The 72089-nt window shown below is 41.8% G+C and overlaps 1 long non-coding RNA gene across 2 annotated transcripts; it reads left to right on the forward strand.

Moving 5' to 3' along the window:
- Positions 1–10192: 10192 nt before the first annotated feature.
- Positions 10193–35160, forward strand: LOC111271376 (uncharacterized). Of its 2 annotated transcripts, none has more exons than XR_002686826.2 (5): positions 10193–10312; positions 17435–17720; positions 18005–18188; positions 33041–33723; positions 34659–35160. It is a non-coding gene; the product is annotated as an uncharacterized LOC111271376 (long non-coding RNA). The 2 variants fall into 2 exon arrangements; XR_002686827.2 differs by having other exon boundaries at positions 33041–33100.
- The last annotated feature ends 36929 nt before the right edge of the window (positions 35161–72089 follow it).

The following is a 72089-nucleotide window of genomic DNA, read 5'->3' on the forward strand; positions in this document are numbered from 1 at the left end:
ATCAATGCTTTACACCTATCTGATTGGTGGAATCCCGTTACTTTCCACAGTCTTATCTATTCTTCATTGAATTTGACTATTTATCCAGCAGAGTTACCTCCTTACTTTTTACGCTCTTGCTCCAGCGCTTCAGCAACTTCAAAGCAGCCATATACCTATTATTCGCGTTTCCATAGGGAGGTACTTTCTCTGCTCGAAGTAAACTGTGCTGAGATATGCTTCATATATATGTCCAATTAGTGGTCGTTTTTAGCGTATGGAAAGCCCTGTAATCACACCAACTCTGATCGGAAGAATTAGCGGGTTGAGACCAATTTCGGATATGGCTTTACTGAATCTAGGAAGTAACTGAAGCATAGCGATGATGTCTGACATTGTGATCAAGTATCCAGACTGCGTGCTTTCGAATGCCGCGTAAATCGTTTATGACCATTTTGAATAACTCGAGATAGCAGGCTGCAGTTATTGTTTCATTTTCGACAGGTATCCCACAGCAGTAGATGTCCATCGCATCGCCATACGTACAAGCCTGACACCGAACAAGATTTTTCCCTAGGACGACGCATTTCTCCGGCTGACGGTTGAGATGGAACTATGTTGGGTTCATGGCGACCGTTTGCTTCAGACGAGTCTTTTATTAATTAAAGTTCCGAAAATTACAAGTGGAATATATCACACATAGTTCAAATTGGCCTGGAGTCAATCTACCAAGGTCAATTTTCTTACTCTGTCTCCGCATTTCCTGTGCTTAGGGAATGTGACTCTGCAATGCATTACGTCGAAATGCTAGTTTTGGCCAATCGAGCATTTAGCCCTGAACTTGTAGCTCTCTTATCGTGAAAAGGTTCCTCAATTGCGGCAGTACGCTCTTGTCCTGCGAGTCCCGACATCTAGTTATCTCCTCACTGGTCTCTAACAGTTTCGTCCCCGATCTTTAAACGTTTATAGACCTGACATACTGCGCTTTTGCTCAAGGCTTCCTTGGCCGAGGTCTTCACCAATCTTCGATGCATTTCCACAGGCTTCGACGAATAAAAACTTAATCACTAAGCCCTGATCTTCAAAACTAAAACGTCTATTTACTTCTGTACCCATTTCTCCTAACGTAGATCCAGCCCGTTTTTACACTCAAGTTTCTAAAAGACTAGAATATTCAACAGTCCTATTTCGACTCCTAGCGGCGCGTGCTTCAAAAGTTATTGAATTTCAAAGTCCGCCAGATCCTCCTGTTCGTGAGCAAATTTGAGTTAGAAAACAGTATTTTAATCAAAGCTAGTGAAATATCGCCAGGGAATAGCCCGACAAAATAGTAGCTTTCTTATCTACAGATATGTCGCCGTACTTTAAATAATTGTATGAAGCTTATTTTGCCTTAACACCTTTTGCGCAAACGATTTAATCAGTCCAACTTAATTATTACTAAAAGGTCTGACATAATTATAGAAACTAAAAGAAAAGCTTTCGGTTGCGGCGCGCAGTGAGTACTGTCTAAATAAAAGCTCTCGATAAAATGGTAATTTTTTTCTACATTTATTGAATTACACTGGAAAGAATTTACACTGCCCCTTTAAATGGTTTGTACTACTTTCCTCGAAAAGTAATTGTACTAAACTTCTAACGTTTTGTAGGTTCTGTTGTTTGCGTAAAAGGAAATGTCACATTGCGGGGCTCGAGCGGATGGACAGATCAATCCATTTAGGCCCTATAAAGTGAACCAAACGATCTAAGTTGATCATTTTTCTAAATATCTAAAATACGTTTGAAGGAAAAATAACCCATGACTATTGTACTTTATATACAAGAGAGAAGAAATGACAAGCTTAAACTGCTGTAGTATCCGGCACTTAGGCAAAGCAAGGCGAAATTTGACAGGAAATCTAATCGATTATATCTATGTGACTTTGGCCGGTGATTGTCGGAACACTCAATGATACATTTCTCCGTCTTACGGTCATTTCAAATTGCGCCATCTTTGAAGTGGCTTTGACATAAGACGACATATAAATGTATTTTCGCAATTACGGAAATATATTTCGAAACATATAAACATCTTTCGTAATTACATCTTACGTAAGTTCCATGTACTATTTAATGTCGTTATACCCTTAACGGCAAAACTCTAGTCAAACTAAAAAAATCTGTAATACTATCCTGCGCCTCAATGCAGTTCTTTAAAGCTTGATTTATAAAAAGTTCTTCCCAAATTCTATATATATATATAACACTTAACTGGCTATAGCTACGCATGGAGGATGTGCAGGTGGTTTTATGAACACAGCAAGCCTGCATTCCTTCCTCTGATGATCAATATATACTCAGCAGTGCCTTTCACCTGTACCACACGGCTCCGTTCCTGTGCAGATAAAAGTGTTCTTATTCTATTCAAGAACCGGATGAGTTGTTTTAAGCGAGCGCAGCGGTAACTGATTTTATGAAAAGAACTTCGCCGAATATGCGGTGAAGCAGAAAAAATTAATTTATTTGAAAACTACAAAAAAAAACTGTTTCAAAAAACTGACAGCTGAAATTCACAGCCCCGTACATAATGTCCGCATCGCTTTTTCTACAAGGCAGGTAACTAGGCAAACCCTCAGTCCAATTCAACAGTTGTTTATCTATTCCAGCAGTATTAGAGAGATCGTATCACCCACCTCACAGTGTGAATGACGTACAGTGGTAAATTAATTATCACGTGTTCGTGTAGGACGGCTCGGATATTTATTGAATTGAATCCCCATTTGCCTGTTAAGTATCCGACCGCTAATACAGCTCCGTAGACTTACTTCGACTCTGTTGATCAGTCAGGACAATTTATTATTTATCACGTTGAACCTGTTATAAATGCCGCCGATTTGGAGCAACCTGAAGATGGGTCAATGAGTCTTAAAGTATTTTAATTAGGTATATTAATATTGTTGCAACTGATATACTTGTGATGTTAGGGAAACTGCTAGCCAGAAAAGGAAGCGAAACTTTTTAGAGCAGCAGTCAAACGCCGACTGGCAAGATCGCTTAGCTCGGTCTCAAATTATTGATGGGACTGTTACTTCGTTCGGACCCGTTTTAGTTAACTAGCCATTCGCTTTCGCCTCCTCATCAAACGCTTTGGTGGGCTCATTTTCTTTGTTATCCAGAATACACCTCAGAATAGACAGCTAGTTATATTACGTGTTACGCATTTCCCAGACCTCTTATATTAAACATCACGGATCTGGAAATGCATAAAATTCAACCTAAAAACATGTACCGATATGTCGGTCAGAAAAAGTTTCTACAATGGGAAGTGCATCGTTTGAGGGAATGGCCACTTAGTAAATGATGGCGTGTAAAGCCACTATCGAAGAGTATGCCCAGCCAAGAGTCGAAACCCAAATAACTTTTAGTACCAGCTTTGATGTAGGTTACAATGTCGTAAAGTTTATTCATGCTGATGTAGCGCTAGTTTTAATAAAAAAAGCTCATCATGCAACCGGCTTTGGCTTGATTATAACTAAAAATTTCCTAAGTCTGTTGTATCATCTAAATCCTGACCTTTTCTCGTTCGAGTAATATAAAATATATCCCACTGAGCAGAAATAATATAAGATCATAGCGAATTCCGTAGCGCATTATTGAGTTTAACAAAAATATCATAAAACAAACAAACATCCTTTAGAATTCATCGTTTTTATAGTCATTTGTTGACCGTTTATCATATCATGGCTATTCGAGAGCTACGTTAAAGCATCGCCAGATAACTAATAGAGACAGGATTGATTTATTTTACACTTTATATACTAACTACAAAAAGTTGGTGATTCTAAGGGTCCGAATAAAATATTAAGTGCGGATTTAGGCCTGTATGATAAGGGCAATGTGTTACCTTAATAGTTACATAGCATTTGCGTCAGTTTGTCGACAAATCTATTTCAACCCGGAAATTCGACTAATTGTCCAAGAGTTAAGGGCTTTTTGGCACTGATTTAACTTGGCACTATGTAGTACGCCGCTGTTATCCAGGTATCGTGTACGTCTAAATGATTGAAGGGTACCTTTGATATTTTAGATAACGTTAACCTTTGATAGGTTAACGTTATCTAAAATAACGATGGCGTCATACAAGCGATACGATAGAGTCCAATTACTTATTTAGTGAAAGGAAATAATCATATAAATGATGATTTGCGCTAATTTTTCCTCGCTTACATCCATCACGAGCATTTCAATGTACAAACTGCTAGTCGGTTTTTTTGGCATCTGCTGTTCGTGGTATTCTATTGTTGTAATGTCTACCCTAATTCATCATATCTTTTTGCCGCATACCGCAACGCTTTACGTCGCCTTTGCAAATTCCTACGTTTCCTTTTTTTGTCTCTATTCCATGACACACCACCATTTTTCCGTAACTGTCCTCCCCTAAAGAGCAGAAAACGATTTTATTATGAATACCCCCCAACCCCCCGCCGCCACAGTCCTACCGCTTAAGAGTTCTTCACTTTTTGCGCTAATTTTTCGCGCTACCCTCAGTAGTGTAGTTCTTACAACAAGCGTAATGGATAAGTAACACAACTGCAGAATACTTAAACGAAATTGTATAGGCTACTTTCGTTTAGGTCACTATGGACCACTAGTATCGCAGGAAACCATTTCAGGACATTCGTAAGATTCGCCTGCTGTAATTGTTTTTGAGCAGACTCTTTCATTGTATAGCGTTAACGAACACACAATTTTGGTTTCTGCTAGACAGAGTATTTTTCTCAGTTAGGGCTTTAATATGGACAATTTTTTTATGACATCGTCGCCGTGCACATCCTGTAGTTTAAGCGTTGCAAAGAACTAGCTAGAAAGGATCGGTGAAGCTTGCTCGCTCTTTAGATTCAGATTGATTCGAGCGGCAAACAATCGAGACTGAATGGAGAACTAGCTTGAAGAATAGGAGGAGCAAAGGCAAGGATGGTTCCTGGCAGTTTTCTTCCACCGTGGCATGATAAAATCTTCTCCGTTGATAAACTACCACCAAAAACAGGCAGTACCGGGTGGAAATAAAGATTGAGCATAGAGGCACCGGCGTGAAGCTCGAATGTCGTTACGAGAGTAGGAGCGTCTTGTCCCAGGGCAAGGACGGCCGCTCATAATAACGGCGTGAGGAACACAGTAAAAAGTAGGAGACGAGGTCGCCGGTCGGATTGTCGGAAGAACGCAATGACGGAAACCGGGAGTAACTGAGAGTGCGGAAAAGATCGCACGGGACGGCGAAGAGCAAAGCAAAGCAAATGGGTACGCGCTGTGTGTGGCGGTCATTGGGATAATAAAAACCATTGAGAAAACGGAAGACAGAAGAAGAGGAAAATAGCGAAAAATAGGAACGTTTAGTGAAAGAACAAGTATTATCCGAAATGAGAAAACAGAGTTGCGCGAGTGAACAAACGATGAGTCGATTGAGGCAAAAGAATTCAGAAAGAATGTGATACGCTCACCGAAGAAGTATTTACTCCCGAACTCATCGGCGAGCCAAACGCCGAACGTGCTTCGGTGGATGTGGTATGCGTGACCTTGAGAAATTTAGTGATGTCTCGTGAAAGCAGTGCGGTGTGTTGTTGAAGTGCAGAGCCGACAGTCGGGAGGGGGTAACGAAGTGGCGTGGAGAAAAAAGCCATGGAGAAACCGGTGAAAGCTCTCATCGCAATGGAGGATGAAAGCTCAATGGACCATTCTCGCACAAATACCGATCTTATCCTTACCGCCTTCGCCCCTGGCTCACGCTCTAACGCAAGTGCCCCTAAAAATGACAAAGACCTAGGGAATAACTATTGAGAAAAATGCGCACATCACAGAAAGAGACGGGATGCTACTGCTTTCAGAGTTCATCTTGCAGCTGCAACTGCCAACGATGGTGGACATGACAGCTCTCAAGGGGGAAACAAGCATTGCTTTGAAATAATGGAGCTGCACTCGGCCACCAAAGCATAACTACTATTTTGTCGAAATGATGCATAGAACCTAACCCTGATGGCGAAGACAGCTAGTAGAATGTTAGGTTAAGTTAAAAAAAAATTCGTTCCGCATTAATATTCAAGGTTGTAGTTAGTACGGTTGTCCCGACTCAATCACCTCGTCCGTTTGCTGCCGTTTATCGTATGCTTTTGTGCTATTCAGCTCAAGCGTTTAGTATATGGTTGTATATTCATATAAGAAGAACACGAAGGCATAACGAATTATACTCGCGACTGGAACGCTGGCCAATTTCAACCGTACTTGTCTAGGCCCTGCGATACATCGATAAAACCTGACAAGTGCCTACTCGAGTAAAATTAATGAGCGAATCAATGATTACGGTTACGGCAGAGTTTTAACAGAGAACACGTCTTCACAGAACTTAGAAGAAGAAGAAGAAAGAAAATGAGATAAAGCAACCTAATGTCAAGAAATCACACTGTGCAGGTCATAAACATGCCTCATCTTATAGCTAGAATAATAACCTTCTTCTAAAAGGATGCCTGAGCGGGAAACCGAAAAGCCGTCTACACTACGCAAACATATTTGACCGGCTCAGAACTTGTGAATAATACCAGTTTTGTATTGAATAAGCTACATAGGAGAATAGGCTAAATGATAGGATAAAGACTAAGAATATAAGAATTCTGAAACAGATATTCCTTAGAGTAGGCTCTGTTTCATACGGTGTAATTTTGAGCCTGGTGTCCGGAATCATAAAAGGTCTAAGCATCACAGACGTAGATGGCTGTATGTGAAAAGATGAGTAGAAGCAATGGGCGCAGTGTTGCCAGTGGCAGCAGCGGGGGTCTGGTTTAGGCCGGGAGCGCCCTCATAATTGTCTACTGGCCGATATTAGCGATTTTTTGCGCCCAGCCAGCTGTTGCTCACTGGCCTGGTTTCGCCGCTGCCTTTCGACTAGACAATGTAGAGCTGCACTATTATCGTATTTGAAGCTGTAGCATAACCTGCAACTATGTAGAAACTCAACGTGCGGACGCATAGGTTTTGTGCACGTGTATAGGTACCTTTAGCTAGAACATTACGGCAAGTACTTTACTCGTTAACATATTGCATATCATAATTAATAAGTACTGTATAGCGGGAAATACAACAGTAAGGGTGAGTACTACTAGTTTTACGAACAGGAAGAATGACCTACCGGTCAATACACATATCCCTTAGTATTAACGAAAACATGTACATCGAATGAGAGTTAAGAAATAGGCTACCTGAAATAATAATGAAAGGCAATCCCAGGTGAGCTTCGTTCTATTTTAGAAAAGTAAACAGCATCCAGTCATGAAAAATCAAGCTTTACATAGAAATGCAAAAATGGCATAGCCGATTAAAGGTAATATTTGTAGACCGTGTTCAGTGCATGATTATTGATATACTTATCTGTGCAGCACGTACTACGGGCCCTCGACCTTGACAGTAATTATCATCGACATCGAAATATCACGCTCTAGTATCATACGTGGATTGATCTCGTGTAACGCAGTCAACGTGAGCGCTTTTTTTAAAGAGAAAAGGAAAAAGTTTTAAAAGAAACACAGGCTGACGGTACCGTAGCAATCGCAGTACGACAAGCAATCGTCGGTTCTAAGAATATGGATAACCTAATCCGTATATAAATTACTTGGGTAGGTCGAGCTATTCATTGCTTTATCCTCAGTGTCCTACTTCGTGAAAAATACACTTTGACCCGGTCAACAAGGCCTTTATGTCCGTCACTAGCAGTGGAGGAAAGACGAGGCGACTATGTTACGAAAACATGCTATGAGCAAGTGTCGCGATCGGGGGAAACAGACAAACAGCTAGATACGACCGTTTCGAATTGTGGCTCTCCTCAGCAGAACGACTTCATCGGTAATTCCTGTCTCTATAGTGTATACCAAAAAAAGGACGCTGGTAGTTTCAATGGGAATGCGTAGGTTGCCACCGAACGGAGTTTGACTCACAGAATGTGGAGACCGGCGGTGTACAACCTCCAACGTCTTCTATACCACCATGTTGCTGTATTAGTCAATGTTACCTTGTCTCGTATCTATTTTCAATACTTATTTGCATCTTGATTAAATCCGTCAAGGCTGCGGAAACTCTGGCGTCTAAAATCAGCTGGCCGGTGTTTGTCAGTAGACGTACTTGGATAGGTCTCACTAACAAATAGCCTGGTAGATTTCTTTGTTCTTCGTGGATCTCATAGTAAGGGATGAAAATGATTACTAGGCTAATAGGAAGCATACGTCGAACACCGAAAAGTAAACGGGACTCACCAGGAACGAGGAATTTCTGCCAGATGACAGTGACCGCTGTTTGTGCTGGAGCTCGTAGTTCCTAGGACTGGCGTGTTCATTTCGGTTGACGTTGCTGAAACGGGTTTGTTAACTGCAAATATATAGGTTCGAGCTTTACTGCTATAATTATCACAACTTTACTATTATTAGCGATTAAAATTAAATTTTTGGTATAGCGACACTGATTACAACCTGACAGCATAATCGTATCTGCATACAAAGGACCTATGGTAGGATTACAGTAGATATTGAATATAGCACCACTATATGAGAAGCAGCAAATAAGAACATTTTAATTAGATCATTCGAATATGAGCTAGGGAAGATCCCCTTGTGCTGCCTGTATAGAATATTTAAGTTTTTTTTTATTTAAGAAATTATTATTTATAGTATATCATGGGTCTGCCACTACATACCGCGCACAAGTCTGTTTCAACAGACACCTTTTGCTTGTGGCAGTGCGCTTATCAGGCATCTTGGCCCTCATAGCTGAAACCTGCCTTCTTTCAGTAGCTCGATTTTTCATATTACCCGCTCATATCAGCTTAGGATGGGTTAAAGAAGTAAATAATAAGAACCTGTCTGAGATCATAGGCGATATATATTGGCACGTTTTTCCGCTCTTTACATAGGTACACTGCTTTTAACTAATTACAAAGAAGAACCGAACAGTGAGCTTTTAATCTTCAAAAGCCTAAATACGACTGTATAGTGTTCTCTTTAAAAAAAGTGCGCTTACAAATTCCTCGCAAACACACGGATAGAACATGAGATGGAATAGATCATTTCTATTGATAATCGATATAGCTCTAGGTATGGAGGCGGGTATTATGTGATTGGTAAGAATCTTTCACTTGTGTCCCTGAGCCAATTCTATAATATCCACCTTAAGTGGGTGCTGTGACCTTAAGGGCACCTTAAGTGACCATCTGATAGCAAAATCATGGCCAATTGAGCATAAAGCTTTACCGACAATAGCTCTATTTGAATTTCCCGAACATGTCATTTCATGTTTGCGATACTTTACTTTGCTTCGCCTATGTGACGACATAGACAACGGGTAACAAGTCACTATCATAATATAAACTAGGGGATACTTTTGCAGCCACAATGAGTATTGTATATATCATATGACGAATAATTTAAAGCACAGTAGTTTTGGTACAAAAAAAAAAAAAAACAATTCTTAGTCAGTGTCGTATTGTAAAGACATTTTATTTTAGAAATAGCAATTTTTATTGTAACTGGCAAACATTGGTTGTAGTACATGCGTTCTTAGATAAATACACGTGGAATAACATGTTGATGCCTCTTAGAGTATACATGTATATATATTAGGACGCTAAAATGTCTAGTCAACGCTCAGTGATTTAGTTTTCATTCCTCAAAGGTCGTAACGCTGCAGACTCATCAAAGAATAGTGAAGACATAAGGCAAGGAAGCCACAAGCAAAAGCATAGCGCCAACGTTTCACGAACAGAGATTGGGTCGTCGAAACCAGCGAGGTGGTCACCAAATGTAGGGACCCCAAAGGCAAAATCGAGGAGGCTTCTATGCGAGCAGAGCCTGGATTCTAAAAGCTTTCAAGTCAAAACTGGCGTTTCGTATGTAACACGTTACAGAATTAAAACTTAAATGTAATATAAATTGCGTAAAAGATAGGTTCCCCCGAATTGGCTTTAGGCCAGTTGGAAATGCGCGTGCAATTTGCGGAACTTCAATCGACGACATACTGAAGCATACGACTGCCATAGGCGAAGCATGGTTTACTCTCTATAGTCAAACGGGGAAGGACCAGGCGAGACAATGGCGTCGCCTTGAATAGCAATCGAGTAGCGCTATGTAATTTCAGACGTAAGGTAATGGCGTCACTTGCCACGGATACTAGTGGTACACACTATTATGAGATATTCGCTGAAATCAAAACAATAAACAGAGCTCGCTAGTTCAAGTTTCTTAAGAGATTCATAGACGTTGGCACGGCAATCGAGAACACGCAGTGTAGTTGCTTAACGACAACGACAGACCAAAGAGGAAAGGTATGTTCAACGTTAGCTACTTTGGGCAGTCACAGATAGAGGAATTAGACATGGAAACGCAAACAGTAGGTACATAGCCGTTCAGAAAATAAAAGCGTGCATATTATATCATCATTCCGGCCTAACTAATGCAGAAGTTATTCAATTTTAAAGTCCACCAAATTTACTTGTGACAAAAAAAAAATGCCTACGATTGCCGTAGAGGTATAAGTAGGCAGTTGAGTTGTTATTTGCGTGCAGGACACATAGGTAAGTTATTATTCTGTACCAAACCATGTCAAGTACAGTTAGCAATAATATACTATGGCACTGTTTATTTATAATAACGTGAATGTCGGCCAATGATCGATTTAGCAATGCAAATATTGTCAGTATATGTTCCAAACTTGTGTTTCACCGTTCAGGAAGTAGCAACTCCCGTTCCTCAATGGATTCAGAGCAAAAACGACATTGCCTCTCTGCACACCTAGAGACGATATAATCTTGTTTGTGCTTTTATTTAGGTTTCCGTACACAAGCACAATATTAACTCAAATTTTACATTTTAATATGTAAATAGTAAAAATCACTACTTTATATAAAATACTTACTATGTTTTCAAACGTTCATTTCGTACCATATGCATGTTCTCACTGTTCGTTTATCATTGAGGGGCTAGCTAACTGAACCAAACAGTTTTCGTGTCACTTTTTTTTAGTTTAAATTGCTGTTATAATATGTAAAAATATTCATTGCAACAGCTCAATATATGGACTGAGGTTAATTATACTAAGACGTAATAAGGAACTCATTTATGTGACATCAAGTCACCAGTGTTGAAACGTCATTATTATGGGCTCGTATACTTATAAACGCTGTCTGCACGTATGGTTATATATCGTATAAGTCAATGTAACTTTCCAAATCTAGATCGGCTCGTTACCATTGGCAAAGCTCAGTGTCGCTCCTCTCTCCTTGTACAGAGATGCAGCGTTGTATTGGAGTACCGCATGATATAGTGGTTTGATATGTGCGCAAAGGTCGTGTAGCCTAGACTCATGGCCTAGACACCTTTTGAGCTTCCAGTGATCAATCCGAATAGCCCTAACCTAGCAAGTTCTTGAAACTGCTAATCAGAGGCATACTGAGGCCTGTCGTAGAAAAGACAGGTGAATGTCAGCTGTGGCAAGAGCTTGATGGACAAATTATATAGACGCACATACCAGTGTGCAAAGGTACAAGCTTAGTGCATTCTTACAAAAAAAAAAAAAAAAAAAAAATACTTTGGCCGAGTCAAATAATTTTTCGTTGGTGATCAACCTCTAGTTTTTTTTAACAATTTCCTGGATCAACATCCCGGTAGAATCGATAAGTGATGCTACTAATGGCAAGAAATACACGCCTCTATAATGTGATATATCATATGACGCTCAAAGTAACGCTTCGGACTATGCAGACATTTGTAACTAACAGAAAATATTATAGCTAAAATATTATAGTTTTAGCTCAATGATGAAAATACGTTGAGTACATGCTTACAGGAAGATCTTATGTCGTCACTTTGATGATTTAGATACAAAAAGCCAACAGAATGGGTATCGTTGAGATGTGTATCAGTTTGTTGTATATTGCAGAGACGATGGGTAACTCGATTTTTATATGGTTCTGCTTAACCGTTTTACGTTTTTAAATGCTAAAGTATAGAGTAGGGGAAGCGTCAAAGATCGAGCTACAATTAAGAACATGTAAACTTGCAATATAACGTTGCATTTACCTTCTTCGTCCTTTGAGTATATAATATATAAAACCTGGATGCGGCGGATAATCTTAGTGGATCGTCGAAGTTCTGGGTCAGCTGTGGTCCTACTGAAGCTGAGATAAAGGGCTACATACAATATCGAGGGCGCTCTTTGCGGAATCCTCATACTGATTTTTAGCATAAAAACCTTTCGATAGAACAAACTTTACCTACTCAGGTGAGGTGACTTTATGACGGAATGCAGGCGTAAATGGTGAACAAATTGATAATCAGTTTTTATAAATAGTCATATTGTATCAACCCCACATTAGGGCGGTCTCCTAACAGCCCTTTTTTTTGAATTAACGAACCGACGTTATATCACTGTAAAAGCCGCTTTTAATAACTCATCAACTTTAATATTAATTTTAATAAAATATTGATTCTGATTTCACCCAAATAGCAAAACAGTGTTTCTTTAAATAGTCTGAACACAATAGTATATTATAGTCAGCTTTCTAGAATTAGTGCGACGGAATATGCATATTCCTTTTACAGAAGCGTGTAAAACTTTTTTTTTTTCCGAAATTTTAGGGAAGTTCTGCTTTTGCTTAAAGAGCTTTTCCTAGATCTCGTTTTGTAAAGGAAAGCATTAAGGGATCGCTCCAATATAATGTCAGTTTTTTTGTTTTTTTTTTTTCGACAATATTCGGTCAGTCGAACATAGCAGCTCGCACCATTGGTCCGGGTTACATCGTATTACTCAGGATACCCAGGTTCTGCCGTTTTTTTTTTGTGATCTACCTGATTCAAAGTTATATATAAGAAATACAAAGATATTAGTTTGGCAGTCGTTTTTACCCAAAACAGTATTGTGTATGCCGTCCATACTTGATAGAACACCTTAGTTTTCATTTCGTTAACCTATTAAAACGGGCAGTTGAATAGTGAGCACGTGTCAACTACTCCTTTCGATTTTCCTATCGATTTATATCCGAGCGTTTACCCCTGTCACATGAATATTATGGGGTTTACTATACTATGTAATTGAACTTGACAAGACATGCTTGAAATTTAACAGATGTTTTTCTTCTATTGCACAAATTGTCTAACAGTGTTTTCTATAAGAGAAATCTTTCAGCGAATCATAAAACATATCGTTTTACGAGACGCCTCGTAGTGGTCTATCGCAAGTTCACGTAAATTTGACACGCTTATGTATACGGCTTGTAATTCATTGAACTATCTCACAACGTCTATACGGGCCATGTCCTATGAACATAATGCGGCGAAGTGTACCAGCGAACCGGCATAAATAATGATAACACTAACAATAGATCTTTTCACATGTACCCAGTCGAATGTATATGAATATTTTCCGTTCACTGTCTTTATTTACTCGACTTTATCCACCTTCTCTATCCTTCCTGGCAAATGTTTTAATTGAACAGGATTTGCTTTTTAAGTATAACTTTAAAACGCACAGGCACGTTTAGTAAACCGCCTGAAATGGATTTTCGTTCTCACCTTTTCCCCATAGGTTTTTCCCTTCATCCTTACTCCTGTTGTAGCCGGCTGTTATCACTTGTGGTGCTGCTGTGTTCTATTCTTTTGCTTCAAGTTTCCTAGGATTTTTTTTTCTAGCTGGTTCGTACTCTGCTGCCTCTCAGAAAGTGTTAGAAAAGCTACCAACTGTTCGAAAGCTATTTATGAACGAGCGAACAGTCGGCCAGTCAGTCGATAGGAATTCACATCATGGTTAGGAAATGGGGCTGGGGTGATACCGACGCGATATCCGCGTCACGATATCGTCTTCTTCCCACTGCCACTTGTTCATTGACGTACCGTTTCATACTACTCGATTCCGCATCGTAGCGTTTCGTTTGGTGTTCCCCCGCCCTTGCGTCGTTCCTGCTGCTTTGAGATATAGCGCAAATGATATAGGGAGCAAAAGGTAGTGAAATCATTTTCAATTTCTATTGAGGACGCGTACAGGCTATTATTTTGCCGATCATTACCTCCACTGTCCTTTGCGTTTTCCATCCCGCTCAGTCAGTCGGTCGGTCGCGGCCATCTCGCTCATGTCTCGTGTTTGTCTCAGCTCGTTCGTCCGTCTTTTATCGAGCAGCCTTCCGTTTCTTTCCCTTTCGCTGTGTTTCAATTCTCTTCGTTTACGCAGCCGCCCACCATCATAAGGCCAGTCTATCTACCGCTTCTTCGTCGGACACTCAGTTGCACCTACTATCATCCAACCATTGTTACCCTACTATCATCCACCTTCATAGAACGAAGGCCAGCCACAGTATATAACTATTCGATTATTACTACTACTACAGACAACGGGTCAGTGTCGAAAGCTAACGAAACGAAACAACTTTTCGGAGTATAAGTTGCTTTATATATCACTCTTAACTGAGTACGTTCAGGGGTTTCGGATCCGAAAGCCCTTTCAAGTTGAACTCAAGGTCTTTGCTGACGGTTTGCTATTGCTTCACTCCATATAACAACTTCTAAGGGTCCGTGTCATCGTCACAGTAGCTACCAATCAACAATAAAAAAATAAACGCATCTTGAAGTGACGCCTCGCCACCAATGAAATCGAAAATGTGCTTTGGCCACTTGAGAAATATGCCGTTTTCAAAAGAGCCAAGATAATGTACAAACGATTCGAAGAAAATCATGTATACAACTTGCTAACTTACAGCAATCTTGATTGACGTAAACAAACTCGAGAGTGTCCTTCGGGGTTTGTTTTCATTATATCTGTGAATATGTCTAGTAAGCTGAGGTAGGTTGGATGCAAGTTCACTGGAAAAGCACATTCTGACTTGTTTGTGACAGGCCTCGTATCTGTGATTTGGCCTTTGCGATATTCATATCTAACGGTGAATTTCCTCTAAATGGAACCCTACGTCCGAGAATATTTTCAGTTAATCTTGTCCGAATTAAAAGAAAACATTTTAATTCCGTCAAGCGGTCAACAGTTTTTTCTTCATTGACGCCGACTTCGTGACTTTAGGTCATATAAAAGAAAAAAAAAACTGTATGGATCTTTGTAACCCGTTTGCATCGAAGACGTCAGCTTCCGCCCGTTGTGCAGAGGTGGATACGACAACTCGAAAAAAAGGCGAAATGCTGTGTTGGCTTGAAAGCAGAGGCGAATTACCAAAATAACAGGAAAGACGAAAAGTGCTCGCTAAAGGAAAAGAAATAACAACGTAAATGCCAAAAGAGAATTTTGTGGAAGTCCCAGACTAGAATCTCACGAAAAGAGGTTGTTGAATAAGCAGTCGTCTGCCCGCGTGTTGCAAACTCACAAACAGCTGTCGGAAGGGGCTCCGCTTCGACTTCTCTCGGATGGTGCGTTCTCCACTTCCGGAAACCGAGGTCACACAACGTTCGCCATTTCCCGACCTCAATTCTCGCTGGTCCGATATCGTTCCGAAGGTCAGTCTGAACTGCTGCAGCTGTTACTGCGTCCGCTAACGCTGTCGTCTTCTCGATCGCTGACTCAGTGGCTACTACTACTACCGCTTTTTTCACTGCCTAATAATAGTTCCTGCTTGTTTCCGCTACCAACAATGATCGTTTCAGGCTTTCGGTTACGCTATAAAATGCGACATCCTTCCAAGAACAAAACGCGAGGGTACACACAGCGAATTGCGGACAGAATCACTGCCGATGCTTTGCTTAAGGATGCCCTGCTAAACATAGGCGTGTACATAGAATAGACATAAAACGCTTATACGGGTTAGCTTACTATTTTTTACCACCTTCATTCAGCTATTGTGTGCCTTTTTATGACTATAGGCATCATCAGCTTCAGGATAAGGGGATAACACACGACAAATATCTGACAATATATACAAATAAATGCATACATAATGTTATGTAACGTCTCTAAGATTCGATACCCTAGACTATTAAAGACACATTTTTATTAGCTTAACTAAAACGAAAACGCATACTTTCACCGACTGAATAGCGAATATATACTACTAATTTTCAAAAAGTATTTATGTAGTATATATTAAATCGGCTGCAACAAAGAATGCACAAAGCGCCAGTCCATTTGGATTGTGAACTAACCACTGACGTAGACAAATGCTATCTTTTGGCCACACAGAAAGCCCTCCACGAGTCGGGAGGTGGCAACAACCTGTCGTTATCCTATTTTTAAGGGCATCGTATTGTTCTAGCATTGTGGCTGGTAGACAAGCCACCGGACATTCAGGAATTTATTCCCGCCAATTCTGTTTGTAATTAAAGCTATGATTGCAACAGATAGAATAACATAGGTAGGTAGATAGGAGTCATGCGAACTTCGAGCACATTAATCGGTATTTTTATGAGAGGAGGATAATAAAAAAGGACAGAAAAGTTTGCATCATTTGGGTGTGCCAACGAAACCTAGTCTTAAGTCTCGTTTATTGGTCACAATAATGAGAATTGTTGTTCATGAAAACAATCCATACTCTCTACAGCACTTACAGCATCCCTAGGCGCGATAGAGTAGGCGCTGCAACGCTAGACGGCCTTCTTCTTTGAATTCCTGCAACGCTACGAGAGCTAAACAGGTTACAGCAGGCAATTCGGTGAGCTAAAACGTCAAATAAACTTCGAAATGATGATAACAGAAAGTGTAGAAACGGCAGAAGGTCAGACAAGCGATATCCAAAGGTAGATGCTACGATTGATCGATATTGACTTTACTGGTCTCCCCTATAGATGACTCGCTAAAAGAAAAAAAGCATGAGATGATGTAGGCTCAGATACTTATCAGATACTGATCTGTAGCAGTCATTATCTCTGACTGTCAGAATTAACTTTCCCCGGAACAATGGGGGGGATTAAGGGGTAGTTAAGGGCTGTTTATATGCTCATATTCGATAAGCTATTTTTCGCAGTCGTCAGTTTGCGGGATATTTGCAGGTAAGCATCAGACTGCTTTGATTCAGGACGTTGATAGACGTAAATCGAATCTCGTTCGTGTGATAGAACGTGGCCTATGTCAGAGTTCTTTTATCCGATATATAGCAAATTGTGTATATATATATATATACATGTCGTATATCGGGAATAACGTAAGCTGCGTCATTTCCAGAAAATGTGTAGTTATCATTGATTCAGTGATAATAGCCATTCTATTCATATATTTTCCATTCCGCACTAGAGATATTAAGTTCCCAGCATTCACAATCGGGTAGTTCGCTAACTTGGCATTAGTTTCGCAATACTACAATGTGTTCAACCGTGTAGAGTACATTGCTTACGAGACTAAATAAGATATATATATATACGAGTATGAGTTAACCACACCCCAGATGTGCGTCGTACTTGTTCGGGCATTGAGAATAGTGCATTCGTATTAAACTATTGCTTCCCTTGTTCCATCTTCCTTTCAGACACCGTTTTGCTGAACCTTCGACAACAAAGCATTAGGAACCTAACCAATATGATACCCCACGGGTTTAGTTAATAAATATACGCCCGATTCTAACAGCAGCTTCAGGCAGCTGGGTTCCAACAGAAAATAAAATGTCTTTTCTTCGTTTCAAGCCTAGACCTTCCCACATGTACTCAAGCCCAAATAACACACGTGTTATTTGGGCTGCACCGTCGCAGGACCGACCAGTTTCCACGATATTCTTGATCCTCCCGTGTAGCGTGTCACTCTGCATTACAAGACTGGTAAGTATCACCACGCCGTGCGATTGTCGACGATCAGTTGCTTACTTCCTGTTAACTCCCTGTCATTAAGCACAGTGGACGATAGACGCCTCTATCATAGATAGTTCGGACACGATATATGTTACCTGTACTTTACTAGCAACGACAGGGCTGGGATATGATTTTACAATAGGATGCTGCTTTGCCACGTTTTTGGGCTTTATTTTCTTCAGTACAGTATATCACGCTGGGCCTATATCTAAAAATTCTCTTTTTTTATCGCTTGTTTGAATGGTCTATTGCAGTAATATCTTACGCATAATTCAACCAAAGGATTTATCAAAGGTCAACCCCTTCCAAAATGCTCCTAAAATGAATTAAACATCAGACACCAGTCGTTCTCTGTATAATATTCAGGTCTTCAAAGAGTTAAACTACCGCTGCTGACTCTCATTTTCTCACGGACCGTTTTTAAGTGTTATGGGAAATGTAAGTTGCTATAAAACACATTGAACCTAATACTTTTAATAGTTAATATAAATAAGGCAATAAAACGATAAAAGAAATCCTATAAGTAGCCAAAAGGGCTACTATAACGTAAGGCTATGCGATACAGAGCGAATCTAACGGATGTTATGTCACCAAATTATCGAACACTGAAGCCTATATAACATGATAAGAATCACTAAGACCGTAATAACATCTTAGCAGAAGTGAACAAACACTAGGTACACGGCTTTGTAAAAGTAGATAAGCTAGATGGCGAGGGCCAGGAAACTATCATTTTTCGGATATTCGCTTGCGCTCATAAGGTCTATTTTATCAACCCGGAATCCTAAGTTCGTCATCCTTTTGCCTTTTGACTCTTGTTACGCGTAAAGGAATTGGTAGTATATTGTAATTGCATACCTCCAACTAGGATTAGGAAAAGTGTTTCAGTAGTGGTTGACTCGATACGAATAGTGTTATTTCCTTGACAGAACTCCGAAGTTACATTCGAAAAGTGTTTGTTTGACGTTAGCAAATGATAAATCACCTCCATCTTCATAGAGTTAATCTGTGCCTAAAAAAAGATATGCTTGGTCCTTACGCTGCGTGAACCTACTAGCAAGGCTATCGAATACATACAATAACTAAATCTAAATTAGGAGCATGATCTTGGCTAGAGCTTGATGCATCATTGCATCGCTACGCTTATAAACGGTTCATATCACTAATTTAAATAATGCGTAGCAGGAACAAGAACAACAACAAAGGCCATGACAAAGGAATAAATAGTTTTTATCTTCCTTTCGCTAGAAAACGGGCAGCAAAAGATGGCAGAACTATACTTGCGTTGAAAAAACGATACGCTTGCTAGCGAACGCGCCATTACTTAATTCGCCACATAGGTTTTACGTTTGATTGGCGCTACGCTCCGTTTACTAAATTCGAAGTGTTCAGAAGGACTTGCAACCCCACGGAGAACTAGTCAAAGCTTCGTGATTCTAAAAATAACGTTCAGCACCTACAGCTTCTTTCTTTTCTGCATAGCTAAGAAAAGAATCACTGAAAAAGAGCATAAATTTACAGACGCGTCTCTTAATGGGCGACAAACTAACCTCAAAACCTTACTAGCCGCTGAAGGTGATATAAATAGCATGGCGGCCTTCGAGAGCTATTTTTGGGAGGCTTCTCTATTCTTTTTTGCGTTTACAAATACGCTACACCACATACATTTATGTAATATTTTGTGTACAGGAAAAATGAATATATATATATATATATATATATATTGCAGGAAATGTTCCTTTGAGCCCCTACATATCAGTTAGTTTCCCATTGGGACGCGTAACTTTTCAAAATTATATATCTTTTAGATGTAATATGGGCCCTTCAGTGAGATGTTTGGAATTCTGTGCAAGCCCTTTGTCATCTAAAATCAAGGAATACGCACCTTGGCGTATGAAGGACATATTTTACCTCTAATAACATCTAATATAATCTTAGTAACGGTCAGGCTATAGTCATCTCATCCGACGCTATCAAATGCCCTAGCGCAGCATGATACAAAGGTTGTGTTGAGGTTGTTAAAAAATTTCCGCCCAATCAGTAGTGAGATGAGTTGCATTGCCTTTAACTGGAATGCAATTTACGCAAGAAAAAGGACGACATTGAAGGTCCAACACCTGCCTGTGGGCAGAAGCTTAGCAGAAGAAAAACAAGAAAAATGTTACATTATAGCAGTGTAATAACAACGACATAAAAACATCAAGAAGGTGGGGTATAGTGAAGTGATAACACAGCAGAATGTGGGCTTTCGTCATTTGATAGCCGGCCCTTTTATCATTGGTATAAAAAGGCATGAAACAAATACTGAGAAAAGGATTACACAATTTTTATAGAGGATGTATTATTTTAAGATATCTTACCTAGCAAAGAGAAAAATCTCAGCTGATTTGGCTTGGTTTGACACGTTGCACTCAATAATAAAAATCATCATGTCAGTGTAACCTAACGCGCAATGACTCGTAAGAGTCATTTTGATTTAACGCAAGTCCTTTGTCTCGAAGTTTTCACAAGGACAATAGGTCCCCATGTTGAACAAACGCGTGTTCAAGTCAGGACACATAACAAGTCTGTCCAAGGATGACCACCCCGTTTTCATCCCATCTAAGTATTGCTTTCTCGGCCCGGGTTTCGCTGTCCGTCAACCCCTGTGGTACGAAATGTGATGCTGCTTCTAGACAAATTACACGCCGTTCTGTTCTTGCGATAAAGCGCGGTGTGCGGTACGATGCGCTTTGGTACTGCGGCAGATAAGAGTCGAGTCCCACAAAGGCCTCAAAGGCAGCAGCTACAAGCGCAATGAAGCCGCGCGCGCGCACTTTTTATGACCTCGGCCTCTTCAGCTTTACTGTAAGCTCAGCTCTAGCCCAGCGGCTGGCGCCCACGCTGCCGCTGGCCATCTCGGTACCGCTTAACGTAAAGATTCAGATAGAATGGGCAAAAATGAGCGAAACTGAAAGAAAGAGAGAGGGTACTAAAAAACTAGACGAACTGGAGCAAAAAGGCAGGCCCAAAATCGTGATGGCGGCGGCGGCGGCGGTTGCTGCTGTACCAAATGCTTCTGCGCCCATCTGAGTCGTCGGCAACCTCGTCTCGGTTGAGCAAACGAACGAACGATGGAGCCCAAGACTGTATTTAGGAGCAGGACTCAGTGCGCGAAGTGGGCCTGGCCTTTGCGCGTTCCTTGTAGACGAGGAGTGTATTTATCCGCTGCGCTTTACTAAGAACGCAGAAAGAAAAACTTGCGGAGCCTAGGAGGAGGTTACTTTCCTGCCTTATTTCTCCTTTGCCTCCTCTTCGCTCGTCAGCCAGCAGGAATCTCATTACTACGCTGCTGAGGAACAAAGTCAGTTTACGGCCTGGGGCCTCTGCGAGGAAAGGCAGTTGGTTTGTGAATTACATTGACGTGAGCAAGCCGTTGCTGCTAGTAGTCGCCCTGCCTAACCAGACAGTACTCAGTAAAATGGGTAAGTTATGTAGACAAGTAGCTCGAAATACACATGAATTGTGTGAAATTACGTTTATAAGTGTGCACTAATAATTGGCCAATGGCTAAAATTGAGGCAAAAACACTAAAAAAAATAAAATAGAAGATAGAGATTTGCGAAAAATTCGATTACGAACTAAAATCAATTTACCCCCTATTTGTCCGAATAGATGTGGGAACACGACTCTTAACTGTGATGGCCTTCTGGGTTACGATTCTGTCCACAAAGTGTTAATTCTACAATATACTTTCTATAAACCGTGAACAAAATTTACCTTGTTTATTTCTTATGTTTACCTAATTTTATTAAGTCATATATGCAAGCCGCATGCAGTCCCATAACTTTATATCACATAAGTTGAAGACAATCTAAAAATATGTCTTTGGTACATTAGAGGACAACTAAGAATATAACGAATAATTTAAGCCAATAAAAGTTAATCCATCGGCTTTATGCGTTTAGACCTATTGCCAATACAAGATTTCGCATGAAAGATTTTACAAAACAACATAACTCTTCTTAAAAACATAAAACGCTTTTTAATGAGTCTTCAGAGTGTCGTTAAATTATACCATGAAACACTGTGTAGTTAAAACCAGGTCTTCATAATAATTCATGCTGTTGTTCCAGAATGGTACAACATTCTACAAATCTGAAATCTACAAAATAGCTCAAAAATGTGTATGTATGTATGTATGTTAAAATAGAGATTGTTTAGTAAAATCGTAAAATTTACCTTTATATCCAAAAAGAATCGTGCTAAGTATTACTCAAATGGAACTATTGTATGGATAAAGAAAAACTTCGTCTATTTTAGTGTCGTTATATTAGACCATATGCGTTTTTGCGATGACCGGGGTCCGTAACATTACTCCCATAAACAACGCTTTTACGTCAAAAACATATCACACTTCATTTCAGTAGATTTTACGGTGCCCTCCTATTTATTTGGCTTGAGAAAAATTGTCCTTCGTGTAGCCAAAGCTATTATGTATAAGGCGATTATGCCTAGGTCCTTCGGTAATTTTTCAGTTATCGTATGCTTGATTACAAGCAAAATTTTAACACGGTATTAATGGATTTACTCTATTCAGTTTCACCGGTATCCAGAATTGTGTTTCTGCATACTTCTGTCTTTCGCTTGCTTTTAGCTGCATCAATTTGTTGATTAGCATTTGATGAAAAGATTTTAGTTGTACTGCTGCTGCTGCTGTTACGATCAGGTTCTGGACTCCGAGGAAATCTGCCCTGCGTCCTAACTCTTCCTCTGTTTCATCAGATGAAATTTCTGAATTCATTCCCTCTTTCCCTTCGTTCTCCTGCCTTACTCTGACAGTTCTTAAAATAGTCTCCCCTCTTCGTTAGCTAAACGAAGGGCTGATTCAAGCGAATTTCGGACTGTTGGAACGCGCCGATCTTTAAGGTCTGGATGAGGTCGCTAGGTTGGGGTAGATTTGTAGGTTGCGGCACTAAACCGCTTTGAACGCATTCGGAGACTGGCAGTGGAGCGAGCGCTTCTTAGCAGCCAGCTACACAGACGTACAGAATATACACTCAGTCTCTTTTTCTTTTTCTCTGCCATACACCCATACACCAACACACACTACAGACCTAACAAGGCAGCTGCGAAAGAACACCAGAGTACCGAGCGGGCGACTAACGCGTTGTAAGCGGCCACGCAAAGACTACTTCGCTCCCTCAACCAAGAATCGAGAAAAATTCTTGATACCAAGGCTACAGCAGGCAACTTTGGCTGTGGCCAAGCGTAGTGGAGTAATAGCGGTGGTGTGATAGGAAGAGGACAAAGGACACTTGTCTGTTTCATCGCTGCCTATCGCTTGTCAGCTATTCGGTTGCGATCGAGTCGACTGAGACCAAATGGCGATGGTAGAACAAATCAAAGAGGATTCAGAAGAGAGGGAGGACTAAGACATCGGAGGCTGCTGGCTGGCCAGGGGTAATCGGCAAAACGACTTCGAAAAGGAAGCATGACGATGAGGACATCGAGGACACTACCAATAGCGCCACCATCCCCGCCTTATAACTGGCAAGAAAGCACAGGACGAAACGGGAAGAGGCACAAACTAGAGCAGACAAAATGGACGCATAGAAAGCAATGAACTAGGAAATGCGGCAAGAGAGAAAAGGAAAACAGGACGATAGCTTGAAGAGCGCAGATTCCTGAACGAGGGGTGGACGGTCATAAGGAGCAGATCAACCAACCTGCTTTGGTTATTATTGAACGAGCAAGCCTTCATAATATACGAGGATTTTCATGAGAGTCGAGCATGACATGATGGCGTTTGCATTCAAATGGACGTCAATGAATCTCAAATATAAACGATCCCACCAAAGCCTATTAGGGCTAGGTGGTGTTGATGCAAAACCAAGCATGAACCGCAATTGGCGAAGTTGCTTTAGGATTTACACACCAGGGGGCTTGGCGTTCGGTAGAGGGTGATGATGTCACTTCCATAAATTGCCCACCAACCTGCAGGAAAGAAAAGAAAAGTAGCAACGAACTTGGTAGAGATGACGAGCTTTATTTTCGGCCTAACATTCGCACTAGCTTTACAAGACGATAGAGCAACGCGCAATGACCCAAGCAGAATCGTCGCTGGGAATACAAGGCGCGGTTGACGAAGAAGAGAAAATGTATATAATGATAGTTTCTACAGGCGGAATATGTAAGCAAAACAAAGTTTGTCAACTCGTAATAATACACCAGCAGAACTGTGCCTCCCACGGAACCTCCGAAGCTTTATAACAGGTGTATATGGTGAATATACGGATACTCAAGGCGGGGCCAGTGGGGAACCACAACGGCGCATGTAGTAGGGGCCGATTGTTGACAGGTGCCGGCGATGACTACGACCACTATTGGTGCTCCTATTGCGGTGATTTCCGAAGTCACCTGGAGCGCTGTTGCAATTACTGAATGAGGAGGGTAGTTCATATCAGATGCCTACTCAGCGGCGAGGAATGATGCTTAGATAAGTACAGTACGAGAACGTGGTGTCGATCACGGTGCCACTTTTGTGAAAAGTACTAGCTGCTTCTAGGTACAAGTATATAAGTAAGTCAATAGGCTTCCATCCGAGCTACGGTTACGGGTCCATTCGTACCTAGAACGTTATATGGGAGCACGGCTAACGGCCGACGAACTAAGGTGCGGTACTGCTCTGACGAATGTTTGGTGCCTCTTGGACAACAGTTGCTTAATCTGTAAAACAACCAAGTACATCTATTTATCAAGTGGCTCGCGCGGCTTTTTAGCAAATAAGTACCGCTGCTCACTTTCACTTGAATGCATCTGCCAGCAGATGAAGAGTTTTCTGAGGCAAATGACACCACAACGCAGAGTATACACGGACAACTACGCTATCTGGTGGCAGCGCGTGGGTCGACGAGAGAATACGAGTGTATACGTCTGCCTGAGGGGCAGACATGCAGGAAAAAATATTAGGGAAGCAGATGTCCTTCATTTCGCTGATGATTGCAGTCGTCGTGTCCAGCTGTTTGAATTGGTACGACTTACCAGAGCTAATCGCTTCTGGTGGCCTATGTGCAATCGAAAGTATCACCTTAGAGGACTAAATGTGTATATATATAGTTTAAAATTTACAATTAAGTAAATCTGCCAGTGCCGGAAAATAAGTGTAACGTAACTATTAGCTGAAGATTTAAACTACACGCGTCTTTGGTTCGAAAACGTTTGTAAATTCTAAAACATCCTGATGTGAGGAAGACTTTCACTGTGCATTTTTCTTTTATAAATATTTAGTTTTTAACATAATCAGCCATGGATTCTATTTTAGAACCTGTATAAAGATGAAGCATATTCAAATATTTGGGTCAAAGTTAGGCGTTTACGATGCCAAAAGGACACCTTTCCATAGTTTGCAGGATTTTATGCCGTTAATGGTAACAACTTCTTATATCTGAGTAGCGCATTCAAACAATTATGTATAGTTTTTGTATTATATTTTGAGGGCAGTTAAATAAGACGATAATCATAATAGATGCTAAGTAATTTACCTAACTTGGAAACAGCGGTAAAGCTCTGCGACTGTGAAGAGACGATATTTCTGTTGTATTGAAACGCTCCATCCCCTTTGGTTCACAGTCGTCATCTGGCTGTTGCTACGCCTTACGCTTTTTCACTTGGAGCTGAACGAGTCGAGCAAGAACAGCCACTTGGACTAAAACTTGTTGAGCATGAGTCTACCCGTTGAAGAGTATAGGTCCTCTCGCCAGCGTTGAGTCATCATCGCTTAAAGTAGCGTTCACTCGGCATTAATATGATTAGAGTGCCCCGGTATTGACGTATGTAGTATAACCTATATTTTTATATTTACACTATGGCTGGTTTGGAGTTCCTGCAAATGAAAGCTGGCTCGAAAAATTGCGGATCAACACCCCAGTAAATTACGCTCCTTCCCTCTCCCCTTTTCCCTAAGAATGTGTCATGTGCCGGATAGCGTCGATAGGATAGCCTGGACCAGTCTGTTATGGCGTTTACCCGATAAGTGTGGCCTTTTGATTTCCTCGAGGGGCTCCTTACTTGCTTGTCCCGCATATTAGCATTATGGGGAGATGGGGCTGCACGCGGACAACGACAACGCCGTCAGCGCTTCGCCTGCGTATTTGAACGTGTGATCCTTTTGTACGCATCCGTCGGTTAGTCGCGCCGTCTTCGGCCCATTCGTTCCTCTACTCTTCGTGGTTTCCGTCTGTGTCTATTAGATATATATACGTATGTATCTATGTGTGTATGTACGTGTGTATTTGTATATATATATATATACGTCGTCCACATCGAATGTATTTTTCCGTTATGTGTCGTTGCTGTGTGTATGTGCACGCAATGACATAATTGGCTGGATAGACCATTGATCGTTCGGCACTCGAATAGGCCAGGAAGAACATAGATGGGTCTGTGCTGCCAAATGGTGATTGTCTTTCTCTAGAGCGCCAAGGAAATGATACAGTGATCACCGGCTGGTTCGGCTGACAGTGATGCTGTGCTACGCAGGACAAGTGAGCTGATTTCATCTGCTAATAATAAATGGGAACCGGATACAGATCCACGACACGACGCCCACGGTGGCAAAAAAATGTCTATGATAGAAAAACAAATGCAACATCCAAGAGAACATGTGTCCTTTGCATACTGACAGGTTTCCGGTTTGCTGTTTGTCTACATGTTTGCCATTGAGCGGTACAACAGACCATCACGCTTACACAAACAGTAAACAAAATATTCTGTAGGACGTAGCGACATCTTATGATATAAAATCCAAGTTTTTTTTTTTTAAATAATACCAGGGTTTTTCCTGCTTAAGAAAAAAAAATATGAACTAGCTGTAGTTGGACGTCATATGTAGATGTAAAATTTTTTGCCAATATTTACACACCTAGTAGAAGTGGTTTGTGCTTTGCTTGGATTATTCCTGTAAACTTAAATAAAACATTCTTTATTTAATATCAGAATAGCACGCCTGTTTCTTCTGCTCAAAGGCTTCAAGGGTGAACCTAATACGTTAGTGAGAATAGATGACCCATACAAGCTTAAGTAATATTCCCAACGTTCTCGATCTGTAGCCATGTCAGTCTCACGTATTAGACTGCACAGCCTATTGTCAATCTGCTGTGAATAGGTATGCGTATTTCAAACAACAGATGTAGCCCGTCTCATTTATTGTAAGCAAATGACATAATTCTTTGTGGGGCGGGTGTGCATAATGCTATGATGGAAGTCTTAAACTAACTTACAACTTAGAAGCTTGACAGCAGTCTTCTTTCGAAATTTTATTTCTACCTGTTTTGAAAAAAAATTTGACTGTTGATCTTGAACATCTTAGAACCGGTTCAGAGTACTGCGATCCCAAGAGTTTCATCAAAAGGTCTGAAAGTTAGTAGCCATCGGTGCACAGCATCAGCTGCGATGCAGTCCCTGTAGCCGTTTGCCACTCCGTAGCGTTGGAATAACAGAGCTTGAGAATTGATAGGGCTTTGTGCAAATACTCTCAGGGTTCTTTAAATTGATTCGACGCTAGCGGCAGCTCATGACGACATTGTCTAGATGGATAACATACAGTTTCCGTCCGCGTAATTTATCTAAACGGAACGCAGGTTATAATTTCGTGTCGAGATTAAATCTTATCAGCATCCTACCTACATAATTGGCTTTAGAGTATAGCACCGTCTTTGTTTGAAACACACTTAAAAGGTTCTAAGCAGATAGGCACCCAACGTCGCCTGTCTTCAATACGGATTACTAGCGTGAACATATTTAGAATAATCGGTGCACCTCGGAAAAGGGATTGCACTTTCAATTATTTAATAAAGTCGACCAAGAATAGAGGACCACTTTTGATGAGGTGGGGTAAGGTGGGGTGGACATCAGCGCGGTGCAGCCTGAAGCAGTTTGCTGAGGGATTATTGCAACACTGCTACCACTGTGACGGACGGACGGCGCGTGCAAGCTGGTATAATATTTGCATAGATTGCCCACGGTTTGAAAATGTGGTCCAGCTGAACAGATTTATGGGCCAACTCTAAGAAACCAATTGAGTTGTTGCAGGTTTACAATAGATGCATATGCCTTATTGCCTGGAGGCCTACTTCCTTCGACCGGTGGATTCTGTTTGGCGCGGAAGTTTAACCTCTTGGCCAAACCACAGTCATCATTAAGCGGCGCGAATTCGAAGCAATTGGTAGGCTGCAGAGTCAGGCTTTAATGATTAATTATTATTAACATTATTGCTAAGGCAGCACGTTGTGGTGAACCCAACCGCCCCTTAACCTTGTCAAGGAACTGCTCTGCAGCACATACTGATATTGCTGCTGTATCTGTAGGCTATTCATTAATGATCGCTTATGCAAATGGAAAATGAGCCTGCGAACAGGGCCAATTTATTTATTACTAGTACGTGCCATAGCCCACTGCATCCGAGTGTGCCACAGTCGAAGTACTTTCAGGTCAATAGTATCTAACTGGATCCTACGACTCATCCGCAACGTCAACGCAATCTCAACGCGCTGTTCCAATCGAACTGCAACCAGGACTTGTCTTACTTTGTCCAACTTGTTCCACTGTGTCACTCTAATATCAGAGCTAAATATTGTCATCCGGAACCTCCCAATATCGAATATTAACAATCGAAAATATTACGCTGAATAATGAGATGCCTTCTTGACCGATAGATATATTTTGACTGAATAATAACGTTACTATTGATGATATTATCTCAGTTAATTATAGAGAGATGTTCAATAGCAGTTATTATACTAGCATTTATTTTTTTGCTTATATATGTTGACAAAGCATGTAAAATAACTAAATTTCCTGCTCTCCCTAGAATCTAATTTTTTGTCGTGCGAGCCAAGTTATTTATTTAAGGGACGACGTTAACGTAATGATGTGCGTCTTCAAAATTAGTGTTTTTCTTTTTAGTTGAAAATAATACGATAATAAATGTTTCATTCTGGAGATATATTTCATTTTCTTGATTACTACCTAGCTCTATCATGTTTGGCATGCCATTTCAGCCAAATAAATGCTAGGTGGGTTCTGAAATAGCGGCGATGTGTGCATTTTACTAAATCGTGGTAAAATCAAGCTCGGCAGTGTAGATTATTAGAGTGTCGCCAAAATCCACTGTCGAACAGTTCGATTGTCCTCTTTGCCTGGAAAAAGAAATATTTGCCTTTTCCCTGTTACCAGTTCCTTTGCCGGCTGGTGGACCTGGCGGTGGTAAAGTGCTGAGAGCCGGTGCCTCGTTTCTCTGAGCTCCCTAGTCCTTCGTATTTTCTATTTTTTCCTCTAGTTTTTCTTTCATTCCTTCTTTCTTGTCTCTTTCTTTAAGCTGTTTACTAGCTTCGCGTGAAAACTTTTTTAGCGACCACGAAGTCGCTATCAATTGCCTTCGGAGACGTACGTTAGACGAGACGAGCAAGACGCCAATCATAAATGCAAATTGCTTGATCTCGTTTTCTTTTTTCCTTCAAACCATTCGTCTGCTTACGCAATAATTTCTTTTCCGTCTTTTCGAGCTCTTCGAAGTTTTCCTGACTGATTTTCTCGTTAACATCTAGCATTGCTATCTGCAAATCGCACTCGCTTCTCCTGAGGCTACCCTACAAGTTCGCGTCTTTGACCGAACGGTCCACGGCCTTCTGCTCAGCGGACAGAACCAGCCCATCACCGACCTGCCAATGCTAGAGAACGCGAGTGCGCGTTCTGAGAGCAGGACGAAAACCAGGAGCACCGGGAGACTAGCCGGGACACATCCAGGCCAGCACTATGGGTGTTTTTTCGATTCCCACTTCGGGGCTCTTACAGGCTAATTTGAGACATTATTCAGTTGCCGCTACTACGACGAGAGGGCAGCGGTGGGCGAGGGGTACGGATTTGAAGTAGGTAGAAATCGTAGTCGTCGTGCAATAAAATGAAGAAGGTGCTGCCAAAACTCAAACTGCCAAACCGAATTGTGCGACGACGATCTCCAAACGGCAGCGCTCGTATTCTACTCTCGATCTCTTCCTCTTTTTATTCCAATGCCCCGCTATTTTGCGGCTCGCCGCTGCCAATCACCCGTCACGTTCCCTAAGCTGTGTCTACTCGGCATACACTTCTCTATTGCCGGCCTTACTTACATACCTTCCAACTTCATCCCGAACTGAGAAGACCGGCTTCTTCGTCCTGACTCCTTTCTTATAGAGCGCTGAGTAGTTTCTGGGTTGGAGGCGCACGACCTCACGATACGCCTTTGTCCAAATCTTCAGCAAATTTAGTTAGTCAGAGGCAAAGGCCATTTTAACACCAACCTTATTTTTCGACGCTTTCCGTTATAGACCGAAACCTGGTTTTAGAAAACCGACCGCATTAGCGAATGTTTGATAATGAGAATTTGTCTTTAGCTTTGAAATCCTCCCGTTACACAGGCATAATGGAAGAAAAAAGCTTAGCTTCTATGCTTTATGCGGTACTTCTAAAGGGAAGCAAACTTACACGAAGAAATGGACCAGCCATACAATTAAGAAGTACAACAGACTAGTTTTACGAAATCATTAATTTAGTAATATAGACAGCGCTGTTCTTGTCCATTGAAACCCAACCGGTGGATTTGGGCTTGGTCTATGTACAGCCAGGCTCCCGTCGACAAACGGCTCCGTGCGAGCGGTGACAACGTTTCAAACACCGGGTAGGATTCGCAGAAAAGAACCTCGAAGTCTCTAAGTGACATGGCTCATAGGACTTAATAAAGCGTATTTCAAAAAAAGCATAGTTATAGCAAATGAGCAGAAATCGTTTAGTTTATAAGTTGTCATGGCCACACCTATGAAAAGCATGCACTTTTTCTGCTTTTCATCTCCAAAGATTCCCCTTCAGAGACACAAAAAGTGTGGTATGGATAAAATTGAGACGACAGGAGGCAGATTAGGTCATGCAAATGACAAACTTAGTGGTGCATCCAACGAGAGATAATGATAAGAGCCAATTTCCCATTACGATGACCGATGCAGCAAGAACAGTCGGCGGTAAAATACTGCTATGAGTATGACGCGCGGTTCGTGCGAGCTGCAGGAAACGGCGATTTTAGCGGTAATAATATTTAGCAAAAGGGACACTAGATGGACCAGGCCCAACCTGGAACCCCTTTGCTGTCTCGTATTGCTTATAAGTATAGCAAATTAATCGGCTTTGGTCACGATCAATGGAAATTCTTTGGTAGAAATTTGGTGAACGATATTGCTACGGTTCAGTCAGTATTTTAGTACTGAAATAAAATGCAATTAATTGTAGAATGGCAATATATTTTCTTTCGGAGATGCCGTAGCCGTAAACAATAAATAACATCTATGCTTGTATTCAATACATATGCATATAGTGAGTAATCTGTTGAATTTCTTTCTTGCCAGAACGGGTGTTATGCAAATTATATGATACCAGCTTCCAACAAACAAAAAAAATCATATAGGTATAAAAATAATTTTCTGCACCAAGTTACCCAGCCTCGAGTGTCATAGTACTGTTTGTGATATATTATTAAAAAGTATACGCGAAAATCTGTGTATACTGCAACCGCGTTGATTGTAGCCTCGTCCTTTGTCTGGCAGGATTGGTTCTGTCAAGCTCTTCGCTACGCCCTAACTACGCAAGGATCTTTATTATAACATCAAGTATTTACTTCAGTCTGTTTTACTCGATTAAAGTTACCGAGTCTCGACTACCACTCGGCCACCTCTTTGTACGTTTCGCGCTTTCGCTGTTTCACACCGTTGTTTCAGCTCGGGAGCAATTTGTTTGACCATTTATCCTGACAAGGACCTTGGCATAGATCTGATGAAAGGTCCAAGCTGTTGTTGCGGGCGTTACTGTTTAATTGGATTCCCTGGAAGGGCCTAAATTGTCAGCGATGCCTTTCTTAGAGAAACTCTTGCACTTTTGACGCAACTCGGTTAGGCACCTTTGCACCCTACGTAGTCAGCCCTAACCTTATGCTAATGGTTGCTAACTGGCTTCACCAGCGTTTCAAGCGGCCTATGCTCCTCGTTGCTGCGACAAATGCCGCAAGGGTCGGAGCATCTCCGAGCTCTAGGCTGGGTTTCTCCTGTTTAACGGTGCTTTTCAGAACGTGAATAGCCTGAGTGACCTTCTGGCGACCCGTATGCAGGTTGGCTTCAGAACATCAACGGTTTGGTCTACTATCGGAACGCCGGGCGCAACAAATCACACTCTTTATCAGTGACATATATATATACTGCAATATAGTAAAATGCGTCGATCGCGGTTTGCAGCACACTAATTGACTATCAAAATGCTAAGTTTATAGATATAGTAGCGTTGTAGGACTAACCAAACCGTTTTAATTAACAGAAAACAATAACAAAACAGTAAAACATCAAAATAATATTATGTCAATGAATCAAAGATTTCCACGCGAAAGACCCGTCTAAGGTCCTTCAAATGATGAGAAAATCTCTTTAATTGACAACAGCCGACAATTATTGAAGCTGAAATGAGAAGTCGTTCGCATGCCTTGTAAGGCAGTACCTTGTCGGCTCTTTTACTTACTATTGAAACTTCCAGTTCCGGGATAACCGTAAAGAGAGTGGCTTTAGTATACGGTTTACGACGCACTACCAGTAAACACCTACTTTCATCTACAGGAGCGCGGAGGATAACGTATCTAGGTATATGATTACATTAAAAAAGCAAGCAAAATTAGCTTACTCACGTGAGCCTCTGTAACTTCTTTCACACGTCAAGAAAGGACAGTTCCGCGAACCCCATGATGAGTAGTAGGTAGACATCAATGCGAGTCTTTTTTAAGAGGCAACAACTAGATTGTATTGTCTTATGAATGCAAGCCAATCATAAACAGCAGGAGGTTCGACGCACGCCAGGCTTCTATGTGCCCTACCTTATCATCCACAAAGTAATTTAATCAGACATACCAAAGTAGCAATTTCAACATCACACTACGTAATTCGATCGACGCGTTTTTCCTAGAGACAAATCCTAAACGCAGCGAATCACGAGTTTACCACATATTTCGTCAGTGCCCTTTCATCAAAAACGCTCATTCATGCAGTCTTACTTCCGCTTGAATCATTCTTGAGAGAACATGATCTGTCATCTGAATCACAGTGTCACTCTATCTATTAAGCTCTCATATAGATAAATGCAACTGCAAGACTAAATTACACAGTTCTCACGAGTTCTATTGAAGATACCCTGCTATTTAGCTGTAAGACCCCTTTTGCTATTCATCTCGTTTTCCACTTACGTTTCAGTTTGCCGCCCGCCCTGCAAACGATCGACTGCTTATGCGGGACGACAGAGGGATAAGGTCGGTAAGTCCTTGCTAAGCCTATGTAAGGTACTGTTACCTCATCCATGAGCTTACCCTTGCAGTCGCAACGCCGTTGCTATTACACAGATGTTTCTCCTTTTCCCCCTGTTCTGTGGCCTGTTCTGTAAGATGTTCGGCTCGTCTCACCTTCTGCGCCCCACAGGCCGTGAATTTCTCGTTCTCGCTACAATTCGAAATTGATCGTCGCCAATACCAGTGATTGGGATAAATGTCTCAACTCTGTTCTCACCAATTGGGTAGAGGGCGTTGGGGAACGAGTTCCGGATCACAAATTTGTCTCTTCGTTCTAGCTCAATGGAGGGGTTAAGGACCACGTGTAAGTCACGGGCTAAGACAAGCTACATTGAACTGAGTTAGCGCTTACGCGCTTTAGCCTACTCGTTGCTAAAGTAGCAAGGCTCCTACGAGGAGTGCTTTCGTGACTGTTTTGAAAGCACAAGGCAATCCGGACAACTTGAGGAAGGAATAGGCGGATTGCTGACTGGGGAGTAGTGGTGCAGGGCTAGAGTACTGCGATCGAGGGGCACTCAACAGCATGAACAATGCTTAGGAACAAACCTACGAGGCACCGAAGGTTGTGGAGATATGTATCAAGCAGACAAAGTAAGCATTCGTCTTGCATCCGACATTCCGAGTAGGCGAGTAAGGGACTAGAACACACTTGAGCTATAACCATGATACTATTGATTTGAACTCGTTGCCTGGTTTTCTGTGACTGGTTTAAGAATCATTAGCATTACCACTAGGGCGTCAAGAAGAATACTAAGTTGAAGGAATATTTGTGTTAGAGGGTAAGTCGTGCATCATGACGCATTATGACATATAATAATTCTAATTTTTATTGAAAAGTATAAAAAGAATTGCGTCTAAATCAAAAAACGACGTAAGAATAGAAGAATTCTCCATATTTTATTCCAAGTTTCCCTAATCAAAATAATCAAAGGATTTTTTAACTTTAGGCAAACCAGTAGAGACTCAGGTAGGTGGATAGATATTAATATTTAGTTCATGCGATCCAGCTTTGAGAACACTATTTGAACGAGAATGCAAAAGTCCGACCTTTAGTCAACGTTGAATTCCAAATTCCAAAAAGAAAGCAGCTCGTCTGACTTAAATGCGTAGTGATCATTTTTATTTTTGGGTTTTTGGGTTGGTAAAGGGATGTAAGTCTTGGATTAGTTTACTAGAGGTTAGATTTCTTAGAAGAATTCGTATGTACTGTATTTCCATAGCATTCTCCCGTTTTCTATTCAACACGTGGTAGGCTTTTTTGACTTAGATTTGATTCCAAACAAATTGCCCTTATTTGAAAGTAACAATAACGTTATAAGCCTTGAATTACCTAACTGTAAGCCTGCATAGGAGAAACAATTTACGATTCCTAGCCTCAAATTCATGCGGTAGATCAATCAAACAAACAGATGCTAGCTGGAAGATAATGCTTTTGAGCGGGATAAGAAAAATTATTCCCACATATCATTTTTCGTCTGCATCATCTAACCAACGGAGTTCGCTAAGTGCCGTTCTAATCCTTCCAGGTCCCTTTGGTCGTTTAAAGTGGTCGTCTTTTTTGGATTTGCGAACGCCGGTGTTTAAGAGCAGCGACCTGCCAAAAAAAAAACAAAAGTTGATCCGTCATCTTATCGCATAAGATTCCTCCGCAAACAAATGCACCCATCTCGTCCTGTGCTTGAGCAAGTACAGCCAAATTTGCACTCTCGAGACATAGCCGCATACGTATACTTCGACTGAAATGGTTGGGAAGAGTTTACGTAAAAGCAAAATAACTTCCTATCTACTTTTCAGTAGCCCGCTTTCAACGACTACGTGTACCTACGCGATAGATGATGTTATTGATTCGGAAGGCTTAGCCCCGGGTGCCTCGAAACAACCTACCCAATAAATGTTTTTGCGCAGCGTATTAGCTCCTTCTTCCTTCTTCATTAGAAACTCCTTCCTAAAATGAGGGAGAACAACAATAAGGGATTAACTAACAAAAGACATGCTTGACATTACACACATTATACCTTTACTCACTGACTGCAAGTTTAAGGAACGAGGTCCTCAAAGCTCCATAACGGTTGAAAGGCAACGGCATTATTATTATTATTATCATCATCAAATAAACAACTAATAATAGTAACACAGTAAAATATTACCAACTTATAAGTTGGTAATATTTTACTGTCTATATTGACGGAAATCAGAATAAACAGAAATGGTCGATTTTTCATTTGGACTCAACGATGCTCATATAGAAGTCAAAGAGGTTTTATTGATGAATTACGCGTAGCTTCCGCTCTGAGTGATTAATTAATGACTATTTAAGGATCTTTGATTGAAGACACCAGTCTCTGTTGCCAACACCTCCTTTATTATTCCCTTCTAGCTTGCGGCATGGTGCAAAGCGTCTTGAATTGCGTGCTAACTATGTAAAATTGCAGCGGTGTTCACTCCTTTTGACTCTGGTCAAACCGAATAACGGGACGGAATTAGTTAACAAGGAGCGTCCAGTTCACTCCGATCAACGATCATATTTCTAAGCTTCGGTTCATCAATCATGTAGACAAAATTTGCTATCTTTCCATATGGGAGTTGCAGGGTTTAACAGTTGGCCAAAGACAAGCGTATTAAGTGGTTTGTTCTACCTTTCAAAAATGCGCTATGATACAAATTAGCTACCTGTAAAGAACAGTTAGGCAACAAAGATATTGCTATCGAATTTTTCAGCCAAACGAATGGACCTTCAAGTTAAAATACTGCCTTCAATGCCATTTTGAGTCCACAAGCAGATGTGTTTCGAGGCATACCTAAACCGAAACGTACTATAAAAATAGAATTATACAACAGAGAGCGGAGAACATCGTTGCGGTTTTTGTGTGACCTACAGATTTCTAGGCAACTGTATCATTGTTGAACTGCCTAACTACTATCTAAGAACTAATGATCTACAGCTAGAGAAATGTGTGTGCGACTGGTTGAAACCTTGTCTAGGCCCTAGTAAGGGAAGACTATACCGACACATTAGTAATATTGCTAACGACCCTGTCATCCTAAGGTAATTGTGCCTTAACGAGCGACTTTTCAAGTGCTCAAGATTAATTTATCGCTTAGCAGGATAGAGCGTGTAGAGAATATGTGTTTTGGATTTATGGCCAACTACAATATTCAATGACATTCATCAAACGGGGCTGTCCCAAATTCTCCGATGTGATATGCATAGTCGTTTGACCAGGATGTGGCACAAAGTGTTCCTTCACACGGGTACTCATCCTGATTTGCTAAAATATGCTTTTCTTTTAACGTAAAAATTACCTATTTGGATCATAACAAACAGCTTCGTCCGCAAGACGAGAATCTTGAGAATATACGTAGGGAAAGTAACATTGGTCGTTCGTGGTTACGGTTACTTTTGCGTTTATTTAAGTCAACCAAAGTAGCGGTGCCCGTAGCTCAATCCTTGTGTGACGTGAACGAGATACGTGGGCTTTTAAAACATCGAATGCAAGCTAACTAACGGACTTTTATTTGCCGCCATGCTACAGTAAGCTAGCTGGCAACTGCCAGGCTGGATCAACATGTTGGAAGAGAAAGCTAAGTATAAGTTGTGTACTATATGTGGGTTAGCGGACGTACGTGTGGGTTTCTTCTTCTTCCCTTTCCTTTTCCCTCCTCCGAGTCCAGAGGTCGTCTGCATCGACCGTACGTCTGGAATCAGAGAGGCCCATCTTCAGCACCATACAACCATGGCCAGCCTCGCTCGCACGGCTTCTATTGCTACTATGCTGCCTATTATTGTCGATAGCGGCCTCCGTGACGGTGTGTTTTAGCGAGACAACCAGGGGGACTCGAAAGGGATTGAGGAATGAGAGAGACAAAGTGAAGTACGCTGCTATCTATTACTGTTCGTTGCGTCGGCCAGTTTGCCTGAGTTCGTACTCCCGTCCTGCACTTTTTACACCCCCGCTTCCACTATTTCCTATTCATCGTCGTCTTGGCCAGTAACGCAACAGCGCGCGACGGCTGCCGGCCGCTGCCCACGCCGATTCTTCAGCTGCCTATGTAGAAAGACACAGCTATCCCAACGCTAATCACATTATCCGGCACTTGTTCGAAGAAGCGGCACCGGCAGAAGCTGCAGCAGCACCACTGCCAGCACCAAGAGCATGGCCCATTCGTCACCCTTACCGCCGGTTCTTACAGACATCTCTTTTTCTCGTTGTATTCGCTCCCACCTTTCTCTCTCCTGATGTTCTGTTCATTCTGTGTATCCCATACCCCTCTTTTTGCCGGAGTCGTGTGAGCTTCAGGCCGAGCAAGCAGAGCAGCGGAAAGCGGCGAAGGTCGAGATGTACATACACAAGTAATTCAGGAGTACGATCGGTGTTAGAAGCTAACACAGGCGCAAGAATGTCGAGCGACTCCGGCTTCAATGCAATGCGTTCATACTGGCTTACCCATAGCATTTATGCGATTAGACAGATGTAGTCAACTTCAGTGAAAAAGCAAATGAATAGGCACCAGGGCGCCGATGAGTGGAGCAGGACCAAAAACAGCACAGCAACGAAACGGTTTTTCTCTGGTGTTCCTGCGCGCCGATCAGCAAACCTTCCTACGTAAATCTGAAGCTTCCGCCAAGGCTTTTCTATAGGACGCGGGACAGGCGGTCACCTAGGTGATTGTGTTGGCCAATGCTACTTGTTTTGGGAGCATTCATGAGTCACTAAGCGAGTTATATTCAACCCAATAACTAAGTGTTGTCTACGTTTGTCGAAATAATAGCGGTTCAGAAACGGAATTAGTAGCCTAAAAATATGCGACGTATACCTTTTGCCAAATTATGAGCTAGATTTACAGCTGTACAAACAAGTTAAGCGACTTCTATTAACGTAAATTCGCCAGCCGTTGTTTAGTCTATGCTAAAGGCTAGACAGGCAAGGCCTAATGTCTCAAATTCGAATGGAACCCTAGCACCTTACGGCATAGGTATAGGGATCGTTCCTAAACGCTGTATCGGCTAATGTAATACCCTGTCATGTGAACTAACTATCGTGCAGAGTTCTTCTTTTATTCATTTACATTCTAATAAGATTATATAATGACTTGCTGACAGATCTAGGACAATAACGATGTCCTAGTGACCACCGTGCACATGTTGTACTGCGTCAATTCGCCTCTTTTGTATCTAATATCCCCGCACTCTACTGGAATACACGACGATTGAAAATGTACGCTCGGCGCAAACGAACGTTTGAGCAAATAGAAACTAACTACTTTAGCTATTTTTAGAAGTATAATTTCTAGCAAATAAATCTTTCAAAGGCCGCTATTTGCGTGGCACCCAATGTACATATATCAAGGGTAAATTAAACTAAGCTAATTACTCTGAATAGCTATCTGAGTGCACAGTGTGCTTCGGTAGTTCAATGGTTATCAAGGACGGGTGCTGCACAAAAATATGGAAAATAAAGGATGCCGGAGCGATGCCAGGTACCTATTTTCATTTACAAATGTTTTATTTTATTGACTGAGTGAAAATTATAGTGAAACGAAAAGAGAAATTGATCTTCGTTGACAATTACATGGGCGTACTAACTTCGGCGTAACAAGATGGAACCCATTTACATCAAGTAATGCTTGTAATTTTTTCAATGCATTGTAGAAGGTTAGTCGAGAACGTGCAACTGCCATATCATCACAAATAATCTAATTTGTCTTAAAAATGTTGTCCCATTTTTGCTTTGTGACGTGACATAGCGTTATTTGCCTAATTTGATCATTACCCAATTGTGTTAGAGTGCCATCCAAAATCTGCACCGTAAAAAAGAACGATTTCTGCGGAAATGGGCGAAAACAACTATGAGTGGAGGATTCGAGAAGAAGCTACATTTGGCCGTTCTAAGTGGACGGTGTTGCGGGTAACGCACCCATGCAGTTTACATAAACTAGATGGGCAAATAGGACAGCTGCATATGGTGGCGTGAAGCTGATGGCTGAAGATTCAAGCCCTGATAGCATTATACAAACGCGATATGTTTGGACATCTACAATGTTTAAGGTCAATACAATAGCACTCGGGGAAGGCGCACAAAACCGTTTGCTAACGTGTAGGTATTAATGTTGAACTTCTCATCCGTCTAGCGTCGTATGGGGCATACTGTGGTACCCAGTTCGATGTGATTTTGATTTTACAAAATCGCGATTTCTCTTAAGCGTCAAACGGGTTCGTTTTGTTCGAGTTCGTGATTTATGCTGAGCACTGGCTAATGATAGACGATGATCATGCATATATCATTGTTGCGTCGAGAATACAAGATGGGAGCGCAGATTGTGCGTAAAGCTATGGGTTTAAGATGCAGCCCGAAGCATACCGAAGGGGCACGGACGCACCCGAACTAAACAATAAAAAGTGCCAATGGAAACTTTTATACAAGTTACGCCTACAACAAAATGTATTTCGGCCCATATGCATCCATCAATATCCAGCAGGTTAGCTAATATGTCATATACAAGATTATAAAACTGCTTTCACAACCGCTATTGCAAAACACCACATTACATACGGAATCAGTCGTTCCAAACTATATTAAGGAAATTTATTTCATCGTTTTAACATCAAGGTGTAAGAATATATGAAAAATTGGGAAAAAAATTTCGTATGCTTGAAATGAGGACTGCGCAATTACTTCAGCGCGTCCTTCCACTTCCTAGCAGCTACCAACTCTTGTTGGCCTTACTAAACAGTTGTTACCGACTGCGTGGAGTTGTATAAGTACATCTCCATACGAAACAACAATAGCATAAGGAATAACATGAGTGATGAGGATATACATGCAGACAGACAGACAGACAGACATCGATAACGCGAGCAGCTCGGTCGGAGCGACCGAGCGGAATTATCTGAAGAACGGCCGTTGTGTGCAAGTGACAATGTCGAACGTTGCATTCTGCTATTTGAACGCAGCAGCCGACTAGTGAACGATGAGCAACAAACGAACGAAGCGACGAACGTCTCAGCCGGCAAAAGCGACGGAACCTCTGGCTGGCAATCACCCAGGACCTTGCTTCACCCCGATACCCCAGGCCCTGGTGCAAAAGCCTTTCACTTACATAATGAAATCGACAACACTCTTGCGTCTGGCTTCTCAGCCAGGCAACGACGACCAAAGGCTACACGCCGTTACAGTGTGGACGCCGTATAAGAAGTTGTTAGGTTTATGGCAGGAGAGCAGGACTCTTTCCCTGTAGATCTCATGTGGCAACTCAGGAGATCTGTTGCCTCTGGAACCTTATGTCGGGTGCCGGTGTCACTGACATTGACTCTATCATTCAACTGACTGGCTGGGCGGCCGACTGACTGGGTTTCACTTGCTGGGGGGTCGTCTTTAGTTTAAGGCTCGCAGCAGGAAAATAGAGCTGCCGCAGTTAGGTGAGGAGGGAAAGAGATGAAACGTCGTGTCTTGAAGTTGCGGAAACATTGCCCGAGGCGCTGAACGCTCAAAACTCAGAGCCAAGCCCCCACCCAACGACGATGAAGGAGTTTCCATTGCTACTGCCCGTGCGAAGTGTAGAGCAGACCCGGTCGGCTTGTATTTATGATGCAGCAGCTTCTTTCTCGAACGCCAATAGATTTTTCTGAAGTACATGATAGGTAGAAAATATGAGGGAGAAATGGAAAAGAAAGATCAAAAACATCTATTTCTAGAAAAATAAATGTCAATCAATCTTTTTTCGTCTCCCACACATCATATATAGTTTTTTCCATCATTTATTTCATCTTAATAAACAATTAAATCGCTTAAATTTGGAGAGAATTGCATATTTATTGTAATTACCACTGATAATGACATTTATTATTGCGACAAATAATGACTATTATATGGCATAAATTCCAAAAAGCTTGATATACAGCTTAGTTTCGAAATGTTAAAAATTACGCTGAAACAAATGTCCTTCCGAACACGGCAAACTATGAGAAACATGTTATTCTGGTGTTTGGTTTTACTGGCGACAAAAATTACCTGGAACAGCGCAAAAAAACATTGTTAAATAGGTAGGAAGCACAACGTTGCCCTAGAAATCGAATTAAGCTATTCATAGATGTTTCTCCACCTAGATAACTTATCTTTTAGAATTATTTATCGTTTCGCAATTATTTTCGCTGTCTGTCGGCCTATTTTCGTTTACTTTTCGCTTTATATCAGCATTGAATACCGTCATTTTCGCCGGACTATAGCGTCCGTAGATCACGCTGCCGCCCATTTCACTTACAACAGCTTTGAATGGATTAAGAAACATCAAACGAGCCTTTGGTGCTTATCCATAATTTAGTATCCCTATAGACTACTAACTGTTTCGACACAAGCTGAATGAAAGGTAATGTGCCGGCTAGAATGCGGAGTAAATAAAGCTCATTCTACTGTGAATTCACACTTGTTTTCTTGTAAATTGTTAAAGACTACTCATTTTCGTTCGCACTCGTATTCGTTCTTTGAAAATGTATCAATAAAGTTACTAGATATCTATTCAGGCTTTCACAAACCATTCTAATACGTGAACCTGGCTGGCAGTCGAATTTTCCTAACCTAGAAAAACTTAACTAAGATTATAGAGAGGTAAAAGCTCTCAAGGGCATTGAAAAGACAAAGTCCAGATTTCCAGCAGCTGTTGTTTGGCAAGAAAAGAAAAGCAAAGGTCGTATGAAAGTGATGTACGAAAGCAAGGTTCCTAGAGAAATTTAATTTTTCTGCCGATACAAATGCATGCACAGCTTAGCTTTTTAACAGTATTTCAGGATAATTTCTCTTCCTCCTATTATATAAGTAATTTGATTTACACAAAAAAATTTATTGTCAGCGTTACGAAGTGCCAGAGGCCCATTATTAAGAAATATGTTTTCCCACTACTTTCACCATTAAAGAGACTACGCAACGTTGCCCAATACAAAGACCAAAGAGTCGTGCTGCTTAGTAAGATTCGAAAAATTATATGTGCATAATATAATAAAATCTGCGGCATTGCGGCTTCGTGTTATCAATGATCGACAACTGAAACGCGCGACATGCCACCCAGCTAGATTCTGGTAAAAAAGTCCTAACTAAACACATTTGCTGTTAGCTCGTCAGCGTCCGTCTTGGTATGGTCCCAGTGAACATTTGTGAAGGAACTGTCCGAAATAGCACTATAGGGCGTTCATCTTCCGCCAAGCGCTGGTTTTCTATCCGCTGTCGACTCTCTGCAGAGCTGTGCCGGCGACGGTAGTGGCGTCGTCGTTTACGGATGGGGTGTGGACGAAGGGAGTAGGGAAGGCGGAGGGGTAGAGAACCATTGCGCTTTGCTCGCTTGTCCGTTTGTGAGCGAATTGTTAGTGTTGCCAACGTCTAGCTGCTACTGACACCGCTGCTATGGCCATTGTTGGTCGATCCCGATGTATGTGTTGTTACTGTTGTTATTGTCTCTCGGTGGCTACAAGAGACATCCCTAAATTGCATTACACTGCAACCTCTGTACACGTCCTGACGCCGCTCTGTTCTTCCTGGCTGCTCGCCGCCTACCCGGATATAAGTCGCACGAGAAAGCCTAAAAAGGGCGACGGTAAGACCAGCCAAACCAGCAAGCGGCCTCGGCCCAGATCCGAGACGCTCTGTGCGAAACGAAATGAGAGGGGGCAATGGAGGCAGTGGCGGGGGCCGTCTGAACCGGAGATCTTTCTTTTTCCCTGACCTGCTGCGTCGCTGTTACACCGTACACCGTATTTATCTTGCAGCACGAACGGCAGCAGCGGCAGCTTTAGCAGCAAGCTGTAGAAGCGATGGCGATTGCGGCGTTGTCAGTGGGTCCGTAGCAGACAGACACAAAGCGGCGGCAGCAGCAGCAGCATCTGTGTCGACCAAGCGAATGAGCGAGTAAGGTCATCGGTCGATTTCGTTGCTTACTTGTCTATCCGTTTGTTCGTTCAGGGGGGCTTTCAGTAGCTAGCTGGTTAGCTTGCCTGTTCATGTGGGTGGCTTTGAGGCCGTAGCGCTTCCTCGTTGCTTTTAGGCAGATGAGTTTAAACCCACCCGGGGGTGCCATTCTGGAGACCCCACTACCTAGCCAATGGCGCCCTGAGCTCGTGTATGCCAGAAAGAAGGCCGGAGCCTAATAGTACGGCTCTCCCCTCCACTGCTGCTCTTCCTATGCGTGTGCGTCTAACTTTTCAACGTGTGTCCAGGTGGCTGCTAGCGTAAGCGCTGCTGTTGTTACTCCCGTCTCGAGATCGGGGCAATAGCGGCAGCTGCTGGTGGTTCTTAGAGCCCTAGATCGGCTAATTCCGGTTAGATTAGTACGTTTCCGGCATAAAACAAACCAATCACCTTTGAGCATCTTCAGCAGTAGCAGAAGCAGCGTTCGAGCAATGAACGCAGAGGGCGTTCCGGTGGGAAATGGGAACTGTCGTGCTGGCGAGAACGCAGCAGATAAAGTTAGCCGCTCGAGGATCGTCACCGAGAAGAATGGTACACGTGACAGAAGATCTGGACGAATGTGTTCAGCGCACGAAAAGCAAATTCATTCCAGATGTTGCATAAATCCGAAGAATTGATAAACAAGATCATCGCCAACGGTAATACTGAGCAGACGAAAATCGTGTTAGTATCATAATTTACAGCGTGAAATACGATTGAACTTCATATGTTATACGATGCGCAGCACTTGACTCGACAATAGGTCTATGTACTAGCATTTGAGTTCCGCGATGCTACTTGTCATGCTAGATTACAAAAAAACAACAAGATTTTAAAGCTTTTTCCTATTTGCGTTACATCGTTAACAATTATTTTCTGTTGACTTAAGTCCGATATCCATTGGCTAAGTTTTACATAGCCCATGTCTCCTCTGGCAGTTATAAACGCATGAATTAACAGGCTTTGCTATACAATAAAAGTACATCCTGACATTACCAATCGAAAGGCCCAAACGGGAGTAGTTATCGCACGCTAACATTTGCAATGTTCACAGCCACCCTTAGAGTCGGCATGTGTTTCTCTTCGTGATATTTATACGATCAGGGGTCTAGTTGTTATTCTGTTATTGGATGTCTGTTTGGCACTTCTACTAGCAACCGTGCTTCCTCCGATAGACACACACCTAGAGTCTATCAAGACCCGACTCGCTTACCCAGGAACTGCGCGACTTCGGTCGTGGTGTATTGCCATCCATGTAGGCACTTCGTTTGGACATCAGTCGATCCCGTTTACTCGTCGGCAACGAGGAAGGCGGACTGAGTTGGCGTAAGTTACGAAACTTCTTCTCTCGTAAGATCTTGCAGAGAACAAGATCGCATATGAAGGTGAATTGCACCTTCGACTACTTGCTTTCTCCAGTTCCCTGACCCGTTAGTTTCTCTCTCTGAGCCAACAACCGAACGCTTCCTATCCCAGTCTGTCCCCCCGTCGTGCCCCTCCCGTACTCGGTAATCCCAGCAAACTCCTCACACCCACTGAAGCCTTACTTCTCTGCTTAGCTCTACGCTGTGCACCTAAATGAGGCGTCCGCATGCATCGCACGCCCTCTTCAAGTACCTCGATGGCCGTGAGCATGAGTGGGGGACCTCGCGAATAGTAAGATAGCAAGCCAAGCACCGAACGAGTAAGAAAAGGTAGATATAAGAAAGAAAGAATGAGAGAGATCAAGGATCGAAGCCAGTAGCTGAACCTATTTCTTATGCTTAAACGACTTCGATTACGACAACCGACGGACGAGCCGCTGGGGAGGCGGCAGGCTGGCGATCAAACACAGAAAAACACCGCGCGGCGAAAAAGAGGAGCTCAAAGAAAGGACGTTGAATGTTTTACAAAAAGACGCTTCAACGACTCCACGAGATCGGAGGGGTACAGAAAATCCCTCCCGTACGAAAACCCGTCCAGAAAAAAGCAACGAGCTTCCAAAAACTATAATCTGTCCGAAAAAACAATGTGTACGTGCGCACAGCCTTACAGCTGTAATAACTTAAATGAAATTTAAGTGTCTAAGTGAAATATGTTACGTAGACATCACTTAACTCGACGCAAATTTTCGGTATAAGTTTTCTCCTTACAAGAGATTTTATTTGTGCATTTACTATGGTTACGTTGTCCTGTGTTAATACGTTTATTTTAGTACGAAGTCAAATAGAGCTCGCAAGCCACTTTCTAAGGCGCTAAAAGGCCTATTTTGTAGACTTTTATTATAGGTGCAGCAAGCTGCGGACCCTTTGAGCAGGCATAAATATTCTATGGCATATTCTATGTTTCGAAATATCATTTTTTTGTTGATAGCCTTAACCTTCCGGGCCATACTGTTTTACAAGGACGGGTGATCGCACATTAAAACCACGATGATTCGAACGTCCTTTTTTAAGAGGTGAGCTGATACCTTGCTAACCTCCGAATTGTCGTTGAATTTAAAGCCAAATCTATTTCAACTAGTTGTTTTCGTTGCAGACAAGAGCTTAGGAAATTGCGCCAGATTAGCGTACGCTGCCTCGGTCTGACTTCAAATCGATATTACAGATAGCTTCTCTTTGATACAAGTTGACACGCTTCAGTTGCCATGGCTTTTTGTACCAAATCAACTCGTTATAAGAAAAAGCACTCCATTCACAGAAAATCAAAATCTTTTGCAGAAATCATTTAAGCATTTAGCTTGCTTATCTCGCCGCATCAGAGCTCTGGAAAAAAAATAAAATTGGCACCCGCAGCGAATAGACCGTTCATCCTTAATGACAAAACCTAAAAACGACTGGACGGTATCCAACTCAGTGTAACTATTTTCCCATATCCATAATTGCAATAGCTGTGTCTGGCTGTTAAAATTAAGTTGATGTTCTTTAGCTGATATTGTTGTTTTGTGCCGAAAATCAGTTACTCGTCCCAGTTCTAATGTAAATGTTGATAAAACAAAAAAAAACACTCGAAGCTTTTATGTATCGATAAGGATTTCAGCGTCCTTAGATTCTCCGCAAGTTAAATATTCGTTTTTACCATCGGTTTAAGAAACGAACTTATTTTTTTAGCTGCGAATTATCTACTAAATAGAAAAAATTTTTTCACATTCGATGTGTGTGCTTCGTAATTCACACTCGAACCGATGCACACCGGCCACTCGTTACGGGCACAATTAGCGTGTCGGTCCTATCACAGCCATGTTCTTTCCAAGATATTTCGCAAATTCTAAAGTGTATGTAAAAGAGATCGAAAACATGAACATCTATTTTTAACGACGCTCAAAAACAAAATAAACGTGACATATTCAGGTCGTCAATCGTACAGTGACGGCATAGTTAGCTGACGAGAGGTACCTTGATGTAAAGCTAAGAACGTCGCAGGTTCGGCTGGCGGTCCGTGAATGTTTCCTTTTTTCTAGCTAGTTGCTGATGCGTCTACGATTAGATATAACAACAAAGCTGTCTGTGCAATCGTATGATATGTATATGCCATATGGATCATCTGACACATATTACATGTCTAGATTCCCTTGCGTGTTCGAAAGCGGTGTTCGACCATTCAACCGCATCGTCATTCTTAATCTACAAACGACCAATATGTAGGTGCCAATAACATATAGCGAGCTAATGCTGGAATATCGCTTCGTAGATCTCTACTAAGATCGTCGAAACTAGGCCAATATTTGAGGCCCGTCGAGCCTAGCGACGAGGCGTCTACCATCCCCACCGTCCTTCAACGATTGCATACATCTGTAACTCGGCAATCCGCCTCTCCTACCTTAATGTCTCTGCCTCTGCCAGATGTGTGACGCTTTAAATGCTAAGTAGAATAATCATGAGGACGACGCTTTTGGCCTCGATATCTCACACACCCCAACCTGACGCTACGCTCTCTTTCTTGGTGGCCGTTCGCGCTTGCGCGTCAAAAGTATTACAGTTGTTGTCTTAGCCAAAGGACAAGCAAGCTGTTTGTACGCTGCCGCTAGTAGCCTGACTATTCCGTGACATTCGCGTGGAAGGCACGAGATCACGCAGTGCTTTGTGTTCCCTTCCCAAATGCACGCAGCAGACGGCGGGTGCGTAAGGTAAATAAGGTTAATGTAGCCAACCTTCAGTGTTACTGGCGTTTCACGTGCACACCGCTACTAATATGTGTGAAAAAGGATCTAGTTGATTCGTGCGCTCTAAACTATGAGGGAACTCTTGTTAGGCTGTTCGGAAGTGGCCTGTCGAATGAGGAAATATGGGATATCCAGTCGCTGAGCTATAGTGCGCCAGATGTCATTCTCAACGTTACAGACGTTATCCTCTCCTATTGGATTTATAAGGCATAGTTTGCGTAGCGCTGGTTTTCAATAGCGGATCGAATATTTAACCGTTGCCGCGTCATCGACCCTCCGAAAGATAGCTAGCTCATATTCATTCTAAACGTTACTGACAGACGTTATCTTGAGTCTGCACTAGATATTCATTATGTTAGTATTGCACTATGTTGTGTCGTACAATGTAAACTAGCTTTGTTAGCTTGTTCCGATGAAAATGACCCAGGCAAAACGTACGAAGCGGTCACGCTCCTGCAGCGCACGGCTAGCTAGATAAAAACACCGAACACGTTAAGAGCTTAATTTTGGCATATATGAAGATGCAAAGGCTCAGGCTGCAAACGTTGGAAGCGGAGCTTGAAGCAAATAATAACTGATCCCTTATTCGATAGGGTAGTTTATTTAGAAATAGGAAACGACTCACATTTGGAGGTTTGACGTCTAATGGCCTATCTTTGCGATGTGATAAGAACGATCGTATTCCGTGGAACGACTTACGTTAAACTTATTGCTACAGGAATATTGTCCAGTAACGTTTTTTTGGCAGGCGTTATATATGTTGTCGTGCAAAAGTGATGTGATTGATGACGCAAGATTGATCTACTTAACAAAACGACGATATTTTCAATAATATCTTCGCTTTTCAATTGTATGTCCCGTCTTCGATTGAAACAGATGAAATAATAATCAGTCTTACGAAGTTTTATTTATGTTATTACGGAAATTTGCAAGTAATAACCATTACCGCGTACGAGTATTCGTTACGACGATCTGTCCGATTACTCGAATGAACTGAAAATCGAAATAGGGAACAGTAAGGTCGCAGGTCCCTACAGGGGTAAAAATACGTTTTGAAAAGTTCAACGTTGAAACATAACAAAACCATAACAGAAATTGATTCAGCCCTTTCAATTTACATTCACGTTAAGTAATTTTATTACTTGAAATACTATGGAAATTTTCTAATTTGCGAAGTACTTTGGGAGGAACGTAGAAACGTTAGATTTTATGCGAGCGAAAAGTGTTGCTATGTCAGCATGCTTTATGCTACGTACAAGTACATCGCCGATCAAAGCAACGATGCTGGCGTACGCAACAAGACCTTTTTTAATTTTATATATTTTTTTATATTTATTCTACTGTGTATAGGCGTATGGCGTAAGGTTTTAGTTTACGATCCAGATGGACCTTCAGCAAACTTTAAGCTTTCTACACCGAGTCTGAAGCAGAAAATTATGCAAAATTAAATAATCTAATCAATAAAGTAGTATGTGACAAATCGTTGACAATATATGTGACAAATCAGCATATATGTATATATATATATATATAGATTGAAAAAAGTGGCTTGTTTGTTCCGGGTAAACAAAGCAGTTGTGGGTCGTCCGGTGCCCTCGTGGGTACGGCATGCATACGGGAGTTTGCTACTGCTGCTATTCTATCACGACACGTACTGCACGCTTATATGCATGCATAGATTTTCTTATTATGATTGTGTAGCTGCTGGCAGGCCCCGTATAAACAACGTAGCTGCTGCTGCTATTATGCATAAGCTAGGAAGATGCGGTAGATAAGCACTTTCAAGTTGAGGTTCCTGCAGAACCTTGAGCAGCAACACTGGGCATGCCTTTTATATATATATATATGTATCGCAGCTCTTATCTTGAGTGAGTCTCGTCATGGTCAGCAAGCGCTACAGGGCATCAGCACGTCATGCAATCGTGGTGTAAGCAAAGTCTTCGATGACCGTGAAAGATAAATGATATACTCTGGCCACACGTCATCTTACTTGCCAAAATTGCATATATATATATATATATATATATATATATATATATACAGCCAAGTGTCTATATTAGGTTAGTCTTCTAGGTGATATTTCACTCAGGCAACGGTCAGCACAATGACAGTAGACTCAGTTTTACGGCTTCTTCAAGCAAAATTAATCACTTTTAAAAAAGACACTACTAAATTAAACATCGGCGGGAAAATTTTCAGGAGTTAAATAAAATGTTCATTCTATTCAAAGCATCACTGCGTATTCGAATACGAACTACCGAAAATAACGCTTTACATATTGAGATAACTCTGCGTACGGGAAAAGATAAAATTTAGAAAAAATCGATAGGAAAATTCGAATAGTTTAATAGAAATTCTCAGAAATGTCTCTGGACCCAACGAAGCCATCTTCCGGTGTTTTCCATTTCGAGTGCGTCTGTTCAGGACGAACATCCTCTAATATATCTAAATGTCTGATAATAAGATAGCAATTCCAAATAGGACTTTCCAGGATGTATTTATAATATGCTACATTTTTAAGACGTAGCTGATATGATTTGGCCAATTCATCCTAAATAAATATCGCTTGTCGAACGAACAGCACGAGGGGTAAATACCTTTTAGGACGGCTTTTAAGTTAGTTTTCATGTTCTTTCTTCTGCTGTAGAAGGCTCGAACATGGTCAAGGTGCTCATAATTTAAAAGTGCTGAAGCCAAAAGCGACCTCAACTATAATTTCCGTATTCCTTAGTAGCAGTTCAGAATAACGGTCAAATGTCTCTGATCAGCCTAATGGTGCCTCGGTGCGATAGATTAAATAGTTGTCCCATTATTCATAGTACAAAAGCAGCTAACGCAATACAAAATGTCGCTACGAATAGGGCAGTTCAATCGAACTTATCTGGTGATTTGGCCTGTATAAACAGAAATTGTTTGTAGATCATTTGCTTTTACGGCTTATCAATGCCATGAACAGTTGCTAAGCTGTTTGCACAAAATGGTCATTTGTCACAGGGGTGTAAAAAATGGGCCATCGACGGACGACAACAACGGTAGAACAAGCATTGATAATCCATCAGTTCGTACTCTTTTTGCTGCGGCGTAAATATCATTTATTTAGAAATAATCTCCATCTGAAGTGGGAGCAGTAATTTTACGAATGGTTTCTACTAAAGGTTTGACGTACAACTTGTCTATTAGTTCGTGAACTTCCTTTGCAGCCGCGTTTCCTTCAATAACTTTTCGGTCTAAAAAAATCTAGTCCTAAGACCTTCCCTAATATTTTTTTATCGATCCCGTTAGAGTGATCGGAAATGCTACAGTGCCAAAAAGTTCGAAATACATGTTTTTCAAGGAAGTCATATTTGGGAGGTCTTTGCGTTCGATAAGGATTACTGCGATGAAAAGAAGGCAGGTAAAACACAAAGGTCTAAAGTTTGTACCTACTGGAACACAAACGCTGATATAATTCAATTGCTTAACCCCTATACGAAAAAGTTTTTTACTCATATAATAATACAGATGAGTTGCTCCGACCTTATTGTTAAATTTTCTCTACCGTGATTTACTTATACGGAAGAGCGATTGTCTATAACAGAGTAAAAATTGTAACATCAAAAGTCAGCTCAAATATATCATAACATTAACCATCCATCACGTCACTCAATAATAAATAATCGGTACTGTACGTTACATCTTGGAAAAGGTTTTTAATCAAAAAGTATTATACGTCAATGCATGTGGTGCGCTTTGCCGTCCGTTTGCTTTTCTCCCAACGTTTCCGTGTTCGGCACAAGTGGCTGGTTGCCGGAAACGCGAAAGCGTGGCGAGCCGCCGGAAACGGAAGGAGCAGACAATGCGGTTTTGTTTACTCAACTTGTGTAAAGAGCCTATGAAAGCTTAGAGGTTCTCGCGTCCGCCCGGTGTTAGACTAGCGGTTTAGGTTCACTCCTGTAGCGGAAAAGCCGTTATATAGAAGCAGGACAGAGCAAGTGTAGATATTTTTAGAGGAAGAGAGAAGGAAAGTAAAAGGATATTTGCAGCAAAAATAAGAGCCGGCGTTCTTGGCCCTTGGGACCAATTTAGTCAATTGAACTTTTCTAAGGATGTTATGGCGCGCTCTGTAGCCACAACGTTTTTTAGAAAATTTGAATTTTGCATACCAACCTGCTACTTGAATAGGAGCTTTGTTTATTCACACTTTCAGTCGCAGTACATTCGGAACATGACATGTCCTATAGTTTGATCATAGGACCAGAAGTACATACATACATACATACATACATACATACATACATGCCAGCTCGTACAGTAACTAGTAGAAACAATAGAGAGGCAAGAAAGACATCAGTAGACCTTCCGTCAGCGGTTTACACAACCACCCGGACAGGCTTACGCGCTGTGCGCAGAGGTGGAAGGCCATTCACATGTCCTATCCGATAGATGAATGATCCTGACAAAGGTGAAGACTGGGTAAGAAGGCAACCCTCCTCAACTCTGTTCTACGCTGCATAAGGCGAACTGGCATTTGTTTTTCGTGTGCTTAGGTCACTTTCGTTTACTTCCTTATATCACCGCTTCGCTGTTTGAGCTTCACTGTTGCCTCGATGCCGATGAATATGGCGCGACATCAAATGAGATTGTTTCGATGGATAGCTAGATGGAATAAATTTCAAGTGCTCGCTTTCTTTTCTTCTTCTAAGCTTTTCCACTTCGGCTCTCTTTCTTTCTATTTATTTTTTGATCTGAGAAATGTCTCACAACAATATTCTGTATAAGGTTTTTACTATAATACAGAAATCGAGAGAAGTCCAAACAGTTTGTCTATTCAATTGAAACTACCTTTTATTATAAAAGGGTTCCGGATAATAACATATTTAAAAGATTGAATTTTTGTATATGCGCGGATATTTGAAAATGTTGAATAAATTAAAAAAACCATTACCCGGTAAAGTACTTTAAGCGTACATGTCCGTTTTTGGGTAAGATGTGAAATTTTTAGCGCTAAATACAGACCAAATGAATACACGAACAAAGGTGCCATTTTGTTATTGGATAATTATATTTATATTCCGAAAGTGATGTTCATAGGTATAGCAACATACTAAAGTACATATATGTATATATTACACGTAAAATACGTACAACACCCAGACTATGCAATTGCATAATCGAACAGTGTATGCATAGAATGTAGAATATACAGAGATGTTCGGTGGTGACAGTGGTAATGGGAGCACTAGTGGTGGTAACAGCAGTATGACAAATAGTAAAAACAGAGAAGAAAAACTAGTACCAACAATCGGCTCTCTTAAATTCTCTCGATCTTTCCCTTGTTCTTCCAGCCAATTCAAGTTATTACGGTCCCCATATTGGATTGCGAATTTCCGAGATGATCACAGAATCACTATAATGCGTCCGCTTCATCTTTTCCTCCGTCAAGGGATGCTTCAAGGCTTATTGAAATACACTACATTCTTCACCCCTACCTTTGGCCTGATACGACGAAAAGACCGAGTGATGCTGCCCCAGCAGCAGCAGCAGCAGCAGCAGCAAGCAGTCACACAGCCTTCGTCGAAAACCGTATTAAAATTCAAATTCTTAAGTGGTGTGTAGGACTACGGTGCCTGGCACGCCTGTCGGAGGGCCACAAAACGATGACAAAAATGGCAACGTAGCTACGAAGCAGAACACCGTCGTTGACTAAAGACATGTATTTCAATGAAATTCAAGTATACACTCCATGCCCTTCCCCTTACCATCCATTCGTCTGTCGGAGTGCGGAACGAACGACTGTGGGCAGAATGACGATGTTGAACCATCGTCATCATCGTCCATTCTATCTCTGCTCCCGTATATTACATGGTTTTTTTTCTTTTTCACAGATTATATGCACGCGCATCGATACACCGACATATGCCGACTAGAAGCACCCAGATCCCTGTACATGAAGCAAGAGCACTTTCACGCAAACATATATTTCCAGTCTCCAACGGAGCGATTCACTCAGTTGCTTCAATCACCTAACAATCAATCGGCCTCGTGGGTCAACGCCGTGTCTGTTACAGCCACACTTGAGACACTTTCGCTGAAAAGGGGCAGAGAATATGGGAGTGAAGGCTGCGAGTAAAGGGAAAAGGGACCATTGAGGGACTAGATCAAAAGCACTTTTGACACGACCCCCCCGATCGCCGGGGCTCTCAATCTGGCACGACAACTCTTTTCGTTATTCTGCTCTGATGCTGGTACTCGGGTTACTTCCATTATTGACCACGTAGTCCGTTGTTAGCGACGCACCCCCCGCCCGTCCCCATGTTCTGCTTTCTCCACTTATTCCCTCATACCGTGTACTCACTCCGGTTCTGCCTAGCCTGAATTCATCAACGGCCATGCAAGCAGCAGCATCAGTAATAGCAACAGTATACAAGCCTGGAGCTTTCTTCATTCGTTGCCTCTTCCTTTTATCCTCGCCATTAGCTAACACTATCAAGCCTCGTACGCCACCCAATAACGCCCGCTTACTTGTTCGTTATAAGCACCCGCAATACAATCTAGAGTATGTGGCTAAAGGGGTGAGATCATGATAAGACGTTGGATAAATAAATATAATTAAATTTCAGTACCACCCCACCATAGCGTCGGGTGTGGCAAACATGCGTTCGATATCTGGAAACTAGCGTATTAGTGCTTTCTTGTTCTTTTTCATTGCCATCCATGACGAGAGTGAGAAAAGGGGTTACAACCAGGGATGCACGGCCGGAAATGCCCGAAGCACTTGCTGCGCATTGGATTCTGCGGCTCAAGTGTCGCAAGCTAGTCTTGTCAAAAGGCTTAAGCATGTGTAGGTTAGTCCCAATGAAAATCGCGCAGTAAATGGAATTTTAATGCTTGTCGATAACCTGAATAAGACCTTCAGTAACTATACATCTTTGTAATGTACCTCTTTTCCCCCTTTCTGTACTTGCTGTTAGATTATTATTTGATGTTAGGATTCCCTAGGACTACAAAAAGTGCCAGCCATATTCTAATGAACATCTAATGCTAATTGCGCGACAAGGTCGCTAATATTAAGCCATTATTACCGACTGCTTATCTCGAACCGTGGAACGAAAGTGAGAATGAAGGTAGAAGAGCAAAGCAAGCTGAAGTCTTCAAGTTTTAAGGTACTCTAGAAGGGAATATGTATTACTGTAAGATGAGTATGGTCTCAGATAAATATTTTTATATTTGTAAGCTTTCACATTCAAGACCAAGAGGTAAAAACTCAAGAATTTTTCCGTTAATTCGGTTGCCCTACATCAATATTGGAAAGCACGAAACCGATGACCTAATTCTGAATCGGGACCAAAAAGCACAAAAAAAAACATAAGTAACCGCAATTATTGACACATTCCTTCACATTTTAACGAACAAAGTAAATGTATTTTTGTTAATCGACTTGAAGAAGCTACAAGTCCTTTTTTCGTGACCTTTCATTGATATCGGGCCATTTTCTCATGCTGTATCTTCTTGTTGAGGACACTAACCGTTCTGGCATCGAGCGGTACTCCAGAACCAAGATCTCGTAATGCAAAATTCACTAATTATTTCATCATCAAAAAAAAATCCTCGCTAGCCATAAAGCAACCAATTTTACTTTTATACAATCGCTTTTGCCGCTCTGGCTTAAGTTTCTATGATATGTGTAGTTCTCTGTTATTAAAAAACCACAACCGAATCAAACTCTAGGTCAGTGAGCACAGGTGAGAATTAGCACTAAGACAACCTTGCCCTAAATACGACTGAGTCTGTGGACTACTAATAGCCTGAAAATAGTGAATCCTAGGAACCTAGGAATGATAATAATAATAGCGCAAAAGACAACAGGTTTGAACAAACATAGGTTCTTTACATCAAACATGCTGCTGACTAAATATATTGACGAATCCTTTGTCACTGCACGAAATAGCTTGAAAAACCGTATTTTATTAGCAAATGTAAAAGAACTACCAACTATTATATATATATATATATATATATATCACAGTTTTTAGCATTCTATATGGCATTATCGTAGTACACGGATTATAAACCGAAAAAAAAACTCTTACAAATTAACGTAACCCGGATGCGATTAACGTTTTTTAATTAGCTTTATGGGTTATTATAGGCCAACTGTGCTTGTTTTGTCGCTGTTGCCGTACTTTAGTATACCTTTTCCAAAATAAATCATGCGAATCGCTCGTAATGGAGCCTAGGAAGAAACCGAGAAGAACACCGAGCTTGTGTGTTGTTTTTAGTTTGACTATTCACATACTGAGCTGCGTCACTCTGCTCTCGAGAATCCATTCTCTCTATTGTTATTCCTGCGTCCACGCTCACGAATTGCTGCTGAGCAAATACAGGATCTTTTCAACAACGTTTACGACAAAGCTCAATGAATCTATACCCATGGATATAAGTCTTGACTGATTGCCCTCATAGCATAAATGAATCATAATAGCTTTAAAAGTAATGAAACCTAAACAAAGCGTCACTAAGCTAGATTTGTTTGTAACACGAAGGACCTGTCAGCCTAAATGTATCAATTTGGTTAATTATATTTTTATAGACAGCTGGAGCTTCTAGTGAAAGTGTAGCGATCGCAGTCTAATCCGAGACATTAGTTTCTAAAGCTTACACGAGAATATTGTGCTGTTTGTTTGTGTCCAATGTGTAGTTCGAAAATAGCGTAATTTCATGAGGGCAATTTAGCGGTACCTAAATGTAGGCCTAAGTTGAACAAAAAAAAAACCAATTCGTCACTGGAGTTCTATGTTAGATATATACACTACATGCATTTATAGATATATGGGGAAAATACATAGCCGCTTGCGACGCTATATTGACGTTGGTATTAGGAAGGTATTCTTGATACCATTGAAAGACAGGTAAGAGAAGCAATAGTTCCTATGGGGCATCGTTTAACTGATTTCGATTCCAGGATTATACGGATATAAACATACTCTACTACAATCTACCCAGTAATTGAACAACATTGACGAAACAGCGGCGTAACGAGGTCGAGCAAACATTTCAGAGCTGTTTTTTAAGGCCTTACTAACGAAATAGGAAGGTGATACGTCGACATTACATTCTATAAAGTTCTACTCAGTATTAAACTTGAAGGTTTCTTTTGTTCGTCTTCTGCGTTTTAATATACAGAAAGCAGTTAGTGGCAGCTATGAAGTGCTCTTAACACTTAGGTATCTTTGGAAGAACCTTTAAAATTACTAGGAAGTAGATGTAAATCACAAAGGTAGCATTGATGACATATTTAAATCTAATAAGCAAAACAATAATTAGTAAAGCTATTTCGCAAAATGGTGGCAATAATAACACCTGCTTTTTACAGGATCTGTGATTTAGCTAGAATAGTATTTGGTAAATTTTCGGGGGGGGGGGGGGGGAACGGATAAGACCGTTCTTTTTGCTGGAGCTGATGCTTCCATAAAGAAGCTGACATCTTATCCTGTTAGGGCCTTTAGCGAACTTACGGCTATAAATGATTGCACAGCGGAAAGTTTTAATCTTGGAGGACGTTGTACAGTGATACGCAAGTGCCGCACTATAAGCGACTGCTAGATTCAGTTTTTCCAAAGTGATGAATGAAAGCGAAGGCGATGGAACTAGTGCAGTAGAGTAAACAGTTTCATTGCTCCATTGGCAAGCAATGCGTATTGATTAAGTGGATAGTCTTAACTTCGAAGAAGAGTGACGATTAAATCGTAAAGAAGTATCCCTTCTGGATTTGTCACAGCAGTCGAATGAAGTTCCTGAATGTATTCGATCTGTTCAACATTGTGAACGTATTGCTTACAAGTACCTTCAATCGCGGCTTTGTTACTGTGATAGGCATCATTTTAGTAGGAGTAAACCATTATTGCCAAACGTAGCACTTCCAGCAGTTGATCAAATTGTTAGCCCAAAATATCAATGGCTGTCACAGACTGCAGAAACTTGAATACGATACAACTTTCAGCGTGACGAGTAGCTTGGCTCCACCTTTTCTAAACTTCTAGGTGAACATGAGAAATGTTTTCTATAATGCTGAATAATGCGCTATTCTACTAATGATTATGCTGCTTGATCTTCCAAATAATTTCGTTTAAGATTTACTAGCTGAGCTAAGATAGAAACGTTTGCTTTTCATCTAAGCTATGAGCGAATCATGTTTGTCTCACGCTTTGCTGCTAAACCCACGAAACTAAAACGAGAATGGAACCGGCCTTTTTTGAACACTGGCCATAGCCGCATCAGTTGAACGCCGTACTTCCAATAGGATGCTCTTGACGGCATTGACTTCCTGTTGCCAGTCGACTGAATTGTTTGTAGCATGTTTTTAGCAGGAAGATTTTACGGAGCACTCGTTGTTTTTCTATGCGATATAGCTGCTGTTTGTTGCAATGACAGTCATCTGTCGCCCACGAAATCTATGGGAGGCATTTCATTCGGCTGGTTGACAATGAGCTTAAATCGAACGGTTCCTCGAAGGTGTATCGCAGTGTAAAAAATATCGCTGTACAGAGTTAACTATCGTCGATCTTTTTAATGAATGTTCTAAGAGAATTAAATGGAATACGTTAAGCAGTGTACGTATACGGAAGCAATACGGTGAGCGGGAAAAAGCCCAGAAAAGCAACAATCTAAAACAATTATCAGGAACTAACCCAATTTCCTGTTTTATGCACGTTGTGGGTCTGGTAGGATCTTTTTTTAGAAATTTACCTCCAGGCGTTTTGCTAATCAAATCAGGGTACGTTGCAACTTGATGAAACGCGTTTTACATAAAATATTCGTGACTCTCTAGCAATGTATGCTTATGGCCTTTGGCTACTAAAATTATCGAATCCTAATTTGCTTCGTTATCTCTGGCACAGTTATCCATTCGTTTAGAAAATTAGGTGGCGGTTCAGCAAGACGCACCTGCAGGTCGCTACGACTTTTTAATCACAACAGATCGACAATTCCCCAATCATAGAAATTCCCGGTAAATATGAACGTTGCAGTGGAGCAATACTTGCAGGCGATAAATAAAAACATAGCAGTTCAAGCTAAATTGGCTTTATTTTGGTATTATAACGCGGTAATTGCCTTTTTGAGGGAGACCCAAGGGGCAAAACTCATCAACAATTGAGATGTGGACCAAGTCCCGACTGGTTTGATTTATTCATTAACGCTGTTCACGATCTCGTCAAAGATAAAATGTGGATTTTTACTGACAAGTGGCGAGATGTTGATTTCGAAGCGAGTAAACCACGTGTCCGATAACTGTCTTGTTTCTCAGTCTTCATAAACTAAACTTCATAAACATAAAACGGAAATATTCATGAATTTTCCACGGCAAGGAGCTCGAGTACGCTACATTACATTATTCCAGCCTCTTTTAATACTCTATAGTATTACTGTGACTAAATTCTGTCTTCTCTCACCAAGTAACCGTACTTTTGGGCCGGTATTACCAAATTTTCTCGCGGGAATCAATATGACACGCAACAACGTGATCTTTAGTCGTATTTCATATCGCGCATATCACTTAACATAGCGTGTCAACCAAGGATCAACAAAAGCTAACAATTGGTAGTCCATGACCGATTTCCGAGAACGATAATTGTAACATAAAACAATCCCCCTCAACCAATTCAGAGTTACAACTGTGTAAGGAAAATGAAAGCGGGAAAAACTGTCCGCCTTTGGCCACCCGACGAGGTTCACGGAGCGGGGGCAGGACGCTGTCCGCTAAAAGCCGCTGTGGGTCTCCGCACTCAGCGAGCGAACGAACCACTGATCGCCACTGTCCCAATGATGGCTCCAACCGTTGGAAAGGTGGGTCGCTATTTCAGTATGGCTAATGTCGCTGCGACTACTGGCTTGTATTAGTCCTGCTGCTAGTGCTACAGCTAGGTACCTGATTAGTATTCCAAGTCGCGTTTTCCTTCGAGTTTAGTTTGGCCAGCCCCTACTGACGCGATCTGGTTTGGTGGCCGAAAAAGGGACTTTGGATGGGGGACAGAGGTTGGCGTGGGGAAGAATAGTTGAACGGCTCAGCAGAGTTGTAGATCGGAGGGCGTGAGGGTCTAGACGAGCGTCGGGTTACCAGGGTTGTTTAAATGGGTTTTGATGTCGGCGTGCGTTCCGCCTGTGTGCGAATCAGTCAGCCGTCTAAAATCCCGGACACGCGCCGGATACCAACTCGACCCCCTTCAAGTTGTCCTGTTAAACTTGTGGCCGAGTGTGTCGAAGCGTGCATGTCGTGTGTAAGTTGTGTGTGTACTTCATGTGTGCTAACAGGCGTGTTCGTCTGAACAAGAAATGCCTGCTTTCGCGTATTGGAGAACTTCTTAATCAAGGTCTAACAAAGAAGCTTATACAAATAAATGGGTACAGAATACGTAAAGTTGGTACAGGGGTTTTTGTAGTTTTTTTGCGATGTGCTATGTAGCCGCTCTCTGGTTATTTGAAGGGAAATGATATACAAACTACATATATGTAGTCCCTGCAAAAATAGTGCAATAAGGCAGTTGCTTTAGTGTTGTACAATATATTCATATGACCATTAGATTGTATATACAACTAAGCGGTTGTATTTGCTAATCCGCTTTGACACCGCTAACGTTGCGCACGGCAAAAGCCCTTTTTTTTTACATATATATGTATATATAATAATGAATATGCACAGCAGGACATCACTGGAAGCTATAGAAGGCAACTGGAGGAAGACACTGAGCAAGCATACCAATTTCTGTAGCACGTACTCGGAAAGCGACATAAATTACTGTGTGGACAGACAACACATATGTAAGTTTCGCAAGAATACTGCCGTTATTGCTATTTCATGAGCTAGTGTGTATATAGCTGCATATAACAAACATTCTATCGGGTATCAGTCTGGAACAAGGTTCCCAGCAGACACGTGCCCTGCTGTTGCCGAAAGTTCCTTGAAGAGGGTTGTTATCACGTTCCGCTTTCTATTTGTAATGCTACATTGGGACTTACAGTTTCAATACAATGACTATCCGTAACCTGACTGAGAAAAATTCACATCCAGTGTTGCAATATTGGGTTATTACTGCGCCGCTCCTTTAACTAAACGGTGGGATCATTTGCAGCGCTTCGCTTAAACTAGCCTCTGTTGTTTTCTACGTTCAATATCGACCCTGCCATAATAAATATGAAACCGACAACATACTTAGTAGGCATACTTTTCCCCGCCAACGGTTACGTGGTTTTTAATTCTAATTCGATCAAGTGACGCTGATGATCGAGCTTTCCAAACATTTTTTCTTCAGTAATTCTTTTTTCTTGACTAAGTTAGCGCCACGCTAGAATTGTGCTGTAATTTCAAAGACACTAATTATTTTGCATTGTTATATACCTGTCGCTTTTGCAGTGAAGAGCCGCCCAATGCTAAGCAGTTCATTTTTGATCTCAATATGTTCCACAAATTATGTGTATGCGTTTATGTCCCTCGCTGGCCGGCAGGCGCTGCCGAGCACATCATGGCCTCTCGTTGAGCCAGCGGCCTTATCATTTCTTCTTGGTCATTCGTTTTCCTTCCCTCGTCTTGTTTCGTCGCACATCGTTGGACAGGTCGTGCATTGGCCAGTATTCTCCGCATTCTCGCTTTCCCGCTGCCGCTGTCCCGTACTCCCTTTCTCTCTCTATTCCCATCCCGTCGTTTACTTTCCTGCTCGATATCGCGCTCTCTTTTGCTGATATCGGCCTCGAAGAATCGTGTCCTGTATCGGTCCTCATCGTCATGTTCGACCCGTCCTCCCTTGTCCTGATTCTTGCCCTCCTTCTTCCTCATAGCACCAGGAAGCATTCTGTTGATGTGGTCAGTGCGAGGACGTACACCGTCCAACACGGTCACAGGCAACATACTTAGACACATCTGTACACAATCGGACTAACACACGCAGACATACCGATAGACGCAGTGCAAGTTGAGTCATTTTGCCATAGGTCTCTATTAGTGTCGCTGTCGTATCGTTGGTGTCCGTTGCCTTGACAAAACTTGCCGCCGAGAAGATTTGCTTGCTTGCTAGTCCGACGGCGGGCACAGCCACCTCCTCGATGACAGCCTAGTAACACTACTGCAAGGAGCAAACCAAGCTAAACTACGTGAACACACGCGTCCAAAGGGAATGAGGAATCTTAGGCCAGCAAAAGCCAACTAACCTACACATAATAAATAGGAAGATACTCCTTGAACTGCTGCACGACATACAGCGTATGTGTGTCTGTACATATCTCTTTATGTGCGTATGTGTGACAGAGATTGGTGTATGGTCAGCAACGTAAGGAACGAACGAACGGCTGACGGCTGCCTCTCAAAGATGACCGCATATTATGGTGACGGCAAGCAGAAAGTATCGCTTCTGTCCCTCCTTTTCAAACGGACCGAATTCGATGAGGATCAGCGGATCAGCGAAAGTCGGGCGCGTTTTTGCGGTGGTGGCCAATCGTGATCCGAATGGTGCGACCAAACAGGGAGGTACCATACGAAGGCGATACTATCGTCGCGTTAGTCGGTGGTCGATGCGCGTTTATGATAGGCCATCGTTCATCACCCGGAAAAGTAAGCCAACGCCAATATCGCACACCCAGAGTCAGCATATCGTGCTAACGTTCGCCACCAATCAGCCTGAACAAACACGCAACAAAGAAGAGTGCTGTCTAAAAGCGACCGTTCGCACCCTAAAATCACCTTCCGACACAGAATTTAATGAGAAGTTTGTTGTCATCGTTGTCAAACGGCCGATGCTTTTGGCGATTAGCGGTCGCCACAGCAGCCCTTTGGGCAGTCAGTAGTTTTCGATGCCTTCAGAAAGTCCGGCCTAACTAGGATCTTTTACAAAAGGCAGCGCCACCAAGGAAAGCGCCCGTGTATTGAAGTTGAGTTTGAACGAAAAGCCTGACAAGTCGAGGACGCTTTATTGCGGGGGACGAGCACATCTCAAAATTCTTCAATTATCTATTCAATGCGGTTCAGTAGGGAGCACGTCAGGAACAGGGCCAGCGCGCGTCACGACGAATTCAACTTCTCCTTCCCCATGACCCCTTCCCCATTCCCTTTGTCAGCTTTCTCGCATACGGATTCCGAAGCCTCTTGAGCATAGAGCCAATCCCTCGCTTCTGGTCGCGCTGAGTTTCAGACGAAGCATCGTTTCAGCAGCCTCTTGTGCCAGGTCCGCTAACACTGCCATCTACGACCACAGCAATTGCCGGCTGTTTATACCCGATCAATAGACGGGACAGAGGCGGACAGAGGCTCGCAGTCGCTTCACTGAGGCGACGATCTCGTAAAGTCGACGAGATATTGAGATTTAAAATTGCGCTGCTTCGTCCTCCTGTCGATAAGTCGGATGCGGAGAATGAAAAAGGGACAACGAATTTCGCTAAGCGAAAACCCCCGAAGTTAATGGGCGATGTTGAAAAAAAGCTTGCAATAGAGCAAAGAGGCAGCCTAAAATTTAAATGGACAAGATGAAACGCTTGTGTTCCGGATAACACGAATAAATGAACGGATCTTTGTCTAAAAATTAAATGAAGATAAGTCGAAACGAAAGTGATATCCAGCTGACGCACAGACAGACAGACAGATACATAAAAGCAGCATGCGCTATAAAGAGGAAAATTTCCTACGTTACCCTCGCAAGATCGCGTAAACGCGAAAGTTAAGATTTAACATGGGAAGGATGGAACAGGATAAGGTGCGTAAAGGACAGCGGTTAGCATCTGTTGAAAAGGACACCGGCGTAAACAGCACCATTGGATTGTTTTTGCTATGTTTGTTTTGTCTATACTCCAACAGCTTTTCTTTTTCCCGCTTTTATACCGAATGGGCCCTAAGACATTAACAGCAGCGCAGCAGCAATCGATAAAATGGCTTAAAATTACCCTCTTCCACACTCCGTCCTCCTGAGGCGTAGGCTCATAATGCCTTTAACCCATTCCCCTTCCCCCTGAAAAACTCTTTCCGCTTTCCTTCACACTATGCGCTTTCCTAGCATTTGCTCTCGCTTCTCATCTCCTGACTTTTGTCAAGTGATGAAATTTCAAATAAGCATCATTTATTATTTAGCTCGTCACGACTCCCGAGGGGTTGAGAAAAGGATCTCGTTTCATTATTGAATAGAGGCGAACGAGAAACACATTCAAGGATATTTAGCAGAAAGCAGGAGGCACAGATTGCAACCTTCCATATGCCGCTTTGTGGCAATTTCAATTCTGCCATCATTTGATGCTACTGGCAGTCGCATTTTCAAGTGATACCAAATCCTGTTATTTGAAACGTTTACGTTTATTTTTACACACACATTTTGCTATGTAGAACTGGGGCCATTCTGAGAGTTACAAGTCAAAGAACACTGGAACTTCGCAAGAAAAGCTAGCAATCCTTTTATAGACTTCAAAGGTGTGACATATATGGCAAAGAGTCTGCCTAATTTGACACCGGTGCCACAATATTGTGCTATCCATGTGTCATAGCTATGTTACGCATAGTAGCTGCGAGTTCATTCAGTTCTGGAATCAGCTTTAGTCTCTATAGAGTACGGTGAATCGGGTTTGTTTATGTTTACGAATGTGTCTGGAGAAGATAAAGCAGATCAGGATTAACATATGGAGGTTACATTTAGTTATACAAAAGAACGTAGCTATTTTCATCTTGGATACTTTGATGAAGGATTGAAGTGCATTTTTCTTATCTCTCAGAAGGAGGACGATCATTTCTAAATTAACATGCTCAAGGACTTTGCACCACTTAGAGACAATAATGAACGTTTGCAAAACTCTAAGTAATAAATATTATGATATCACTATAAAAAATATATAATAACAAAACCGTTATGTTTATTACTATAGTACTCTGGAGCCAGAAAAAACGCATGCTTGTAAAAACGACCGAGTCATCTGAACAAAATTTTGAACGAGTCCTCTAAAAGGTTCAGTAGCAAAATTCAACTGCTATAGACTTTGTATTACCGCTGGTAGTTTTAATCTAACATTTCGTATGTTTTTGGACAGCGTCGGCCAAAGGCAGGCTTATTTTAGAATGTCTCGGCTGCAGAATTAGCCCAACGGCCTCTACTTTTAGTCAAGGCTAACTTTTTTAATACGTCGGCCCGGCAAGCGCGACCTATGAAGTAGACCAAATCCGTTGGAAGGCGAAATCGACTCGAACCCAGAAAAGACTTTGATCTGCAATAGCATGGTATTGCAAAAGCACAACGGGCTTCAATCAAATAAATTCTACGTATTCTGTACACAAAGAAGATTAGTATATTATAAACATAAAAACGCTATTACGTTTTAAATCGTTTGAAAAGCTACTTTAAAATTTCTAAAGGTCGTTTACATGGGATCTTTAGGGATCTTGGGGTGGGATCTTTAAATCCGATGCGAATTGCTAACAAATTCAAGCGGTAAGATTACCACTGTCATTAATATAGTATTACATCTTCTTATATGAAGCAGCATTTTAGGTAATATAGATTATGCCTATATTTATGCGTAGGAGAAGGTCATTCTAACTAAGGCATTTTACCACTTTTACGTCTTCCATATTAAAACTAGGATACGTTCTTATCAATTTAAAAGTATCCTCTCTGCTAAGCTGTCAGGTCATGCTTCAGCAAAAGGCGGATGCGTATCACAGTCCTATAAGCCTGCCTATCTGTTCAAGGGCAAGAATTTTCCCTTAATTTTCAGTCAGACAATCCTGCCTTGCACTGTTCGCTCATGTATCGCCATCAACGTCCACGTCGCCGACCAGTCCATGGAATACCATCTCTCTTAGCTGTCATCAGGCACCGGGGTCTTTTATTAAAAAAAAACGGCAAGTTTACTTGTTTCAAAATTTCTCCGATATTCTTTCTTAAAGGCGAGCAATATTGCAGAACTCGGTGATTTGTCTTGTCTCAGATTTACCCGGGATATCTCACTACGATTACTAAGGCGCAGCTACTACATGTTTCTCACAGATCGCTACGGGTTTCATGAATCCTGTTTGCTCATCATGGATCTGCACCCTCAGGTAAAATTCTTCGTGTCGATGTCGTTTCAGGGTTCAAAGTGTCCAGCTCGTCAGCGTTGGCGAAGTTTGTCGATGAGTGTGCTAGGCCCTGAGGCGACGCCTACTTTTTAGTTGGACCGTTCATCCTCTTTGGCCCTTCCATGACCCTGACTTCGTTCGTTTGCTCGTCTAAACCAACTGGCCTATCTCTAGAAGGTTCTTCCCATAGACTTCAGGATTGTAGCTAAGTTTGCCTAGCCGCTGTTGTCCCACTCGCGGAACTGCATTCGTCGGTTCCAAAATTGGCCGTCGCTCGCGGCCGGACGCATCATGACGTCGACCATCAATGTAGGCTGGCAACGACTTCCAATCTGCATGCCTCTTTTCCTTGCGACTCAAATATAACAACGCTGAACTCTCTCTTTTTTACTTTCTCCAGCCCTTTCGTAGAATAAGTTCTCTTTCTCTCTCGTTCTCCTTTTAGTAATCCATCCATCCTTCTTCGCGTAATGTTGAAGCAGCGTTCGAAGCGTCAAGGCGGACGACGCATTCGCATTCAAATTGACCGCGCCTTTGGCCCCTACGGGGCCGTCTGACGCACTTTCCCTCTAATAGGCATGTACCCCTCCCTTTATCTAAAACCCTAGTTCCTTGTATATCTGCCGCCTGATGGCTTGCCTTAGCTAGCCAGCGTGCACTGCGTTCGACGCTCTGCGCTTTCCAACATTCTACGCCTGCAGTCGTTTATTCAATCAGTCAGCAGCTCTTCTTCGCCTCAGGGTTCCCGGATCCTCGTTGGTCAGAGCGATTCTGCCCGGTATCTCCGTCCGTTGCAACGTAGACCGCAGTACAAGGCGGGGTCATCCCTCAGTACACAACTGCTACAAGCATATTACTGAAACAGGCAAGCATGGAATAATGCTATATTGCTCTCCATGATAGCGTTCTGTAAACCTAGCTTAAATCCTGCCAGTTTCTCAAGTGGCTTGCAAGTCATAAATAGGTTTCATAATCGTTTCGTATTTAAAAATGAGGTATATTAATATTAGCTATTCCGCTCAAACTGATATACGCAGATTCTTTTGTAAGTGCCGAATAATTTCATAAGAAAGATGACTGCTTCTGAATCTTTAATCGTATTGCCTCAATTCTATAGCTATACGGTGCGGGCGTTCTCTAAAATGTGAGTTCATATAGGATAGCTAAATAATCCCTTGGATAGCTAAAGAAACAGGGGAAAGGAACGGAGCCTTCGAAATATAACAGGAAAATAATACAAACCGTCTAGTGATACGTATCTGCTTAACAGCATTGTTTGACTTTATTTCGTTCTACGCCTTCTCTAAGCATTAAGGCACGTCACAATGATATTACCGTAGTGATAGTGATACTGTACATATCATGCACAAAAATATATGTTAGGCTACAAGAAGGTCCACTTAAGTTTTCGTTTTTCTTTTAAGCTATATTGTACTAGTATTACACAGTATAAATATATTAATAGAAATACACGTCTACGGCTAGATAAACGCGAAGTGAATCACTGTTAGATGTTTGTTCCTGCCAACTAAGGATAAAGCTAGTCCGCCTTATTTCGGTGGCCGCGGTGGAAGAATTGACGGTTCGATCAGCAGCTCGCCTAGGCGATCGAAGAGACTCGCCGGAATTGTTCAACGAAGCTCAGCCAAAAAGATGGATCAAAGAATTTGAGCGTTTACGTAAGAATCGCGGGCGGTCGATACTAAAGGCACTACAAAACTTGCAAGTGACGTCCCGAATGTGGTCTAGCTCACATGGGAGGCAGTCACATGAGACGGCTTTAAAAATGAACCGTATGACTGCTGCCTTTCAGAAGAAACCGGGTCGTCTGAGCGATTTTTTACAGCTAGGAAGACGTTCCAAAGATTTGCGTCTGCTAAACGAGCACTGCCGCATGAGCTGACAATTAAACTTTAATTTTAGACGTTCATAGATTACGATTAGAGTTCATAGATGACGATTATAATCGCGAAATCGGTTACTTTCGCTAACAAAAGTCGATCTCTTTGCCGAGCTGACTCGGCTTGTCCACCATTATACGCATAGAATCCTGGCATCCGGTTCCGGAAACGTACCTAGCAGAGAGGGAATGCTGGGTTCTATAATTGTCTAGAGAGAAATATAACGCGCAGCATCTTTCAATCAAAATTACGGCTGTCGAACACTAGAGGGAGTGGCAAACCCTACTTTTGTTGGCGTTGTGAAGATCGAAGGAAGCAGTGCGAATCCGCCAATACATCTGCATGCAGTCAAGTGTACTATCATCCTCAGTGCATCGATCATAACATACCAACTAGCGAGTTTACGGTGCGCCGTGGTCATACGGGTGTCGCGGGAAGAGTGTGGAATCCATACGTTTGCTTTCCAAAGGCGCTCTGCGTCGGACTAATCCGAAGGCATTACAACTAGTTCTGTGAAGATCAACCGAGGCCTTGATATTTTCAACCTATCATCGAAGTCACCCAAGATTTTCCGAGTCAGAGAATAGGTCCTAGAGCACGTGAGTGCATACGCGGCTGCAACGTGTGTCGGCTTGCGCGAGAAAGCTGAGAAAACACGTCCTTTTTTACCTCGTTGACCAGGAATCTGCAAATTTCCCGTTGGACGGTGGAAATTGACCTTACCTGATAGAGCGCACAGCCACGATCACAACGAGTATTGTTACGAGGCAAGATATGCCATGACACGACATATCTTGCTCTCGTAACATGTCTATTGTAGTGGAATCATATAAGATGCTTTCGATAAACTGAGGCGCCGAAAATCGTCTAAGCCGTTAGTCGGTTTTGGCAAAAATGAAATCCCGCCCGATACGGAACTCACGCGGAAAAAAGGGCGGGAAGTTTGAACAGCGTGATGGAATCGAGCCCGCTAGATACTGAAAGACACTGTTGCAGAATGAGTATACACCATCGGATAAACGTGGCCGAGTTGTAACAGATCAAATATTATAGTTTATATATATATGAATAAATGTACGTCTAGGGCTATACAGACGTAGAGCCAATGGTTCGGAAATACCCGTTTCTACCAGCGAACGACAAAGCTAAGCCAGTCTACTTCACGATACCATGACTTTCTCGAAAACCGTTGACCTGCTTGTTGTTATAGTCCACTGTACCCTGTCCAGCTGCTTCATTAGCTTTCTTGCTTGTATTCTATTTTGCAATGTGATCTTGCAGAAGCTCTTAACTCATATTTCAATAAATGAATAAATAAATGCATTATTATTTTACACAAACTCGTCTACCCACATTTCTACAGCCCATCAAAAAGTTCGTGTACACTAGTTCTGCAAACATTTGAGGCAATAAAGCAAGCAATTCAGTAAACAGCTTTAAACCAAATGAGCAGATTTTACTGCGAAGACACTAGAATCACTTTTAGGCCCTTCACTAATCAGTTACAATGGCATAACACGATTGGGGTAAGCTTTACGAATGTTGGTAAGGAGTACCCTTAAACCAGTCGGAAGATAACTGTGGCAATTATTTCTACCTGTACGCAACGATAGAAAATTATGTACAAGTTTTAGAACTAGAAAAAAAATGTTGAAATTCCATTAATCAATAAGCTCAACCGTCGCGCACTGCCCAAAGCATACGGTGTATAGGATAAGAACACCTAGTTATACGTGTGCTTTTTGGAAATTTCAGTCCGATCCTATTTTATTGCTGTCAGTATAGAAGAAACCGCACAGGACCTTAAAATCGATTCCGGCGCTGCCAACACACATGATTTCGATGTTTAGAATTTAGCAGTGCTTCTAGTCATCACTGCACCTGGCTTATTAAGGGACGTCTGACTCTAAGTTGCTATCGTTATAAATGTTTCAAGTTTTACGCGTTAGTTTAAGCATTATCTTAGAAGTGTCCTATTATCAGATTAAGACCTGTTGCTTGTATTCGTGTTGGCCTATTACAACTGTATTGTGCGGTCATATTTATAACTCGTAGGACTTGAGAGAAATCACTAAACCCCAGGTAGCGGTCAAATTTAAAATTTCAGGCGCATTCCTCATACGACCAACAATGCACGTAACTACCGTCTCCAGTTTATAAGGGCCTGACTAATACACTTTCATACGATTTCTTGCGCTCTAAAGACATCGTACACAGAAATATACATACGATACGTTGTTAAAACGCCAAGAAGCTGCTCAACACACACACATATACATATGCGAGACAGACTTAGTTCCAGCTGTCTACAGTAAAAGTAATGAGTTTTTCTGAAAGCGCTGTTTCGGTGTGGTAAAACAGTTGGATGTCTAGCCATGATGACCCCCCCCCCCCCTTATTAAAACCAGTGGGTAGCACGTAGTCAGAAATAATCACATGTAGTCACAGCCTACAATTGTTGCGTATGTTTCGTATAAAGACAGCCCAGTAGTTACGTAGTTTTCTTTAGCACTGCATTTAGCAAGCGTTTAGAAGAAGGCAATGAATAAAATATATTGAAGAATTATATAGGTTCTTTCATGTTCATTGTATAGGTTAGGGCTTAATTTCTCCGCTATATTTACAAGTTGCATACACCGTATTATTTCAACATGTCTCGGCGATCAAACGACTGCTCAGTCTTCTAAGTTCAATATGTTCAGCTTCTGATTGGCTAATAGCTTTTCATAACACATTTCAAGTTCTAGAAACTTAATCGAAGTGCATTTTCTATGGAGCAGACGAAAACTAAGAATGAGGCTAATCGAAAACGGCTAGTCCCTCATTTAGCAAAGATTGAGTCGTCTGCTACAGTGATCGATGTGAACCATCTTATTCATGCAGGTGTTATTTACGACGCTCGAGCAAAAATATATTGGCCACTCTGAAATACAGCCACTTCAGAGGCCTTTACTAAGTAGCTTTTCCTGCCCTCAAGCGAATTTGCAAATCAAATAAACTACTTTTTACTAGATGTCTTAAAACACTCTGCTCCGATTGCGTATCCGACAGACGCTACAGACGATTGACCTGTTTGCGCCGTATAAAATAACCTGCAGAAGCAGACAGCCAATGTGGACGTACAGGTATACGAGGTTGCCTTATAGTCGGACACAGAAACTAGCTACCAGGGTAAAGAAAGAGGTACTAGTCTTTTCACAAGCGAAGTGACTACATAATCGACATTTAATTCAAGAACGAAGGTAAACATAAAAAAGAATATGCCCTTAATACTAAGCCTATTAGTATTATTCAATTTTAGAACTTTTATCACGGTAAGAATAGGTACACAATAAGTATCGATTGGCTCATCCTTGAATTATAGAAATGTCCAAATAGATCTGAAAATCAGCAACAAGTACTAGACAGAGTATACAACTACATACAGACAATGACTATAGGTAATAAAAGCTTAGCATCATCCGATGTAGAATCGAGTATTAAATTCTACACCGGATAGAATTTAGTAAGATTTTCGAAGTACGTTTAGGGTATGGCAAAAGTAGGTTTATACTATTTGGTATGTTAATTCAGATAGTGTTACCAATCTAAAGGTATAGCAGTGTACTGCTCTCATAAGAAGGTACGTCTGGCTCTGCAAGCTTAGAAAAAGAACTGTGTTTCCTGCGTGCACGTTTCGTTGATTACCTTCAAATTGTCTGCCTTAAGATTAGTGATCCAAAAAACATACTTGCTAAACAATATCTTGCCGTCTTCTTGTCAAGGTGAATTGACAAAAGTTTTCAGTGACATGACACAAAGGCCAACCTTCATTGTTAACTTAAGAATGACACAGACATATATATATCCGCGGTATTCCCTAGACTCATTTAGGCACTTAATATTGCAATAACTGGTTTGTGGGTAATTTGGACGTAGCGATAGCTCGACAAAGTCACTTTTGCCTGACAGTTGGCATGGTGCGACTTGACGACACTGGTGAGATGAACAAAATCGCATGCGGTTTCGTGGGAGTTGTCCAAGTTTTGTAGGAGAAGAAAGGCGCACGGCCTGGAATGTGACCGCAAGACAAGCCTGAGTCGCAGGCTCCAGTTGTGACGCTGCTATAAGTCCCGGAAGCTGCGAATTTGCCGACCCATATGCCCGCCCTTAAAAATACCTCCCTCAGCGCAATAATCTTGACGAATCAACTAGCCAGTCGCAAGCGGTAAAGGCTCGTCATTGCAACATCTCTCAGTTAAGCGGACTGGATTAGGTTTCTTGTCGACTGACAGGAATAAGCGCTTCACAACCACCTGCTCTGTGCTTGTATAGCCGCAGGCATGTTCGTAAATTCATATGATGATTCATTACAACTCAACGACGTTTGCCCGCGGTACGTTCTTATCCAAATTAACATTTTCTAGCGCCCAGTGCGTTCAGTTTGAGGTTGCACTGTTCAAGCGTCTTCGCGGTCTTTATAGCCGTGTATATTGGAACGATTCCATTGTTTCCAAAGTCAACTAGCGGGCGGCACAACTACCAACAGCGTAGAGTACAAGGTACTCAAAAACTATTTTGGTAAGCCAAGGCAACAACTTACAAGAGGTCAGGATTTAATCTTTTGTTATGTCAACATAGTCCGATTGCGATGCGGAACGCCTGTGGAATTACGCCATAAACCGCTACGAAAGGATAAGCGTGGAATTGTAGGACACGAGCTTCCGGAACCGCAGTGTAAGATGCCGAACCGAACTGTGTTTAAACGCAGGGGCCTGTACAAGAGAGGCATCGCCTACCTTTTAGAAGACTAAAGGCAGTTTCCGTGAGGAATCTAGTTAAACAGAGTCGTCCACAACAACAGCTGACGCTGTTCATCCCACTCATGCCGAGGTGACAGTGGGGACGAAAGGTCGAGCAAACTACCCTGGAGCAGAGGAAACGGTAGA

This window comes from Varroa jacobsoni, unplaced genomic scaffold, assembly GCF_002532875.2.
Source record: "Varroa jacobsoni isolate VJ856 unplaced genomic scaffold, vjacob_1.0 contig00567, whole genome shotgun sequence".
NCBI lineage: Eukaryota > Metazoa > Arthropoda > Arachnida > Mesostigmata > Varroidae > Varroa > Varroa jacobsoni.